A 72,089-nucleotide genomic window follows, 5' to 3' on the forward strand; every position below is an offset into this window, starting at 1 on the left:
ATGTTGGAATTGACCTATTTTTCGGTGGTCTTTCGCAAATACTAGATTTATATAAGAAGGGGGAAACGATGGTGTTTGAGACTCATGGTATGTCATGTCCATGTACTGAACTGTTATTATTTAACTATGCCAAGCTAAACACAGTTTTCCATTCTATGGCACCTTTAAGATCTAAAAGGATCTGACTTAAGAAAAAAGGTAAGAATATTTTCAAGAATATTCAAATCCTCAAAAATGTAACTTTTAAACAGGTTTATATTTGGTTGGGTTCGGATTTGGAAGAATGTTCAAAATTCTCAAAGAATGTTGCAAAAAAAAAAATTTCATAAAATATTAAATATTAAATGTTTTTTCAACCATTTTCTTATTTTCCAACCTAAGTTTTGCAGAGTTGTGGACTCAAGTCCTAAATTTGATGACTTGTGACTTGACTTGACATAATCAAAGAAGCCTTGGACTCGACTTAGACTTTGACAGCAGTGACTCCAGACTTGATTTGGACTTGAACCCTGTGACTCGACAAGTCTTTACTTTAAAAAAAGAACTTCGGAGAGTTCTGATCAATATAGGCTGGTTACTGAAGCGTATGAGCACACTGGTATGATTAGCGCAGCTTTTGGCACTGAGCCAAAGAGGGACTCGCGTTCGTAATGTTTTATCCACATAATGTATAGGATATTTAAAATTTTAGGGGCCGTTCACATGTCGCGCCTTTCTTTCCGAACCGCTCTGTAGTTTGCGCTCCTTTGGCATCTGCCGTTGCTAAGCAACCATGACCTGCACTCTCCATAAAGACACGGAAGTTTCAGCAAAGGATAAATGAATTTCCAGTTGGCTGGGCCGATAAACGATATCATATCGAACCGAGATAAAATTTGTTAAACGATGATGAGCTCTATACATTTTTTGCTCGATATGGAGAAATATGCGACGACAGCCAATCGGCGTGCAGCGTGCGCGTACACGTCAAAGGACAAAGTTCATTTCCTATGTGGAAGCAGCGATGAAAGTGAATCTAACCTCGAGTTATTATACAAAGATGTTGAAATTTTCGACAAAAAGGTAGCACGAATTCCGTTAAATGGAAGTGGTTTGGATATCTGAAAAGTGACGAGGCACAGATTAAAACGATCTGTAAAATATGTCGTCGGTTTGTGAAAACCAAGACTGGCAACACAACTAACCCATTCAATCACCTAAAAAAGCAAAAAAGGATCACCCAAATGGCCTTGTTTCCATTTCTTTACAAAACTTTCACTAGCCTAACTACTGTACAGACTGCTGTGAGCTGATACAGTGACAGCCCAGGGCCGTCGCCAGAACATTTTCATTGGGGTGGCATTTCGTTTTCATAGGGGGGCACACTTCTTATATATAATAATTTATATATAATTATATATAAAACATTAACTTGAAAAAAGTTCTATATTAAAACATATTTTAAAGCATGTTTTTGCAGCGTTGAACAATAGCCGATCACAGACATGTCTGCTAAGATTGTATGCGCAGCTGAGCAAAAGGAGAATTTTTTTTTAAGGAATCGCATAGGCTGTTAACATATGCACTGTCTAATATGTATCCATACATCACTATAATGTTATACGTGACTATATACTTTGCTAAAACAACATTCTTCCATCTATATAGGCCTATAACAATTAATTTTGTAATTTACAACAAATTCATGACAATGTTTTACTTTAAACTACCCGAAAAGTTTGTTGCATGAATTAAAAAAAAGCTGCTATACACATATCAGGCAAAATTGTATTGAGAGAAAAAAAACAAAAAACAGTTGTTGTCGACAAATCCTTTAAATTTGCCTATTCAGACAGACGAACATAAAAATCTGAAAATATTAGCTACAAAATAGCAGCTACAACATTATAGTACAAATTTATAAATAAACATTATTAAGTAAATCACAAATTATAATGGCATTCGTTATAAACACCATACAAAAGTCTAACCATACGGATGTAAAGAGAAACTGAAACGCACCTGTGCATCTTTCGACAAGAATACAAATATTTTCCACAGGCTCCGGCGCTATCGCTTAGATTTATTTCCTTATAGCGGAACCAACCTAAAATATGTCAATTTTGGTCACATTGATAAGAATAAGACATATTCCGAACTGTAAAAGGTTAACTTCTATTTGCACTCACTATAAAAACAGCTTTCGTAAAATAAAGAAAAGGTGTGGGCTTTCAGCCTTCTCTGTTTCCTTGAGCTTGCTGCGCGCTCACTAAATGAACCAAAACTCAGTGTAGACATGTTTTATTTGGTTTGATAATATGTTAATTATTTAAGTGAAACATATTTAATTTAGGACTATTTAGTTTATTCTTTTATACCCTTTTTTGGTTTTCTCCCTACACAGAATCCCATTCGCAGTGCGTGCCGGCCTGCTTGCTACGCCAGTATGTTTCCATCCAAAGTTAATTAAACTTATGCGCAAAATTTGAATATCGCATAAAACATTTGCGAATAAAGCACTGTTACCATCCAGTGAGTTGAAGAGAACAAAATTGTCACTTCTTGATTAACTTACACTAAATATCACAAAGAAAAAATAAATGTTCTGCAGTATAGGAGAAGGCACTGTAGGCTATAGCCTATGATCATACAATAAATTACGAGCTTCAGAGCTCGCAGACGAAATGCAGTCATGTTATCTTATTTTCAGAGCCTGCTGTTTGGGAAAACAGTTCTGGGAGTTTATTATAACAAAGCACTTTGAGACCTTCCTCAAACATTTTAAAATGACGGAACTAGAATTTAAGATGCTGCAATGAGATCGGTCCGTTGGTTGGTCCAATGCTATCACATCGCAAAGTCACATGATACATTTTTGATGCGCATCAAGGAATGTGTTAGGTAAAAGTGTTTTCATCGAGTTTATGCGCATGTTTTCTTACCGGATAAGAATTTTAAGTTAAGAGAGTGACTCCCCAATGCACACAAATTAGGCTACATAACACATCTAGGCTGTTATTAGTATGAAGGCTATAATAGGTTGTGTAGTTGACTATACTGCCCTCCAAAGACAAAGTGCAGTAACTACGCCAACACTGAAACTGAGAAAAATGCCTTTAAAGTTTTTGCAGCTAGTCAAACATGTTGAAACTCTCGTTTCTCTGAAACGGGACACAATTTAACCAGGAGACTTTGCCACAAGACAAAACAGTTGTCACAAAGTACATTTTAAGCCTTAACTCAATTTGACCAAATGTGTAGTTACTGCGCTTTGCTTTTGGAGGGCAGTATACTGCCCTCCAAAGGCTAAGAGCAGTAACTACGCGAACACTGAAACTGAGAAAAATGCCTTTAAAGTTTTTACAACAGCTAGTCAAACATGTTGACACTCTTGTTTCTCTGAACGTTTTTCTGAAACGGGACAAAATTGAACCAGGAGACTTTGCCACAAGACAAAACAGTTGTCACAAAGTCCATTTTAAGCCTTAACTCAATTTTGACCAAATGTGTAGTTACTGCGTTTTGCCTTTGGAGGGCAGTATAGCTCTGTATCATGCTTGAAATATTCGGTCTCTATTTGCACTTTGAATATTTAGAGAGTAGCCTACTTTGATTATGGCTGAATTGTCTGCACTTAATACGACTAAGAAAGCACTTAATACGACTAAGAAAGAACTGTTGTTTATTTTTGTGTTATTTATACTGTAGATTGTTTAAAAATGCAGTGGTTGCATCTAATTTGTCTACCTATAATAGACAAAATAAACATCTTGTTCAAGTACTCATATTTTCATTCATTCTTGTCCCTTGCTTAAGGCGTAAAATAAATCTTTAAAAAAATAAACAGAATCAGCCCATTTGCTTGCAAAACATCAGCAACTGAATCAGCCATAAAAAAATCAAGATGGTGAAATGTTGGACGAGTGCTGGCTGTTCTGCTCAATTGACAGTTGTAATGCTCCTTAATATTCATTGGGTGCTCCTAAATATTTTTGGTGCTCCTAACTTTTTGAAATTAGGAGCACCAGTGCTACCAAGTAAAAAAGTTAATTTTCGAGCCCTGCTACCACAGTCTTATGGTATTTATTTTAGTAAGTTGTTTTAATTTTTAAGGCCAAATCTGCAATCTGTTTCTGTTAATAAACTATACTTTAAAATGTAATTTAATGAACCCTTTATGGCTACAGTCATTGTTAGGATACTATTTTAAAGCTGGCAACATCAACAGCTTATATCGAAATATATATCGTTATCGTTCAATATGGGAAACAATTATCGAGGTTACATTTTTGCCATATCGCCCAGCCCTAATTTCCAGCATAAAAAATCGCTTGCAGTAGCTTTGCTATTAAACTTATTTAAAAATGGTTATTCCTGTACAGCTATGATAAGCTGTTTCTCCAACTTGTCAGTGCTTTCAATGTTATTAAGGGAAAGGATGAACCGGGTTGACATCACAACGACAGGCATCTGAGAACGGCTCGATATGAGAAGGGGCAAATTATTTTACTAAATGAAAAGAAAAACTATTGGGCGGATCTGTGTCATTCTAGGGTGGTTGTGTACACACACGCCTAACACACATTTCAGTTCAAACAGCTTGTAAAAGTGCATGTGGCACCCGATGACCCCTTTAAGTGTCGTTTTTTATTTTATAACTTGAGAAAAAGTTAATGTTATGTGTACAAAAATACTTAATGTTTTTAGGAATCTTAAGACAAAACAATTTAAATTCTCAAAGATGTTCTAAAAAATGTTGTTCTTATTTTCTAACCTAAAAAAAGGTAATATGTTGTATTTACAAAAATGCTTAATGTTATTAAGATTCTTAAGATTGAAAGAATTCAAATTTTTCAATTCAGGGGAAAAAACGTTGGCTAATAAAACATTTGAGCGCTTTGTAGGGATAAGAATCTCAAGGATTTGAATTATTTTGGGGCTGATTGACAACGTTAAGAATTAAATTCTTCTTAACTGCAACTTTCCTTTAATTTTGTTCTCAAGAATCTTAAGACAAAGCTCATCTAGAATTCAAAATTCTTAAAGAGAATGTTCTTAAAAATCATAGTAAATAAAGTTAGCGTAAGCTCCGATTTCTTTTAAATCCCCAAAGGTATGCATTAAACTGCATTAAAGTAAATATTCTTAAGGATGTTTCAAAAATTGCATTTAGCAACATTCTTATGAAAGCCTTAGAAACTATCTTAACATTTAAATTAACTTTAATTTTTCTGTCTCAGTTTTCATAATATGGCTGCTGGTGATTCGTTAAAAAGAATCGGCTTGTGAGAATCACTGGTGAATTGAACTTCACTCCTCATGCTATTATTTTTCTTGGTAATTCGCAGCATTCAGTCCTCCTCTCTCATCACATTCACACAGAACCCAATCGAGAGATCTTAATGAGACTGTCACTGCTAACAAAATCTATTTTACAACCTCGTCTCATCGACTCTGACAGTCTTCCACAATTCGTATTTCTCTCTAGAATCTCTCTGTGTCAATTAAAGTTAGTTGGATGATTGACATTTATATATTAAGATAACCTGAATAATGACAAAGACATGCATGAATATTTACTGAGTAGTCCACTGTTTTGTAGAGGGATGTCAAAATGGCTATTTTCACCTGAGATTCAGAGTCAAGTTACAGGGGGATAAAAATGACTTCAGAAAGATGGCAGCATGATGATATTATTTTTGCACAGAGATTGGTAGCTCTATTAGTAAAATCTGTTGACTTTAGCAATCTTTGTTGCATTATGTGCCAATGGTGACCATTCAAAAATGGGGAAACGGCACTTTTCAAGTTTGTTCTCCAAACTTTGCATGCCTGTAACTCAAGAAGTAGTAAAGATATTTTAATGCCCTTTTAGACATTGGGTCTTAACAAACTTTACTTTTGGCATATTTATTTTAAATGCCCTACGAGATTCGGTTCCAGAGATATTGGAACTTCAATATGGCTCCAGGAGTAAATCGTTAAAATGTACACATTTCAGTGGTCAAAAACCAAATGTGGGTCCGTTTGAAAAAAATACAATACTTTTCTTCTTAAGAGGAATGTTTGAAGAACAAATAATGTTAAAAGTGGTGATGTATCATTTCTTTCTGTCAAGACAACTACCTGTCTGAGTGCCATAAATATTATTTTTCCAAAGTTTGTGTGCCTATAACTCAAGAAGCATTAAAGATATTGCAATATGATTTTTGTTATTAAATGTTTCTTTTGGAATTGTAATTTTCAAGGCCCTACACCATTCTCTCCCAGAGAAATTGGGAACTCAATGAGGCTTAATGTCCAGATTGTTGAATGTTACCCATTTTCAGTGGTCGAAATCCAAATGTTGGTCACTTTGTATGCCTTATTTAAACAATGTCTGAAGAAATGTTGAAATTAGACTTCTACATTATGACCTCCATCTACAAAATACTGTATTACTCAGTAAATATTCATCATGACATTTAATGTTTTGGCTTTCATCACTATACATGTCTAAATATTAGCAAAATCAAAAATTTAAGCCGGGGAAGTTTTTTAAAATTTGGTGGATTTGACACAGAATGACCCAATAAAAAAATATTAATAAATAAGTTTTATTACCTTGCTTCTCAAGCAAATGCATTTTGATTTATGAATGTTTAGTTATTTTTATTTAAAAAAAGACACATTTTGAGCAATAAAAAAATATTATTTGCGTTTATTTTTTTGTCCTACACCTTTAATTTTATTAACCCAAATGCATTTTTATAAAAAATAAAGTATTTTGGAGAGTATTTTTGCCTTATTTTCCAGTAAAAATGTTTATAAATGCATTTATAATGCTTTTACTGCCAAAAAATAAATATCTTGTAGAGTATTTTGCCTTATTTTCCAGTAAAAATGTTTATAGATGCATTTATAATGCTTTTACTGCCAAAATAAGTATCTTGTATAGTATTTTTTGCCTTATTTTCCAGTAAAAATGTTTATAAATACCTTATAATGCATTTACTGCAAAAAATACATATCTTTTATAGTATTTTTGCCTTATTTTCCAGTAAAATGTTTATAAATGCATTTATAATGCTTTTACTGCCAAAAATAAGTATCTTGTATAGTATTTTTGCCTTATTTTCCAGTAAAAATGTTTATAAATACCTTATAATGCATTTACTGCCAAAAAATAAATATCTTGTACAGTATTTTGCCTTATTTTCCAGTAAAAATGTTTATAGATGCATTTATAATGCTTTTACTGCCAAAAAATAAATATCTTGTAGAGTATTTTGCCTTATTTTCCAGTAAAAATGTTTATAGATGCATTTATAATGCTTTTACTGCCAAAAAATAAATATCTTGTAGAGTATTTTTGCATTATTTTCTAGTAAAAATGTTTATAAATGCATTTATAATGAATTTATAACACATATACTGCAAAAAAGTATCTTGCATAGTATTTTTGACTTATTTTTCAGTAAAAATATGCTTATAAATGCATTTACTGCAAAAAAATAAAAATGATTATCTTGTAGAGTATTTTTGCCTAATTTTCCAATACAAAACGTTTATAAATGCATTTATAAAGCTTTTACTGCCAAAAATAAGTGTCTTGTAGAGTATTTTTGCCTTATTTTCCAGTAAAAAACGTTCATAAATGCATTTATAATGCTTTTACTGCCAAAAATAAGTGTCTTGTAGAGTATTTTTGCCTTATTTTCCAGTAAAAAACGTTTATAAATGCATTTATAATGCTTTTACTGCCAAAAATAAGTATCTTGTATAGTATTTTTGCCTTATTTTCCAGTAAAAATGTTTATAAATACCTTATAATGCATTTACTGCCAAAAAATAAATATCTTGTACAGTATTTTGCCTTATTTTTGCCTTATTTTCCAGTAAAAATGTTTATAAATACCTTATAATGCATTTACTGCCAAAAAATAAATATCTTGTAGAGTATTTTGCCTTATTTTCCAGTAAAAATGTTTATAGATGCATTTATAATGCTTTTACTGCCAAAACATAAATATCTTGTAGAGTATTTTTGCCTTATTTTCCAGTAAAAATGTTTATAAATACCTTATAATGCATTTACTGCAAAAAATAAATATCTTGTACAGTATTTTGCCTTATTTTTGCCTTATTTTCCAGTAAAAATGTTTATAAATACCTTATAATGCATTTACTGCCAAAAAATAAATATCTTGTACAGTATTTTGCCTTATTTTTGCCTTATTTTCCAGTAAAAATGTTTATAAATACCTTATAATGCATTTACTGCCAAAAAATAAATATCTTGTAGAGTATTTTGCCTTATTTTCCAGTAAAAATGTTTATAGATGCATTTATAATGCTTTTACTGCCAAAAAATAAATATCTTGTAGAGTATTTTTGCCTTATTTTCCAGTAAAAATGTTTATAAATACCTTATAATGCATTTACTGCAAAAAATACATATCTTTTATAGTATTTTTGCCTTATTTTCCAGTAAAAATGTTTATAAATGCATTTATAATGAATTTATAACACATATACTGCAAAAAAGTATCTTGCATAGTATTTTTGACTTATTTTTCAGTAAAAATATGCTTATAAATGCATTTACTGCAAAAAAATAAAAATGATTATCTTGTAGAGTATTTTTGCCTAATTTTCCAATACAAAACGTTTATAAATGCATTTATAATGCTTTTACTGCCAAAAATAAGTGTCTTGTAGAGTATTTTTGCCTTATTTTCCAGTAAAAAACGTTTATAGATGCATTTATAATGCTTTTACTGCCAAAAATAAGTGTCTTGTATAGTATTTTTGCCTTATGTTCCAGTAAAAATGTTTATAAATACCTTATCCATTTACTGCAAAAAAATACATATCTTTTATAGTTTTTTTTGCCTTATTTTCCAGTAAAAATGTTTATAAATACCTTATAATGCATTTACTGCAAAAAATACATATCTTTTATAGTATTTTTCCCTTATTTTCCAGTAAAAATGTTTATTAATGCATTTATAATACAAAAAATAAATAAATAAATAAATAAATATAGTGTATAGTATTTTTGCCGTTTTCAGTAAAAAAAAAAAAAAAAAAAAAAAGTTAAATATGTTGATTCTTGAATCAAGATACCAAAATGACTTTTAGTCAAGAAATGTAGTCTAGTTTCCTGGAAAGAAATATAAAATAAAAAAAAATAAAAAACTGTAATAAAAATAACCCCTATTGCCAATTTTTTTTCTTGTTTTAAACACAAATGAGCTTATTTGTGGTTCATTTTTCAATAGATAAATATTAAAATCAATATTAATATCTTATCTTTCTTAAGTAAATGCATTTAGATGTATGAATTTGTAATTATTAAAAATTTGAAAATATTTTTTACTACTCAGTATTTGTTTTTGCTCTTTAATTTGATGTGACAACCCTACATAAACCCAAATGCATGTTTAAACATCATAATTTTATGATCCTTTAACCCATTTCAGTGATCAGTAGTGATATTTATTCTTCTGTGGTTTGGAAAGCTTGTAGGAAACCCATCATCGTTTATAGGATCCCGATCTTATATTTCACAGTCATGGGTCGCTGACTTTAATAACATCTATTACACGGCTTGAGGAAAGGAAATATAAAACATGTCGGCAGTCTATTTAATCATTGATTTACTCTTATTGGGTATCGGCATGAAGCCCAACACAAGTCAGAAAGTCAGTTCTGCTGAAATAAGGTGTTTGAAAGAGCGAATGCCTGCAGAACTTCACTGATGCACTGAATTTGACATGGAGCTCGAGCTGCTCTCTGTGTTTGACAGCAGGTGTCAGTTATGATATGCATTCATGACTCTCAGCATCATGGGAAAGTATGAAAGCAGATCTTCAGATAGACTGGAGAATGGCTCAGAGGTTTATTCAACACGGCTTGAATGCTGTCCTCCATACAAGACACAAATACCAGCTTATGAGTTGTTTGACATTTGCAATGAACATCTTACCGAGTCGGAGGTTGAGGTTTAACACTCTTATCATTCTCTCACAGTATACAGACAGAGCTTGTATGTTTTTCACATGATCCTGCCATTTTACATTTGCTTACAGTGCCTTGCAAAAGTATTCACACCCCTTCATTATTTTTTTTTTTCATGTTTTGTGGCAGCATTATGTTAAACTGCTCTACATCTCATACTCCATAATGACAGCACAAAACAGGTTTGTAACAACTTTGCAAATTTATTAGAAATAAAAAACTGAAAAGATCCCGTTGCATAAGTATCCATACCCTTTTCTGGGACATGTATCTCAGGAGCATTCATATTGCTTCTAGATGTTCCTACACTTGGAGTGGAGTTAAACTGTGGCAAATTCATTTGAATGAATCTGATTTAGAAAGGCACACACCTCTCAGAAAAGGTCTAACAGCTGAAAATGCAGATCAGAGCAAAAACCAAGATAACTGCCTGTAGAGCTCAGTGACAGACTTGCGTTAAGGCGATGATCTAGAGAAGAGTTCAGACACAAATCTGCTGCATTGAAGGTTGACAGAAGCATTCTCCATAATGGAAGACGACTGGAACAACTAGGACTCTAGAAAATGTCCAAGCTGACAGAGATGGAGAGGTGAAAAGGTGAGGCAAAGAATGGCAGATAATTGCCAAATGCAGATGTGCAAAGATGCTCACATCAGACCCAGAAACACTTGAGGCTGTAAAGGTGCTTCAACTATGGACTGAGTTAAGGGTATGAATACTTATGTAATCTACTTATTTCAGTGTTTTATTTTTAATACATTTGTAAAATTTGCAAATCTGGTTTGTGCTTTGTCATTATTATGGTGTATGGAGTATAAATTGATGTGGGGAAAAACTAATTTAAAGCAGTTTAACATAATGCTGCAACAAAACAAAATGGGGAAAAAGTATGAATACTTTTGCAAGGCACTGTATATATTCATATAAGCAATATTCTCAAAAGAAAAGCAAAATTGTTCATATTCTCCTTTTGTTATCCACAGAAGATGAAACCTCATACGGCTTTAGAAGGACATGAGGTTGAGTAAACGTTAAAGCTAATAAAGGCGTTGAAAACGGGAATAAAAGAGCGACTTCATACAGCATGTCTAATTTCATCTCTTCTGTCTGTGAATCGTTGCTCTTTTATAAAAATCAATACTTTTTCCCCTGGAAGGAATTAGATTATTTTGGGTTTTGATGCAGTTGTGACATTTGAAAGGAAGTTATCTACATGTGAGACAAAGACTGCTCATATTCATGCTAATGTCCTCATGTTAGTTCTTGTACTTATTTGAATCTCTGACATGCTGATTACATGCAAATGTCCCTATTAAAGCGATTCTAACCTTTATGTGATGAAACAGACCTCAGCTGCTATATCTTCCTTCCTCAAAAGCCATTGTCATGAGAGATTAACCTTTAGCCGACGCCAACTAGAAACCGGAAATGTCTCTTGATTTTCCTCAGAAATGTGTAACATGAAGGCCTGAGTTCTGAGGGTTCCCTGAAGACTCATTAAACGTTTGCCAACGATGAGTTAAAGGTCCCCGGCTCAAATTTTTTATTTTGCTAATTTTTTTCTGAAGGAAGATAGACAGGTATCGATGATGAAAGTTGAAAAAATATTACATTTTGTGGATAAATATTTACTGAGAAATCCACTGTTTTGTAGAGGGAGGTCGAAATGGCAATTTTCACCTGAGATTCAGAGTCAAGTTACAGGGGGGTAAAAAATGATTTTAGAAAGATGGCAGCATCATAATGTTATTTGTACACAGAGATTGGTAGCTCTATTAGTAAAATCTGTTGACTTTAGCAATCTTGGTTGCATTATGTGCCAATGGTGACCATTCAAAAATGGGGAAACAGCACTTTTCAAGTTTATCTCTCCAAAGTTTGCATGCCTGTAACTCAAGAAGTATTAAAGTTAACTAAATGCCCTTTTAGTCATTGGGTCTTAACAAACTTTTCTTTTTGCATCTTTATTTTTAATACCCTGTGAGATTTGCTTCCAGATATATCGGAACTTAAATATGGCTCCAGGAGTAAATCATTAATGTACACATTTTCAGTGGTCAAAATCAAATATGGCTCAGTTTGGAAAAAAAAAAAGATACTACTTTTCTTTTAAAGAGGAATGTCTGAATAACAAATGATCTTGAAATTAGAGATACATCTTCGTTCTTTCTGTCGAGACAACTGCATTGAACATACCTGTCTGAGTGCAATAAATGTTCTTTTTCCAAAGTTTGCATCCCTATAACTCAAGACGTATTAAAGATATTGCAATATGATTTTAGATTCTAGTTGTTAATTCACTTTTCTTTTGGAATTTTAATTTTCAAGGCCCTATATCATTCACTCCCAGAGATATGGGGATCTCAATGAGGCTCTGTGGCCAGATTGTTGAATAGCCATTTTCAGTGGTGGAAAACTTGCTGTTTCCCCATTTTTGAATGGTCACCATTGGCACGTAATGCAACAAAGATTGCTAAAGTCAACAGATTTTATTAATATAGCTACCAATCTCTGTGTAAAAATAAGCTAATGATGCTGACATCTTTCTGAAGTCATTTTTACCCCCCTGTAACTTGACTCTGAATCTCAGGTGAAAATAGCCATTTTGACATCCCTCTACAAAATAGTGGATTACTCAGTAAATATTTATACATGACATCTAATATTTTGGCTTTCATCACTTTTCATGTCTGTCTGTCTTCAGAAAAAATATCAGTAAAATAAAAAATTTGAGCCAGGGAATTTTTTTAATTTGGTTGATTCTGACACGGAATGGCCCTTTTATAATAAAAGGCAACTTAAGTGACTTAAGGAGACACTTCCATGAAAGTTTAACATGTGTCACTTTATTATATGAATAATATGCAATCGAAAGTTTTATTTTTAAGTTTTTATTTTATTTTGATATGTTGACTAACATATTAAGGCACTTGTGAAGTACTTTATTAGAATCATACCCTAGTGTGTTAATATTACATTTAAATTAATACTTTTTTAATATTCTAAATTTGCAACTTAATTGCGAATACGTAAACATGACAAGTTTTAATAGAAAGGACGTTAAAGTATAATTTATTTGACCATAAATGCTTACATTCAGCAGTGCATTTTAACCATATTTCAAAGACAGTAGAAGTAATTATGAAATTGCCTTTTTCTAATTAATATTGAACTTAAAGTTCAAATTATTGCAGATAATATAAATTTAACATTTTAATTTAATTGCAACTAACATGTGCCTAAAAACATTGAGTTGACACTTAATTTGATTTTTAAAGTGTTTTTTTTTATCTAAATAGGTCAAACAATTGAAAAAATTTCAACTATAATATATCTTAATTACATTTAAAATGTCTGAAAAAAATACATTAATTTTACACTGAAATGTATTCTTTTAAAGTGAATTTTTTCCATAATAAATGCTCTTTTAAATGTATGTAGGGTTATTATTAAACAATGAAACATGCTCATCCTCATTTGTTCTTATTATATATAAATATATTTAAAAATATAAATAACATTTTTCTTAAATATATCCTTGCCTGTGTGTGTGTCTATAAATATACACAGTACACGCACATTGTATAAACAAACTTTATTTTGGATGCGATTAATCACAATTAATCCTTTGCACAGCATTAATAGAAATGTTAACTGAAATAAAATATAAAAAACTGAAATTTAATTAATTAAAGGCAAACAGCAAAATTATTGAAATTTTCACTAAAACTAAAGTGAAAACAGAAAATATAATTATAACTCAAAATATGTAGTAAAAGTAAGCACTAAAGTTGTAAATAAGAAGAATTGTTTATTAGCAGAAATATTTGTGTCTGACAGTGCATGTAGCTGATGAAGATTCACATCAAATATTTCCTGAACACGGACGTCTGACCTTTTCACCCCGTTCAGATCGGACGCTTTGAGAGACGGTGCAGTTAAATGTCTTCTCTGGCCTTTTCCCTGATGCTGCTGAGAGAACGCCTCACGTTTGTGAAATAATTCTTCTCCTGCTTCTCGGATTTTTTCCCACGTTTCTCAGTAACTCCTGCAAATTCCCTTCTGATCCTAAGTGTTTTCTGAAAGGCCTGTAAAAACCAATTGCACAGGTCAGTGTTCAAGGTGACGATCAGCGTCAGACTCTTCATGATGCACACACTGAGAGAATGACAATCCTACGCTACTCTCTAGCATAGTTTAAAAAGACTCTTTTGTTTTTGCATGCAAATAACTAGCTATATGCATATTAATAATAAAATTAATAATATGCATTGCTAAGAACTTCATTTGAACAATTTTAAAGGTGGTTTTATAATTAGTTTTTTTTTTTTTTTTTTGGCACCCTCAGGTTCTAGATTTTTAAAGGCCAAATATTGTCCTATCCTAACAAACAATACATAAAGGCAAATCTTATTAATTCAGGTTCCAGTTGCAAAAATGTACCCTTATGACTGGTTTTGTGGCCCAGGGTGGTCAAATACTTTTGAACATATCAATAATATTGCTTCAGAAATTAATTGCAATGTTACAATTGCACTTTCCACATGCAGATTCATGTTGCTGAGTGTTTTGATGTTTGTGTACTCTGTAGCATAGTTTAAAAAGAGGACTTCTTGCAGAAAATGTTTTTGGACACTATTGCATATATGTGGCAATTAAATAAAAATACTTGATTTAATTTATATTGTTTTCAGACATTTTGTTGCATGCAAGTAAATAGCTATATACATATAAACAGGCTTTTTAATTTCTGATTAATAATCTGCATTGCTAAGAACTTCATTTGAACAACTTTAAGGGTGGTTTTATAATTTAGTTTTTTGGCAACCTCAGGTTTTAGATTTTTAAATACCAAATATTGTCCTATCCTAACAAACAATACATAAATGCAAATCTTATTAATTCAGGTTCCAGTTGCTAAAATGTACCCTTATGACTGGTTTTGTGGCCCAGGGTGGTCCAATACTTTTGAACATGTCAGTAATATTGCTTCAGAAATTAAATGCAATGTTAATATTGCTTAAAATTATTGTAGTTTTATATACTTTTCACATGCAGATTCATGTTGCTGAGTGTTTGACGTTTGTGCACACTTGCATGTAAGAGGCAATTAAATAAAAATACTTGATTTAATTTATATTGTTTTCAGACATTTTGTTGCATGCAAATAACTCGCTATATTTATATAAACAGGGCCTAAAATTAACACTTATCAAGTGCCAAATGCGAGTGAAAATCTGAGTTTGGCGAGTTTATGTAAAAGTGTCAGTCACCAGTTAAAACTTTTCCGAAATATAACAATGCAATGTAGTGAGCAAGGTGATTTTCTTTTCTTTTTTTCTAGAACCCTCAGGTTCTAGATTTTTAAATAGTTGCATCTTGACCAAATATTGTCCTATCCTAATAAGCCATACATCAATGCAAATCTTATTTATTCAAGTTCCAGCTGAAAAAAGATTACTCTTATGACTGGTTTTGTGGCCCAGTGTGGTCCAATACTTTTGAACATATCAATAATAATGCTTCAGAAATTCATTGCAATGTTAAACCTGCTTAATTATAGTAGTTTTATACACTTTTGACATGCAAATTCATGTTGCTGAGTGTTTTGATGTTTGTGTACTCTGTAGCATAGTTTAAAAAGAGGACTTCTTGCAGAAAATGTTTTTGGACACTATTGCATATATGTGGCAATTAAATAAAAATACTTGATTTAATTTATATTGTTTTCAGACATTTTGTTGCATGCAAATAACTAGCTATATGCATATAAACAGGGCCTAAAATTAACACTTGCCAAGTACGAAATGCAAGTAAAAATCTCAGTTGGTGAGTTTGTCAAAGTGTCAGCATTGTTATATTTTGGAAAAGTTTTAACTGGTGACTATGTAGTGAGCACAACAGACAGTTTTTCATTTCTGATTAGTAATATGCATTGCTAAGATCTTCATTTGAACCACTTTAATGGTGTTTTTTTTTTCTTTTTCTTTTTTTTTTGGCACCTTCAGGTTCTAGATTTTATTAAACCATACATCAGTGCAAATCTTATTTATTCAAGTTCCAGTTGAAAAAAATGTACCCTTATTGACTGGTTTTGTGGTCCAGTGTCACATATAGAAGTATAATATATTTTGGCCACAAACTATGAACAATATCTGAACCTCAAACAATATCTGAAAATATTTTTGATTTAGAAAATAATTGCAATGTTAAAAAAAATGCTTTAAATTATAGTAGTTTTTTACACACTTTACACATGCAAAATGCATTAAAACGAGGACTTTTTGCAGAGAATGTTTTTGGTCACTATTGCATGTAAGTTGCAATGAAATAAAAATACTTGATTTAATTTATATTGTTTTCAGACATTTTATTGCACACAAATAACTAGCTATATGCATATAAAAATATGGATTGTGAAAAGCACTATACAAATACTTTTGAACTAAATTAAACTTTTTCCCCCCTTTTAGGCTTCCAACCTGGAATCAGACAATGTTTAACATTCACATGAAGGGACTAAAAGTGATGCACAAGGCTTGTCCATCTCATTTTGGCTTGAAATCCAAACATAGTTTTGCGTTGAGGGTGAATTCTAGAATGATTGTCCACTAAGTTGAAGGGGTGTGTAATATAAACTTGATAGCTACGTCTTTCTCATTTGTCCTCTGTACATAACTTACACTAAACTTTTAAAGGTTGGACACTAAACGCCTGCGAACGAGCCGCAGGTCCGTCACAGGTAATAAATCTTCATCTTTGACGGCTGTCGGATCAAAGCGTCCCGCAGCAGAGTATGTGAGCGGAGTGGAGCGGCAACAATTTCCCCTCCGCGCTCAGTGCATTTAATAATCGCTCCTCTCCAGCTCCACTCCGGGTTCACAATTTTCCGCTCCCGCTCCACTCCTCGCTCACTGATATCAGAAACACCGCTCCGCCTTCGCTCCGCGTCAAAACATTCAGAAATAGCCTTATGTTTTAAATATAACGGTCCTGTTCATAACACATATTAAAACAACAGGAGAGTTTGGAATAGTGTGCAAACTTTGTACCTACCACATACCAAGCTAATAACATTGTCAGCATTAAAAGAGTATAACTACTGCTTTATGCAGTGCAAGGTTTGTAATGAAAATAACTACATTTTCGTCAGTTATTTTACATATGGATCGCTGCATTTCTTACAGATTTCTGATAATTCGAAATCGGGTACCATTACATTTGTTTTAAGGCATTATTGTCACAGCGATTGCGTGTGAATAAGTGCTGCACATGTTTAAATGAGGCTTTCACCTGAATATATTCAGTATCTAGAAGGAACAAACTAAATCCTTGTGAACTATAATTTACCGCTCATGTCCATTCACATTATTTCTGATTTGAGTGATCCATCTCTATCAAGCTAAATGTTTAACATGTGAATGCATGCTTATTATGCAGTTATATTACGGACCGTTGGCATGAATTGTACTTATGATGGAGCGATGGTGGAGCGCACTTGGAGCGAGTGAAAACCACGACGCTCCGACTTTTCAAAAATCCGCTCCTCCCTCCATTCAAAATCACACCGCTCCACTCCGCGCTCCGCTCGCACTCCGCTCCGCTCACATACCCTGTCCCGCAGCCGCTCCTCAAGCAGAACCAGGGTCATCTTCTGCGGCTCCGAGTCCTTCATGCGTCCTCCGCTTCTGCGCTCCAAACGACTTATTAGTCAAATTATGAAGCCTGTCTGCTTGAATTAACAGAGGACAAGCTTTTGATGCTGATCTTGGATCAGTGTTTCAGCTTTATTGTACTTTATGATGAGGATTTTGGAAAAGAGGAGATTCTCAATCAGTGTCTAAAAGTTTTGCCACAGTTTTGCGACGAGTTTTTTTTTTTTTTTTTTTTGACTATATAGTGTTTATTAAATAGGTCGTGAACTAAGAAACCAAAATTGCCTTGATCTTTTGACCTAAAAGAGCTTATTATATTATAAAAAACGATTAGTTTCAGAACACAGAACTTTGTTGTTAGTCTAAAAATTGAGTGTTTACTACAAAACTACATTCTTTGACGAAGTGCTGTTTCATTTGTGAACGAATGCTTTTGAACAAACAGGTTTAATTAATTATTCAGTCACAAAGACTTTGACTTACTGCCACCTACTGGCAGTTTCAATTTAAGTATAAATTGAATAATCTTAATTTTTTATATTTCTATATACAAAACTTAATTCATAACATTAATTACATTGTTATTATGAAATGCATTAATTCCACCTCTGAGTCATGTCAGAAAATTATTAAATTGTTGATATTGATTTTATTTGACTATTTAGCCTGATTGTGTCTTATTTTAATTGGATTTATTGTTTAATTAAATTCTTTGTTAAAAATTTTTAGCACAAAGATGACATTTAATAAAGTTAGAAAAATGGCATTACCAAAAAAACTAAGGACTCAAATATCACCTTTTAACGGGAAGGTTTATTTCTGTCACTGTTCCAATTTATTTATTTATTTTTTATATAATTTAAAAAAATGTAAGTGTTGAGTCCTTAAGAATGTAACGATACCTTTTAGTGCAAACATTTTTGCGACGTGTAAACTATTAAATATAATCACACAAATCATGCAACACTGTGCCAGTAAATAAAAAGTGTTTGGAGGGCTTAGTTAAACTGGCCAATTAGAGAGATTTTGAGAGATCTTTTGTATAATTATTAAACACAGCGGGTCATTAATGATGCTCACATGCAAATTCACACACAACTTCTAACCTATAGTGTCCGCCCTGTGAAATTTGGCCATTTCCACCACTGCCGACAGATATATGTACACTCTTAAAAAAATAAAGTTTCTAAAAGGGTGTTTTCACAGTGATGCCATAGAGCCATTTTTGGTTCACCATAGAACCTTTCAGTGAACATTTCTTCCTGCATTTGAAAGGTTCCATGGATGTTGAAGGTTCTTAATGGAACCATCCTTTATTTTTAAGAGTGTATTTACAAAAAAATAATAGAAAAAAAACACATTTTTGTATTCAGATCTGCTTTAAAAGCCCATAAGGGCAGGCTCACATTGTGACATCTTGCCACAATGTTCAGTGTTTCTTTCTTTCTTTCTTTTTTTTTTTTTTTGGACCTTCTGTCTATAGAGAATTTGTCTCCCTGAGAAATGGAAGTAGGGGACAGTGGGGACAGTTGCAACACTTTTTGCATTTCCTAAGTTTCTCAGAGACTGTTTGTATTAGAAAGCTGACATTTTAATACAATAAAGCCTCATCTGTCAGCTACTCACTCATAGCTGCAACATGTGTACATATGACAATATGCATACAATTTACACTTAAATAGACAAAGTGAAATGTTGCAACTGTCCCCACAATAGGGACAGTTGCAACATTCAATAAAATGTAATTAAATCATTCTTAAATATCATTTTGCAGTTTCTTAATTTTATTTGTGCCCAGTCAGGGTCTTTAACTGAAAATTGATTGTTTACAATAATGCATTACTTACACACTATTGTGCTTTTTTAAATACTGTGAAGTTGCTTTGACACAATCTGTATTGTTAAAAGCGCTATATAAATAAAGGTGACTTGACTTGACTTTAAAAATGTAAATTGGCTGTATAAAAACTAAGAATAGTAAATGAAGAACATTAAGTAACATACCTAACTATTAAAGGGGCTTATTGCTATTATCATTATAAAATTACAATTACGTAATGTTATGGCAAGCTTTTAAATCAATGTTGTGGTACGGGACAGCATGTTGGGATGGTTGCAACAGTGTGTCTACAGTGATAGTCATGATAAAATTGGTATATTAGCTAGACACAATATCATTGACAAACACTAGAAGCTCAGAATGCACTGATTAGAATGTTATGTTTTTACAATGCGTCACACAAACAACCTATGACCAAAAATCTCATCTTTACAAAAAATATTTTTTTTTACCATGAAATTGATTGATTTTTTTTTTTGTAGAAGGAATGCTCACATGTGGCTGATTTCTTCCAGGAAGAATGAGGGGCCAATGAAGCATGTGCAGTATGAATATCATCTCTCTATCTTATTCCTGCTTGAAGAAATAAGCCATGTTGCAACCGTCCCCTATTCAATGCAGTCTTCCGTGCAACAGCCAGCGTTACAGTAGATCTGACTTTTCGAGTCCATTTCTGTTTAAAACTTATTTTGCATGTTTGCGTAATTAAACCGTAGAATCCATTATTTTAACGAAGTCTCATCATAATGCGTAACTCTTGTCGTGAGATTGCGACCAGGGTTTCTGTGCAGTGGGATGATGCACTGTATTGACCCGCACTAATGCAGCGCGCTCGCGTCCAGCGGACCAGCTGGAGTGTGTGATGAATCAGAGCGGCTCTCCTGGGTCTCCGACATCGATCCTCTCCACACACTCCACTCATTCCGCAGAGAAGGACTGAGAAAGACAATCGACAGGTTAGCAGTGCCATTTCTAATGCAAAGTCGCCGTTTGCGCGCTCAATGAGGGGAGTTTGCGGCAATGCGCGCGTCGACCTTTCACCAGAATTACGCACGAGACGCTTGCGCGTAAAGCCGAATGGATGAAGTTATGAATATATCTTCTAAACGCAAGCTTGGAGCGAGTGATTCCTTCAGGCTGAGGCGCACTGACTGGACTTCTCCCCATAAGTGATGATGATGATGATGATGATGATGATGATGAAGGCGCAGTTACGTGGTTGACCCTGAGCTGTGATGATACCCTATATAAACCCCATCCAGCAAGAGAAAGTCAGCACTTTTAGATTGTGGAGCACGAAACACGCTCAAAAACTCCGCTAGACGTGGATTATGATGTTAATGTAGAGACACAGGACGCAGAAAGAATCCCTAAACACTCTGGATTAAGATGCACGCGGACTTTCTCCAGATTTAGCAGGACTTCGCTGCTCGATTTGACTCGTTTGAAGCGATGGAGTCGTTTGAAGTGGCGGTGAATGGCGTCTCGTTCACCGAGGATCCGTTCTCGGGACCGCTCACGTCCGTCGCGCCCTGGAACTATAAAGTCCTGGCGGCGCTGATGTTCGTGGTGACCGCGGTGTCTCTGGGCGAGAACTTCACCGTGATGCTGGTCACCTTCAGGTTCAAGCAGCTCAGACAGCCGCTTAATTATATCATCGTCAATCTGTCTCTGGCGGACTTTCTGGTGTCGCTGACTGGAGGGATGATAAGTTTTGCGACTAACTACCACGGCTATTTCTTCTTGGGGAGATGGGCTTGTGTTTTGGAGGGATTTGCAGTCACCTTTTTTGGTGAGTCAAAAGTTTGCATTAGAACTTTGATCATGTTCATGTGATTTTTCTTAATCACACTTTCAGCTTGATCGCTTGCGTAAATGACATCTTTCTGTGTTTTAAAAATCCTAGGAAACAAAAATAAAAAGTGCTGTGGGGGCCACTTATGACCTTACTTACCCAGTTGATTGATTAAATCGATAACTGCAAACATTTTTTGCATTGCAAGTTTTCTAAAATGTGGTTTAAATATGCAAATGAGCATTATTTAATGAAATATGCGCTAATTTGCATACACTTTTCTAGTACAAAAATCTAAACACTGGATGAAGTCAGTTTTAAAACTCTGGTTGGGATCTCATTTTGTCATGACAGAATTCAGAAAAGATTTAGAACAGACAGGAAACACTATATTTTTTAAAAAAAATTTTAAAGAAAAAAAATGTTGTATAAAATCAAGCAAATTCTATCTGAACTAATCCCACTGTAAAACCCTTCAGGATATAGACAGGAATACAAATGTGAAGTTTGATGTGTGTAAGTGCTACTGAAGTGGAGATTTATGGCTCAGTGTAGGAGAAAAAACTCTTGGCCTTTAAAAATATGGATTGTAATTGAAATCTATTGACACAAATAAATAAAGTGCTATAAAAGAAAGACTTAACAGTGTCTTTTGGGTGTTTTCTTTCCACTATAGTCTGAAAAAACACTTTATGAAAAACCAAAAAGCCCCAAATCTCAAACTTGACAGGCGTATGAAAAAACAGCATTTTTGCCTGCAGTGTCTGCCCTTAAAACGATTAATCGCATTTGAAATAACAGTTTTTGTTTATATATTATATGTGACCCTCACTCTTAAAAATAAAGGTGCTTCACGATGCCATAGTAGTACTTTTTTGTCTAAATGGTTCCATAAAGAACCTTGTTTCACAAAAGGTTCCTTGTGGCGAAAGAAGGTTCTTCAGATTATAAAAAAGTAAGAAAGAGATGGTTCTTTAAAGAACCTTTGACTGAATGGTTCTTTGTGGAACCAAAAATGGTTCTTCTATGGCATCGCTTGAAGAACCTTTTAAAGCACCTTTATTTTTAAGAGTCCTGGACCACAAAACCAGTCATAAGGTTTTTTGAGAAAGTGAGATTTATATATCTGAAAACTGATGTGTAGTATGTTAGGATAGGACAATATTTGGCTGAGATGCAACTGTTTAAAAATTCTGCAATCTGAGGGTGCAAAAAAATCTAAATATTGAGAGAATCGCCTTTAAAGTTGTCCAAATGAAGTTCTTAGAAATGCATATTACTAATCAAAAATTAAGTTTTGATATATTTACAGTAGGAAATTAAAAAAATATTAATGGAACTAATAATGAAACTTAATATCTTAATGATTTTTTTGCATACAAGAAACTTAAAAAATAATTTTGACCCATATAAAGTATTTTTGGCTGTTGCTACAAATATATATGTGTTTACTTTTTATTTATTTATTTATTTATTTTTATTAGTCCTCATGTCTACTGTGTACATTTATATGAATACACTCATATCATATATATTTTGAAAATATTTACATGTATAACTTTATATTAATTCAATTGATATTATATCAAAATATTTTTTTAATTTATATTAATTTATAAAAAATGTCTACTTAGTGATTCAACATAGATTTATAACTTCAGTGTCTGTCTAATGGGATTTAATTAGATCAGAGGAACTTTATTAAATCAGGGAAATTTTGAGGAATTAGGTCAATTTAAATTTTTAAACCATAATATTATTATTTTTTTAATTATTATTTTATAATTAAAGTTTTAGAAGTTATATTAACAAACACAAATGCAAAAAACAGTATAAACTTATTATTATTATTATTATTATTATTAACAATAACATTTCTTTCTTCCTTTCTGGTCTCTGGGACCTCAGTCAAACTCAAAATAAAATGTAATCTAATAAAACGAACACAGTATATAAGTTTGCATGCAAAGTCATTAGCTGTAGTTGATGTGCGTGTGAAGACTGTTTGCTACTGTAAACAATAACCCAGATGAACATCTGCTCTCACATCTGTTAAACACCTGCAGGTGTCAGTATTTGCCATTCATCTGATGCAGAGCCACATTTAAACTAAATTTGGCTAAGCAGCTGTGATTGATTCTCTTTAAGGTTAATTGCTATTTATTCTCTATGCCTGCATGTTCTGTTTTAATGCAGCTGGTTGTGTAAATGTTTTAGCAAGACACGAAAGTCAAAAAGTCCCACAGGTTTTCTCTGTTAAGTTGCTTCTAGGATGTTGTTTGGAAATAAAAAGTAACGCATCGCTTTTGAATTGACAAGAAAATATCTGAGTTACTTTTCCCCCTCATTTATTGATTAAAAGCTCTCCTGTCCCCATGCTGAGAAATTGTAAGATGTTACTTTAGTTCTAGAATAAATGTGAACATGCATTAATTCATCTCACTCACTAAAAAAGACGATACAGTGTTCTTCAAAATGAATAAAAACGGTCAAATTCAAGCAAACCTGCAATAATTAAATATGTTAAATAATATAAATATCCTTAATCTATTTAATCCCATTTTATTAACCGATGTCTTTGCTGCCGACCTTCGATGGTCCAATTCATCCATACTAATAAGCAAAAATTACTCACAATAATCTAACATTTGTTTTCCTTTTTCTTATTGCTGAAGAGTTGACATTTTTTCTTCTGCGGTCTACTGTACAGACCTCAATTTACTGTCTCTAAGCCTGAGGCTTTTGGTGAAAAAGGCTTTCACATTTGCCAAAAATAGAACTTTTTATATTAAAAACAAACAAGCAAGCCCTGCCCAGATTTAAAAAGTAACCAAAAGTAACGTAACACATTGCTTTCCATAAAAAGTAACTAAGTAACATTGTTAGTTAATTTTTTAGAGAGTAACTCAATATTGTAATGCATTTGAAAAGTAACTTTCATCAAGTCATCAACATTATCACTGAAAAAAAAAAAAAGCATGTACATTGATTTCACAGTTATGGTCAGTTATGTAACATCTGGTCATATTTAGTGCAGTTGTTGAAGTTTATGATAGAAACATCACTTTTTAAATGCATAAAATGCACCAAGTTATTGATCTATTAAGACTAACGTATCACAAACAACTTTCGATATTTTATTTTCTCTCAGATCTTGATTTAACTAGTTCATGGTAATTAAGTGTAGACTTAAACTATTAATATAAAATCAACTAAAATAAATGACCCAACCAAAATGATTATAAATAAAAGAAATGGAAGTTTTCTGGCACCAGAATCTAAACGAGACAAGGTGAATGTAGTTTAATTTTTAATGTAGTTGTTCAGTTTGTTTTAATTTCTGAGAAATGAACTGCAATGCATTAAGTCACATTAATTTTTTTATAGCTCTTTTTATACCATACAGATTTATCTAAAGCAGTTTCACAGTAATAAATGTGACCCTGAAGCACAAAACCTTTTAAGTAGTCTTAAGTATCACAGGTGTGTTTGTAGCAATAGCCAAAAATACATTGTAGGGTCAAAATTATACATTTTCTTTTATGCTAAAAATCATTAGGATATTAAGATCATGTTCCATTAGATATTTTTGTAAATGTCCTACCGTAAATATATCAAAACTTAATTTTTGATTAGTAATATGCATCGCTAAGTATGTCATTTGGACAATTTTAAAAGCAAATTTTCTCAATATTTAAATTTTTATTTTTGCACCCTCAGTTTTTAGATTTTTAAATGGTTGTATCTTAAATAGTATTTTAAATAGTTGTATACATTAAAAAAAAAAAACGCAAATAGAACAACAATTGCAAAAAGTTGCAAGATAATCAGTTATGAAATGAATTTGATTTAACTAAAAAGACAATAGTGTCATTATTAGCTCAATTTTGTTAAATGTTAACTCAGTTCAGTTCAATAATAGTGTTGATGGTGGAAAGTTAATCAATTATGAAATGAATTCACTTCAGCTACAGTTTAAAGCAGCTTTACAGAAGACAATAGTCATATAATACATTACATGAATTCAGGTCTATGTGAATGCATTTCAGTTAAATAATAACGGTCTATGTTGCAAAATTAAATTGTGAAAAGTTTGATTCATCTAAAAAGCAACTCTACAGAAAACAATATCATTTTTGAGAACAGTGTTGATGTTGCAAATTTCATAGATGATACAGAAACTGTTAATTGGACATTGGACTTATTTTATAAAAAAAAATGAAATAAGGAACGAAAAGGAAAAAGTGTTTAAGTATAAAAACAGTAAGTGTAATGCTTTAAGTGTTTTTTTTTCTTTTTCTTTTTTTCAAAAAAATATAAAAGATTTCTGTTTAATTTAATTGCATTTTGTATGTTGTTTTTCTGAGCAAAACATAAATATCATAAATTTTTCCCATTTACAGAAGACACCCACTAAAATGTCATTCAGTGTCAATCTTGTCAGGCATATTTACAACAAAAATAAATTTGACATATTAAAATATGAATTACTTTCACCCCAAATACTAATTAGTTCTAATTCTACATTTCTAAAAACTTGCCACTATCCTAGCTTTTGCTCATTTGTCAGTATTTCTTTACTCATTTAACACAATAAAACTGAATATGCTCCCTTATTCTTTTGTTTTAACATGCACGTCTGAAAAAGCATGTCGTTTGAGTTTTTACATAAATATTGAGTTGTATAACTCTGAGTAACAATGTAACATTACTTCAGACGAATTTTGACATTTTTTTTTCCAAAAACTTATTTGAAACTTTAAAAGTAGACACTTTAACATTTAATGCTTTCTATAAACATATCGCTTTTGTAAATTTGTTTTGACGTGGGCATTTTAATGTCTTTTGACCCATAAACAAACAATAAAGTGTTGCAATACTATTATATTTTAAAATACAAAGGAAGTACTAAATAAGAATACAGTAACTTGATTGTAAACTTAAATAAAATTATATTGACTTTTTATTATGATTTTTGCTAAATTTTCATAAACTTAAAATTAGCATGATTTTATTTTGTTGGGTTGCCGGCAAGTAGAGACCTGCACTCCAGCGGGACCTGATGCAACAGAGTGTGGCGCGGGACAAAACTCGATGAGCCAGTGCGGGTGAAAATGAAAATGATTTGCAGGACTCCAACAAAATCAAAATATTGAAAAATAATCTATTGCACAAAAGCAGAAAGAACAATTAGTATAACATAAATATGAATATTAAGTGCAAGAATATGCAGTTTCCATTTAAAACCTGTTTGCAGCAGAAGCAATGTAGCCGTCTGTTGATTTCTGGAGTGCATTGGCAAGTGCACACTCTGAACTTACGTACAGCAGGGAAAATAAGTATTTGACACATCAGCATTTTTCTCAGTAAGGGTATTTCTAAGTGGGCTATTGACACAACATTTCCACCAGATGTATCCATCAAGCCAAATATTGAATTCGTACAAAGAAATCAGAACATTTAAGTATACAAGTTGAGTCATAATAAATAAAGTGAAATGACACAGGGAATGAGTATTGAACACATGAAGATAACAAGGTGCAAAATGACATAGAAAGCCAGTATTGAGAGAGAAACCCTGTCCCCTATCAGTACTAATTGATATCAGCTGCTTTAGTCCTAATTGATGGCCTATAAAGGCTTCTCATTACCCAGAAGGCACACAGGAAAGACTTCATGTTGGGTAAAAGAAAAGAAATCTCTCAAGATCTTCGTAATCTTATCGTTGACAAGCATTTCAATGGGAATGGTTATAGGTGCATTTCCAGAATGCTGAATGTTCCTGTGAGCTCTGTGGGGGCCATTATCCGGAAATGGAGCATCAGTTCACCATAAACCGGCCACGATCAGGTGCTCCACGTAAGAGCCCTGTCCGAGGAGTCCAAAGAATAATCAGGAGAGTTCTCCAAGAGCCAAGAACCACTCAGGCAGAACTTCAGGAAGACCTTGCATCAGCGGGTACTGTTGTTTCAAAGAAAACTATAAGCAATGCACTGAACCGCCATGGCATCCATGCACGCTCACCACGCAAGACTCCATTGCTGAACAAAAAGCATGTTGAGGCTCGGTTAAAGTTTGTGGATTATTGGGAGACTATAGTATGGTCAGATGAAAGCAACATTGAACTTTTTGGCAGTCATTCTACACCATGTTTGGAGAAGAAATGGCACTGCACACCGCCCCAAGAACACCATACCAACAGTTAAGTTTGGGGGTGGAAGCATCATGGTTTGGGGCTGCTTTTCAGCAAGGGAGGGCAGACTTCGTATTATTGAAAGCAGGATGACTGGAGAAATGTACATCTGCCATCTACCAGAAAGCTGAAAATGAAAAGAGGATGGACATTTCAGCAAGACGATGATCCCAAACACAAGGCCAAGGAAACAATGAAGTGGTTTCCAAGAAAGAAAATCAAGTTGCTTGAATGGCCCAGTCAATCACCTGACCTAAATCCCATAGAAAATCTACGGAGAGAACTGAAGATCAAAGTTCATAAAAGAGGCCCAAGGAACCTTCAAGATTTAAAGAGCGTTTGTGTGGAAGAATGGGCCAGAATCACTCCTGAGCGATGCAGACGACTGGTCTCTCCATACAAGAGGCGTCTAGAAGCTGGAATCACCAACAAAGGCTTTTCTACAAATATTAAATAAAGTGTGTTCAATACTTATTCCCTGTGTCATTTCACTTGATTTATTATGACTCAACTTGTATACTTAAATGTTCTGATTTCTTTGTATGAATTCAATATTTGGCTTGATGGATACATCTGGTGGAAATTTTGTGTCAATAGCCCACTTAGAAATACCCTTACTGATAAAAATGCTGTGTCAAATACTTATTTTCCCCCGCTGTATTTACACAGTGAATTTCTTATTTTTGGTCGCAGACCACTTATGTGCAGCTAGAACCTGTCTGAAAATTCACCACCTGGTTTTCAGTACACAATGTTAGTTAAAACACACCTAAAATGACCCATAACTCATGCAATGAGTGCTTCTGAATAATGCAGCTCAGTCTTCTGTGTTCTGCTGTTAACGGTTCTGTCTGAATCTGCAGGAATCGTGGCTCTGTGGTCTCTGGCCGTCCTGGCGTTCGAGCGTTTCTTCGTCATCTGTCGTCCGCTGGGGAACATCCGTCTGCGGGGCAAACACGCCGCTCTGGGTCTGCTGTTTGTGTGGACCTTCTCCTTCATCTGGACCATTCCTCCTGTCCTGGGCTGGAGCAGCTACACCGTCAGCAAGATCGGCACCACCTGCGAACCCAACTGGTGAGGAGCTCCAACACTCATTTATCACTCTGGGGGAGCTTTTCAAAATTAAATTAAGATGTAAAGACCGATTACAGCTTCTAAAATGCTTCCCATACATGCTTGCATACTTTGTGTAAAAAAAAAAAATGTATGCACGTATGTATATTTATGCATTTATTTGATCAAAAATACAGAAATAATTGTAATATTGCAAAATGTTATTACAATATAACATAACTGTTTAATTTTAAAATATAATTTATCTCTGTGATGCAAAGCTGAATTTTTTATCAGCTGTTACTTCAGTCTTAAAAAAAACACTGTAATATTGCAAAATGTTATTAGAATATAAAATAATGGATTTATTTTATTATACTTGAACATATAATTTATTCCCGTGATGCAAAGCTGAATTTTTATCAGCTGCTACTTCAGTCTTAAATACAGAAAAAACTGTAATATTGCAAAATGTTATTCCAATTTAAAATAATGTTTTTTATTTTAATATACTTGAAAATATAATTTATTCCTGTGATGCAAAGCTGGATTTTTATCAGCTGTTACTTCAGTCTTAAATACAGAAAAATCAGTAATATTGCACAATGTTATTAGAATATAAAATAATGATTTTTATTTTAATATACTTGAAAATATAGTTTATTGTGATGCAAAGCTGAATTTTTATCAGCTGTTACTTCAGTCTTAAATACAGAAAAATCAGTAATATTGCAAAATGTTATTAGAATATAAAATAATGTTTTTTATTTTAATATACTTGATAATATATTTTATTTCTTTGATGCAAATCAGATTTTTTTCAGCTGTTACTCCAGTCCTAAATACAGAAAAAAATGTACATTTGCAAAATGTTATTACAATTTAAAATAATGTTTTTTTAATATACTTGAAAATATAATTTATTCCTGTGATGCAAAGCTGATTTTTTTTTATCAGCTATTACTCCAGTATTAAATTCAGAAAAAACGTAATATTGCAAAATGTTATTAGAATATAAAATAATGGTTTTTATTTTAATATACTTGAAAATATATTTTATTTCTGTGATGCAAAGCTGATTTTTTTCATCAGCTGTTACCCCAGTCTTAAGCTGTTACATGATCCTTCAGAAATCATTCTAATATGCTGATTTATTATTAGAATTGTCAACGTTTTTTCAGGATTCTTTGATAATTAAACAAGTTAAAAAGAGCAGCATTTACTCCCAATATAAATCTTTTCTAACAAAATAAAAAATAAACATATTAATGTTTTTGAAAAAAATCTACAGACCCCAAACTTTTGAACAGTAGTGCATATTGTTAGAAAACCTTTCTATTTTAAATAAATGCTGTTTTTTACCTTTCATTGATCAAAAAATCCTAAAAAAGTATCAGAGGTTCTAAAAAAAATTATATTTTAATATTAAAATATTAAATTTCTAAGGATTTTTTAAACTAAGGACTGGAGTAATGATTCTGAAAATTCAACTTTAATTACAGATATAAACGTTAATTTTACATCATAATAATATTTCACAATATAACCTTCATTTAGTAATTTTGATCAAATGAACACAGCCTTGAAGAGCAAAAGAAACTTCTTTTAAAAACATTAAAAATCTTACTGATCCCAAACTTTTGAGTGTTACTTTTTTGTAATTATTTGTGAAATTTCCATGCCATTTCTGAGGTGTCCATAATTGTTTTGTTTACTTTGAACTGAATAGAATTGCAAAGTCAAACCATTTTCTCTCCACTTAACACACTGCATTTACATGCAGATCATTTATATACCTTCAGACGGTCAGGTTCACTTTAACATTTGCGTCAATCACAAAACAGAAGCATTCAATAATTCTGACCAGACTATCAACAGGACCTGAAAGCTCTGGGGTTAAATCTAGGTTAAATGCTATCTAACATCACCTGTAAATGGCACACTGGACATGTAGATCTCTAGAGGACAATTCAGCTCAATAACTCCATTCAGCTAATAATGAAGCAGTTTATCCTTCACTTCAAATCTGAGGATCAATATGAGCTGAATGTGTGTAAGCTTGAGTGTATGTTGGTTTGATAAAGGCTTGTTCATCAGGTGTTTCCACACAGACAGTGATAAGGTCAGTTGCTGTGCTTTAGGTAGTTTTACTAGGTGTTTCTTCTCAACAGCAGTTTAATGCTCTGCTCTCATTTATAATCACTGCATTGCACTGCTGCTCATTTCCATAAAAGTAAACTCAATTTTGATGCATCAGAAAGAGTCACTGTCATTCACGTCTTCTCAGACCACTGTCTGACAAATGCCCTTTAAAGAAGATCAGCATGAATTCAAAGTACTGTTTGCTTTGCAAACCCACTTAACAAGGAACATTCTCAGGTCATTTTGGTTATGAAAAGTGTTCTTCCAGTAATGTTAATAGAGCATTTGTTCAGATCCGGACTTTGATAATATTCTGCTTATACATTGTTCATTGGACATTCATCTTTGAAATCGTTTTTAAATCTTACTACTTGTTTTGGAATGTTCAGAGATGTAATGTTATATTATACAATTATAAAATGGAATGCTTCTATAAAAAAAAAAAAAAAAAAAAAATATATATATATATATATATATATATATATTTATTTATTTATTTTTAATTGTGAAAAAACATTTGGAACATTATAAAATGGAATGTCCCTTAATATGTGCATTAGAAAAACACTTAAAAAATAATTTATTAGTATTTCATATATTATTTGAATGTTCAAGAATATAATTTCATAGGATTTAATTTAAGAGAACATTCAAGACTAAAATGTCATGACTTAATGTTAAGGTTAGCAAAATGTTAGAAAAATTCCTTTAATATTTGCATAATTATTATTATTTTATTTTTTTACCTTTCATCCAATTTTTTTTTACCTTTAAAAAATGTGATGTTTTTCATGTACAATCAGAAATAATGTTCTCACAACATCTTTGGAATGTTGAGAACATTTTTGGAGTATTGTGTATATTTCTTCCTTCAAAAAAAAAAAAGCAAAAAAAAAGCACACTGGATGTTTTTCATGTACAACGAGAAGTCATTTTGGAGTATTGTGAGATGCTTTAAAATGTTTAAAACTTTTTTGGAGTATTATGTAGCAAAGCATGCATTTTAAGATTAAACTTTAAATTGTGATGTTGAATCCACTATTGTATTGTATATAAATGTTCTACAGTCTATACACGGTATTAAGTTCAATTACAAAAGAACTACTTAAAATGACTGAAAAAATTAGAGTAATCTATTAAAGGGAAAAGTCATTAAATTACACCCAACACTGGCAAAATGTTCTTAAAAACATATTTTTGTAAGCATGTTCCTGATTCATCTGCATGCCATTTATAGAAAGTGTTTATCTTAACACAACAAACAGTGCAGAAGTGTTCTACAGGATGTTTAGACACCGATGCTGAAGCAGCTGTAGCTCTGCATGGCAATGTGATTTGATCAGTGTCTATTGTGTAAATGGCCATTTCTAGGGTCATTATTGTCATTTTGTGAGGCAGAATTTCATCTTGGAAAATCTTTCAGGCTTGTATCAGAGAGGACGCTGTAAATGAAGGCTCTTTGTATAATTGTCTTAAATCTTTTCATTTTCAAGTAAGGGACATCACAATATTGGATGAGTAGGTTTAATAGATGGAGCTTGTGTAACTCTTTTCCTAAACCAGCAGCTAATTAACCAGCACAGATTTATTGTCTCTTCTCTGCTAATTAGTCCCTTTATCCATAAATGCCAGCCTAGTTCTGGCAAGCTAATTTATGTAAATTCATTTTGACAAAATGAAATACTCACTGCCAGGATTTCTTACTTGTTCTAACTCTTTTACCTTTGACATCTCTATCTTCAAACATTGTGTGCTTTTAGTTTGAAACTTCATTTCCAACAGTTAAAAAAGTAATTGTGGCTGTTTTTCCATCTCACAATTCCAACTTTACATCCACAATTCCGAGTTTACATCTCACAATTCCGAGTTTACATCTCACAATTCCGAGTTTATACAGTATCTCACAATTCCGAGTTTACATCTCACAATTCCGAGTTTATATCTCACAATTCCGAGTTTATACAGTATCTCACAATTCCAAGTTTACATCTCACAATTCCGAGTTTATACAGTATCTCACAATTCCGAGTTTACATCTCACAATTCCGAGTTTACATCTCACAATTCCGAGTTTACATCTCACAATTCCGAGTTTATACAGTATATCACAATTCCGAGTTTACATCTCACAATTCCGAGTTTACATCTCACAATTCCGAGTTTACATCTCACAATTCCGAGTTTACATCTCACAATTCTGAGTTTATTCAGTATCTCACCATTCCGAGTTTACATCTCACCATTCCGAGTTTATACAGTATCTCACAATTCCGAGTTTACATCTCACCATTCCGAGTTTATACAGTATCTCACAATTCCGAGTTTATACAGTATCTCACAATTCCGAGTTTATACAGTATCTCACAATTCCGAGTTTACATCTCACAATTCCGAGTTTACATCTCACAATTCCGAGTTTACATCTCACAATTCCGAGTTTATATCTCACAATTCCGAGTTTATTCAGTATCTCACCATTCCGAGTTTACATCTCACCATTCCGAGTTTACATCTCACAATTCCGAGTTTATACAGTATCTCACAATTCCGAGTTTACATCTCACAATTCCGAGTTTACATCTCACAATTCCGAGTTTATACAGTATCTCACAATTCCGAGTTTACATCTCACAATTCCGAGTTTACATCTCACAATTCCGAGTTTATACAGTATCTCACAATTCCGAGTTTACATCTCACAATTCCGAGTTTATACAGTATCTCACAATTCCGAGTTTACATCTCACCATTCCGAGTTTACATCTCACAATTCCGAGTTTATACAGTATCTCACAATTCCGAGTTTACATCTCACAATTCCGAGTTTACATCTCACAATTCCGAGTTTATACAGTATCTCACAATTCCGAGTTTACATCTCACAATTCCGAGTTTACATCTCACAATTCCGAGTTTATACAGTATCTCACAATTCCGAGTTTACATCTCACAATTCCGAGTTTATACAGTATCTCACAATTCCGAGTTTATACAGTATCTCACAATTCCGAGTTTACATCTCACAATTCCGAGTTTACATCTCACAATTCCGAGTTTATTCAGTATCTCACCATTCCGAGTTTACATCTCACCATTCTGAGTTTACATCTCACAATTCCGAATTTATACAGTATCTCACAATTCCGAGTTTATATCTCACAATTCCGAGTTTATACAGTATCTCACAATTCCGAGTTTACATCTCACAATTCCGAGTTTACATCTCACAATTCCGAGTTTACATCTCACAATTCCGAGTTTACATCTCACAATTCCGAGTTTACATCTCACAATTCCGAGTTTATATCTCACAATTCCGAGTTTATACAGTATCTCACAATTCCGAGTTTACATCTCACAATTCCGAGTTTACATCTCACAATTCCGAGTTTACATCTCACAATTCCGAGTTTATACAGTATCTCACAATTCCGAGTTTACATCTCACAATTCCGAGTTTACATCTCACAATTCCGAGTTTACATCTCACAATTCCGAGTTTACATCTCACAATTCCGAGTTTACATCTCACAATTCCGAGTTTACATCTCACAATTCCGAGTTTATATCTCACAATTCCGAGTTTATTCAGTATCTCACCATTCCGAGTTTACATCTCACAATTCCGAGTTTACATCTCACCATTCCGAGTTTACATCTCACAATTCCTAGTTTATACAGTATCTCACAATTCCGAGTTTATATCTCACAATTCCGAGTTTATGCAGTATCTCACAATTCCGAGTTTACATCTCACAATTCCGAGTTTATACAGTATCTCACAATTCCGAGTTTACATCTCACAATTCCGAGTTTATATCTCACAATTCCGAGTTTATACAGTATCTCACAATTCCGAGTTTACATCTCACAATTCCGAGTTTACATCTCACAATTCCGAGTTTACATCTCACAATTCCGAGTTTACATCTCACAATTCCGAGTTTATTCAGAATCTCACAATTCCGAGTTTACATCTCACAATTCCGAGTTTATACAGTATCTCACAATTCCGAGTTTACATCTCACCATTCCGAGTTTACATCTCACCATTCCGAGTTTATACAGTATCTCACAATTCCGAGTTTACATCTCACAATTCCGAGTTTACATCTCACAATTCCGAGTTTACATCTCACAATTCCGAGTTTATATCTCACAATTCCGAGTTTACATCTCACAATTCCGAGTTTATACAGTATCTCACAATTCCGAGTTTATACAGTATCTCACAATTCCGAGTTTACATCTCACAATTCCGAGTTTACATCTCACAATTCCGAGTTTATATCTCACAATTCCGAGTTTATACAGTATCTCACAATTCCGAGTTTACATCTCACAATTCCGAGTTTATATCTCACAATTCCGAGTTTATACAGTATCTCACAATTCCGAGTTAGTATCTCACAATTCCGAGTTTACATCTCACAATTCCGAGTTTATATCTCACAATTCCGAGTTTATACAGTATCTCACAATTCCGAGTTTACATCTCACAATTCCGAGTTTACATCTCACAATTCCGAGTTTATACAGTATCTCACAATTCCGAGTTTATACAGTATCTCACAATTCCGAGTTTACATCTCACAATTCCGAGTTTACATCTCACAATTCCGAGTTTACATCTCACAATTCCGAGTTTATACAGTATCTCACAATTCCGAGTTTACATCTCACAATTCCGAGTTTATACAGTATCTCACAATTCCGAGTTTACATCTCACAATTCCGAGTTTATACAGTATCTCACAATTCTGAGTTTACATCTCACAATTCTTAGTTTATATCCCCTAATTCTTAGTTTATATCTCCTATTTCTGTTTTAGTCTGGCAGGCTAGTGACTGAAAAAGAGTAGGTTGGTCAAAAATACACATCACATTACACATTAGACTGCATGTGATACATGAAATGAGAGTAAACATATTATGTTATATAATAAAGAATTGCACAATCATCAGAAAACTAAAATATCTTACTAACTGGCACATCAGGTCATCATTTGAGTGTTATTGATGTAAACACCTGACGAAACTGACTTGACTTTAAACACGTTTCCTTTTAGAGTCATTGTAAATGGTAAGCGGTGCTGGTGTTTGTGTAAGCAATGGGTAAATAACCTCCAGCTGTAATATTTAGTTTGTCCCGCTTCTGTCACTGGCTTATGCTGTCATTCTTCATTCTTCATTCTTCATTATGACCTCCTTTCTTCTGCTTTTTACTTTGCATAAGACTTTCACTCTCTCATCTCATATTCACCATGAGCTGTATTATAAAACTCTGTCAAACACTCTTACTATGGTGATTTAAACAGACTTTTTACTTATACAAACACCACTTACAAAATAATGACTTAATGCATTAAATTAAACTAACTATATTTAACTATATAACAATATTTAATTAACAATAAATGCAGTCAATATATAAATTGTGTACTATAAATATATAAGTTGCTTTCGATAAAAGTGTCTGCTAAATTAACAAATGTAAATGTAACATTTAGTAACCATTTTAATAATAACCAATTTATTGTTAATTGTGTGGAAATTATTTATCAGTGCTTTCAATAAGCATGTATGGAATTTTTAAAAGATTGAACTGAATTTGAAAGATAGAGTTATTGAAGAGTTATTGCAACTATACACCTTCCGCTCAAGTTTTTTTTTTTTTTTTTTTTTTAAAGGAGACTTTTCTGTTCATCAAGGCTACATTTAATTGATTTAAAAAACTAATATTGTGAAATGTTAATGCAATTCAAAATAGTGGTTTTATATTTTAATATACTTTAAAATATAATTTATTTTCGTGATGCAATGCTGAATTTTTAGCATCAATACTCCAGTCTTTAGCATTACATGATCCTTTAGAAATAATTATAACTTTCTGATTTATCATCAGTGTTGAAAACAGTTGTGCTGCTTAATATTTTTGTGACTCTTTGATAAAACTTTAAAAAGAAATTAATACTTTTTATTCAGCAAGGATGTGTTAAATTGATAAAAAGTGATCGTAAAGGATTACATTGTTAGAAAAGTTTGAATAAATGCTGTTCTTTTTAACTTTTTATTCATCAAAGAATCCTACAGGTTCCAAAAAAATATTAAGTAGCACTGTTTTCAACATTTATAATAGGAGTAATAAATCGGCATATTTGAATGATTTCTGAAGGATCATGTGACACTGAAGACCAGAGTAATGGCTGATGAAAATTCAGCTTTGCATCACAGAAATAAATTATATTTTAAAGTATATTAAAATAAAAAAACATTATTTTATATTGTAAGAACATTTTGCAATATAACAGTATTTTTTTCTGTATTTTTGAGCAAATAAATGCAGCCTTTATAAGCAAAAGAGACTACTTTAAAAACATTACAAGTTTTACTGATCCCAAACTTTTGAGTGGCAGTGTGTCTGTGTACTTTTTTTTTTCTAAATACGCAAGAATGCTTTCTCTTCATCAGATCTTTGTGCTCATTAATTTTGTTCCTCCACAGGTATTCGGGAAACTTCCACGATCACACCTTCATCATCACATTCTTCACCACCTGCTTCATCTTTCCGTTGGGTGTGATCATCGTCTGCTACTGCAAACTGCTCCGGAAGCTCAGAAAGGTCAGTCTCTCCACAGCATCTGAACTGGGGCTCATTAGACGAGTGAATCATACTAATCCTAATGATCTCAATGTGCTTTCTGATCTCATTACAACTGCAAACTGACCTCTGATCACTGAGAAAAACCATAAAAATCATCTAAAGTTGCCATGTGTGAAAACGTGATTTCACAGTAGACATTATTTAATTTTTAGAGACCTAGAACATTTTTGGGCACCTGAGGCATCTGTACATTTCTTGTTTTTTTTCCCAGACCTATTCTAGCAGTCAGCATCAATTGTCATAAATAATTCTAAACATAAGAACTTATACTTTGTCTAACTAATTTTAGAGGTTTAAAATTACAACTTTTCTTTTGTTTTCTCTAAAAATTAGTGAATTTCCAGAATTTTTGGAAAAACGCTAGCAACAATTGGGTGGTTTTTACTGTGTACTCAAACAAAAACTCCTGAAGGTTTTTTTTTTTTCTATTTAGATGTTTTACACTTACAAATACAATTTTGTCTATTTTGTCTATATAAAACATTCCCCAAGCAGGTTATAGCCATTTATAACCGTATTATTATAGGCACTTTTCAGTTAAAAACCAGCCTGTTTAGTTGATTGACAATATAGACCTGTCTAAAAAGGTTTCAGGAGTAAACTCATAGCAGAAACAGTGTTATATATTACTGCCCTCCAAAGGCAAAGCACAGTAACTACACATTTGGTAAAAATTGAGTTAAGGCTTAAATTGGACTTTGTGACAACTGTTTTGTCTTGTGGCAAAGTCTCCTGGTTCAATTTTATCCCATTTTAGAGAAACGAGAGCGTCAGCATGTTTGACTAGCCAGCATAAAAACTTTAAAGGCATTTTTCTCAGTTTCAGTGTTGGCGTAGTTACTGCACTTTGCCTTTGGAGGGCAGATTAGCAAAATACAGTAAAAAAACATTCTTTTTCAGATAAATATATTCTTAATCTGAGTATGAACAATAAACATGAACAGTGTAGGAAGTAGTGAAATCAACTGCACAAATTGTTTTGTGCAACAGAAATACAAACAGTCCAAATTATTCACAAACTACACACCATGAGAGAGAAATATACAGAGTGCAACAGAAAAAAAAAAACACTACAAAATATCTGTACAAACTTTATAAGAATTAGTTAGATCTGCTGGCTGTAGTCTGCGTCCGAATCTATTTTACTGGGACGCAAAAACCTAAACTCCAGTGCTTTATCCGATATGTACTGCTGTTTCATCCTTGTTTTTGGTTTGTGTTTTGTCAAAGGGCTCTGTCCTGAGTATTTCTGTGCTTTTTTCAAAGAATGCTGTCATGCAAATGTCTTATTTTGCCTTTGTTTTCATGCACGCAAGACCTTAACTTTCACTTTGCGTTTGTTCAGATTTCCAAAGAAACATGCTAATCGGTGGTTCAAAAGACCAAAACCTTTTTATTGGTTGAATAGATGACAGTTTGAACCAATCTGGACACAGGGGTGGGACTAAGCATCAACAATCGTTCCTGTTTGGCTCAGACGACCGAATGCATTGGTTTCATCTGATGAATCAGTGCTGAGGAAATGTGATGACGTAATCATGCTCACTCCGGAGCCTCTGAATATGAATGAGACGCATGCGATAACATGAAAAGAGTAGACTTTGTGCATTAACGAGACTTTTTAGACCATTCAAATTGGATATGTGGTTCGAAAGTTAAACATTTTAAATGATGAGTTCACTTTCATAACAACAATGCACAGATAATGTACTCACTCCCTTGTCATCCAAGATGTTCATGTCTTTCTTTCCTCAGTTGTAAAGAAATAGTTTTTTCGAGGAAAACATTTGAGGATTTCTCTCTTTATAATGGATATGGATGGCGCCCCGAAGTTTGAACTTCGGAAATGCAGTTTAAATGCAGCTTCAAAACGATCCCAGTCGAGGAGGAAGGGTCTTATCTAGCGAAACAATCGGTTATTTTCTAAACAAATTGACAATTTATATACTTTTTAGCCTCAAATGCTTGTCTTGTCTCATCTCTGCGCAGTTAATGTGTAGTCAGTATAATCTGGTTCAATGCAGTTAGGGGATGTCTAAAAACTCCCATCTCGTTTATGTCTTCAATGTCAAAATCGTCCTATAATGCTGTTTTTACCTTGTTTTGTAAAGGGCGTTTGAGTTTCTTTGTATGTTCACTTTGTAAACACTATGTCGGTACTTTTGCAGCGATCTAAGTTGATTTTGAAGTTAGGGAAGAAAACGAGATGTGAGTTTTTAGACGTACCCTAACTGTATTTACCAGAATCACACAGACTTCACATGCGCTGCACAGAGACGAGATAAGACCAGCATTTGAGGTTAAAAAGTAGATAAATTGTCAATTTGTTTAGAAGATAACCGATCGTTTCGCTAGATAAGACCGTTCCTCCTCGACTGGGATCGTTTTGAAGCTGCATTTAAACTGCATTTGGGAAGTTCAAACTTCGGGGCGCCATCCATATCCATTATAAAGACAGAAATCCTCAAATGTTTTCCTCAAAAACACAATTTCTTTACGACTGAGGAAAGAAAGACATGAACATCTTGGATGACAAGGGGGTGAGTACATTATCGGTGCATTGTTGTTATGAAAGTGAACTCATCCTTTAAGAACAATAGTTTTTTTTTTTTTCAAATCAACTGGTATCATGGTTAGATTTGATGATGCCAGTAATGTTATATCACACGTATGTTTGCAGGTGTCCAACACGCACGGCAGGCTGGGTAATGCCAGGAAGCCGGAGCGTCAGGTGACTCGTATGGTGGTTGTGATGATCGTGGCGTTCATGGTGGCTTGGTCTCCATACGCCGCGTTCTCCATCGTGGTCACAGTCTGTCCCAGCATTCACCTGGACCCGCGGCTGGCAGCCGTTCCAGCCTTCTTCTCTAAAACCGCGGCGGTTTACAACCCCATCATCTACGTGTTCATGAACAAACAGGTGACGTATACATTCATGGGGTTGACAGACGGCTTCAGCGAAAGTGACTTACAATGCATTCAGTGTAAACATGTTTGTATCAAATATAATGCATCATGGGTTTGAAACTGATAACATTTCTAAGGTTCTAAAAGATCAAACGTCATTAAACTATGAAACTATTCACTATTACTTCAGTTTTGGATTTTAATGGCAAAGTGACTAGATTTCTTTTCTTTCTTTTAGGTTTATTTAGAAATAAGTTTGGAATGTTTTATGTTTGCTAGATTCAAGCTTTTTTTTTTTTTTAAGTAACGACCAAGTGGCCAGCGGCAATGAGTTGAGCATGTTTGAACAATTTAGCCTTCTCAAATCAACACCACTTGCCTAAAATAAAATCTATAGACACAAAACACTTGATGCATTTCACAATATTGATATAAACATTTAACCTAGATAAATGTGTGCTTTTAGATGCATATCTAATTATTTGTGCGGAGAGTGAAAGCTAAAGCACACAGTGTGATCACTTTATTCCTTTATAACAGTTAAAACCTAAAATACGCCATCATTTATGCTAATAAAGGCAAGAGTAATACATTATTGGAACTGCAAAAGGTCTACTTTTATTTGTGTGCACTCACAATATCAACAAAACGTTGTGCTTTTGTAAAATAGCTAAAGAAAACAAACATGCGCTTTCTGCCGTCTCTGTCCGAAACTCATATTATTATTATATTTGCCTCACAGATATGGTAAATATATAATTTATAGAATGCTTTAAAGTACTACATTAAAACGAAAGAATTCATGTAATAAATCATGCTATATTGAGTAAAGTTGATTGAAAATTCCGCCTACTTTGCCCCAAAAAAACAGGCAGTCTTCACATTTAACAAGAAAAACGGCAATAAAAATGTAGACTTCAACTCAGTTTTATTTTTATCATAATTCAGCCAATGTTGGCAAAGTTATTTGCTTGTTGGCTTTTCTGAGGTTTGGTTTTTTTTTTTATATCTGATTGATTGATTTTTATTAGACATCGTGTTTATTTATTTTTATTTTTTTTTTTACATGCATTGAAATTTTTTTACTAATACTAAAATTATTAAAACAATATTTACCAGAATATTAAGAGAATTGTAAATACACAAGACAGTATTTCTGAAAAATTAATCTTTATAAATCAATTAGACATGCTTTTGAGTATTCAAATTTAATTAAATGATTGAAATGCAATGCAGTTGCAATGCAATTAATAGAAAACCAATTCACAGAATTTGATCAAAACAAAACTGATTTTGAGAAAAAAAATAGTAAAACATTTTATAGGGCCTTAAAATGTCATTTTGCTACATTTTTAAGAAATTTCTGTTAAATCAAATACATTTCATTTCAATTAATTAGACATGCTTTTTTATTTTTTATTTTATTTAAATGTTAGAAAAATTATAAACGGGAAAAACAGAATCCAGCAAATGAGAAATATAAAGGCACAATTCTGAGAGAAAGTCAGAACTGAAAATAATGAGGGGAAAATAGTACAAATTGCAAGATACAAATTTCATAATTGATATATAAACTGAAAATTGAGAGCTTTATTATTTTTATTTTATTGCATAAAAACTAAACTCAATATAAACTCAGAGGTATGAACTAATGAAAAAGGGAACAAAACAATAATAATTACACATACTAGTTAATAAAACTATTAAAATACAATGCAGTTGGAATGAAATTAATAGAAAACTGAATTTGAGAAAAATAAAACATTTTATAGGGCCTTAATGTAATTTTTGTAAAAGTTTCGAGAAATTGCTGTTTGTAAATTGTATACATTTCATGATTTAAATGAGACTTTCTTTTTGATTATTTTTTTGTACAAATTACAAATTATTTTGGAAAAAATAAAATGGAATTTGGGAATAAAACAAATATAATATTATATTTGATTACATTTTATTACATTTCTGACAGAGTTGTAAGAAAAACGTTGGAATTCTAGTTTTGTATTTTGTAATTCTGATTTTTTTCTCAGAATTTCTCAAAATTAAGTTTATATCTCATAGAATTGCAAGATGTAAATTTTAATCAAAAGTCAGAAAAAAAAAATAAAAAGCAGAATATAAAATGAAAAATATAAAGGCGCAATTCTGAGATAAAAGTCAGAACTCAGAATCATGAGGGAAATTATTAAAATGGAATGCATTTGATCAAAATGAAGCTGAATTTGAGAATTTTTTTTAACTTGCTATTAAATCCTGTACATTTCATGATTTAAATTAATTAGGCATGCATCTATGCATCTATGTTCTTATTAATAACAGATAAAATCACAAATAATTACTATATAATGATATAGTTATGAAATAAAATGAGGATATCCTTTTAGCTCTTATCAAAGTTGCAAAGATCTCTATACATAGACTCAGTAGTAGCCTCACCTTTTCCATTGGTTTGTTTACTAGCAGAAGTCAGATGAAGATGATCCATCTTCATCATCGTGTGTTATTAGAACATCAGAGCAACAGCATTACATAAACTCACACTTTGATTGGTGTTGTTAGTCACCGGCTTCATCTTAAATACATGGATCATCAATAAATGAGTAAAATGCAGCCTGAAGCAAGCACAAGATGGTTTTAAGCTGAATTGACTTGCTTTGGTAACCTGCATCTCTCTCTTACGGTTTTTATTATTAAATGATCTTTTAATAGAGGCGTCATTTAATAGAGCAGTTTAAATGATCAAAAGATTGAGTTTAATTTTAACATGTAAGCTTATGAACAGAAGCCCAATAGAAATACAACTCTACTGCCTTTAAAATACAGACAGTAGGTAAAGCTGCATAAAACATCTTCATTTCAATGACTTCAATGTTGATTACAGTGATATTACATCAACATTAGACAAAGCTTTTAATGCATTTTTATATTAGATTTATTATTATATTATATATTGTGCATTTTTTAATGACTTCTTTTTACATTTCATGATTTCAATTATTAGACATGCTTTTTGAATAATACTTTAACTTAATTAAAATAGAGGCAAGAAAAATTCAAAACAGGAAAAACTGAATAGCTCGATTAGATGAAGCTTTTATTGGATTGGAGTCTCATTGTAGCTTGTGTCCACAATTTGATAAAGGTAATTGCAACTTTTTATATTACATTTCTGACTTTTTAAAAGTCAGAATTCTCATTTCTTAGTTTTAATATTTTGTATTTCTGATTTTTTTTTTGCAGAATTTGTCAGAATTGCAAGATATAAATTCAGAATTTTGAGATTTAAACTGAAAATTGAAAGTCATATTTTTTTTTTAAATTGGTGGGGAAAAAGCAACTGTTAAAATCAAAAAAAAAAAAATTGAAATGTGAGTTAAAAATTCTTAAGTTTTGAGCTAAAAAAAAAAATAAGTCACCATTTCCTTTTGTTTTTAAATAAAAAAATGTCAGAAATGTGGGAAACAAAGTCTAAGCTTAAAGTTATTTATTTATTATATATATATTTTTATGTAATAGTGGAATTGGACTTCCATCATTTCTACCTGTAACTTATAACTTCAGAATTGTGATATACACAGTGGGTACAGAAAGTATTCAGACCCCCTTAAATGTTTCACTCTTTGTTATATTGCTGCCATATGCTGAAATCATTTAAGTTCTTTTTTTTTTTCCTTATTTTAGACACACCATATTGACAGAAAAACACAGAATTGTTGACATTTTTGCAGATTTATTAAAGAAAAACTGAAATATCACATGGTCCTAAGTATTCAGACCCTTTGCTCAGTATTTAGTAGAAGCACCCTTTTTGATCTAAAACAGCCATGAGTCTTTTTGGGAAAGATGCAACAAGTTTTTCACACCTGGATTTGGGGATCCTCTGCCATTCCTCCTTGCAGATCCTCTCCAGTTCTGTCAGGTTGGATGGTAATCGTTGTGGACAGCCATGTTTAGGTCTCTCCAGAGATGCTCCATTGGGTTTAAGTCAGGGCTCTGGCTGGGCCATTCAAGAACAGTTTGGCTCAGTTTGGCTGGATGGCCAGCTCTAGGAAGGGTTCTGGTCGTCCCAAACTTCTTCCATTAAAGGATTATGGAGGCCACTGTGCTCTTAGGAACCTTAAGTGCAGTAGAAAATTTTTTGTAACCTTGGCCAGATCTGTGCCTTGCCATAATTCTGTCTCTGAGCTCTTCAGGCAGTTCCTTTGACCTCATGATGCTCATTTGCACTGTGAGCTGTAAGGTCTTATATAGACAGGAGTGTGGCTTTCCTAATCAAGTCCAATCAGTATAATCAAACACAGCTGGACTCAAATGAAGGTGTAGAACCATCTCAAGGATGATCAGGAGAAATGGACAGCACCTGAGTTAAATATGAGTGTCACAGCAAAGGGTCTGAATACTTAGGACCATGTGATATTTCAGTTTTTCTTTTTTAATAAATCTGCAAAAGTGTCAACAATTCTGTGTTTTTCTGTCAATATGGGGTGCTGTAATATAACAAAGAGTGAAACATTTAAGGGGGTCTGAATACTTTCCGGTCCGTGTAACGCTTCACAATTCAATTTTAAATTTTCAATTAAAAAATGGAAAAACAGAAAAATGAAACCAAACGCCCATTTTTCAATTTTTGCAGTTACATGAAGGATCGATTATTCAAATTTTCTCTTCTTTTTTTCAACTTTACTTTTGCTAAACTGTGACTTTTTAAATGATAAATGAATAAATGAATTCCAAGCGATTTATATACTTTCTTCTTTTTCTTGCGCTTTGCGCTGTGGGCTGTACCATTATTGCCGGGTGAGGGGGGGACTTAAGCCGACTACAGTACAATTTATCCCTTTTAATGTTATAAAGGATGAAATGCCACAGTGTAACATATTTTGTTTTTGTGTGAAACTGTATCTGAATTTGAAATCATGCCATTTTATGGCTTAATATTCTACTTTACATTGTCCAATCCCATTACTGTTTATTTTACTTTTGCAGATCTTAAAAAGGGTTATGAACTGCTTTAAATTAATATTTAAAAATTTTGCAGATACACTAAATGAAATTAATATAATGAAATAAAATTACTTCCTTGATATTTGTTTATTTGTGTATTAAAAACATTTTTGATTAGACTCCTATCTGATTTTCTATATTTAAAAAAAAGGTCTTTTTTTATTTGGGCTAGTTAAATTAATTTTCGGGCTACCAAAATCTACCAGAAATTTTGCGAGCCCTATATATATATATATATATATATATATATATATATATATATATAAACACCTTACTTCAGCCTATGTTTTCAAGGAGAGGTGTGTGGAAGCTTTCCAAACAGTTTGAAATTCAGGGTTTTCACTTCATATCAATCAGATCAGAAGTAACTAGTAACTAGCTACTTGAGTACTTTTTCCATTGGATACTTTTTTACTCTTACTCAAGTAACTATTAAGATTGTTACTTTTACTCTTACTTGAGTAAATATTTCCATAAGTACTTGTACTTTTACTTGAGTACAGATTTTGGGTACTCTACCCACCTCTGAGCACCACCTATAGCCCCACACAACTTTATTCAATCTTATTCTTTCCTTGCTTTTTCTCAACTATGTCATAGTATAGCCTATAATAATCAGTTAAAACGTTATTATACCATCTGATGCTGCTTACAGCCATATGATTGCGCTGCCGTGCAGTGCGGGCGCCCATATTGATGGAAACCATTTCAGTAGCCAACGTTAACAAGATGGATTAATGTGTAGCTAAATGATTATTAATAGCTCGGCAAAAGGGGATTTGAACCCGTGTCGCGAGTTTGGTGTTTCACTTTCTATTGCTTAATGATGTTACATACAAATGAATAAACATATAGGTGCTGTACTTCCTACTTGTACTTTTCAGAGGCATCCCCTGAAAATTCGCTTTATGGTTGCCATGACAACTTTAGGCGCCTGTTGCTCATAAAAGAGCTTCAACTATAGCTAAACGGACATGCACGCACACGCTCTGGGCGCTTTTGCGGCTGCGGTGTTGGTCACACACACACACACACACACACGCACGCACGCACGCACGCACGCACGCACGCACATGTGTATGTGCATAAGAAGGTTTTTCTCAAGCAGATCCCGACTGTTTATTACTTGCACCGTTATATGCACAATATGCTATATTGAGGTTTATGGAGGTTTGGGTGTCTATCTATCTATCTATCTATCTATCTGTCTGTCTGTCTGTCTGTCTGTCTGTCTGTCTGTCTGTCTGTCTATCTAACAGCGATTTTATTTTTGCTTAGAGAAAGTGTTGAAAACCGCCAGTTAAAACACTAAACTGGCTAATTTGACAAAGCACATCACCCACCAATGCATTCTTTCTAAATATGTCATTAATAGATACAGAAATTAATATATATATATATATATATACACATACATATATATATATATATATATATATATATATATATATATATAAATGAATGACAAAAAAAGTGTTATTTCTACTTAGTGTAAAGACTTTTTTTCTCCTCCTGTCCCAAATGGATATGATAATAAGCCTGAAGTGTGATGATGTTTCGTATACACATAAAGGTCCTGTATTCCCTGGTTCTATCTTTCAGAGCTCTCTAATTCATCTCGAACCTGAAGATAAGAGCCGCGGCTTCGACTGACAGGATTCTGAGCGATTCTGAGGCGATGACCTACATTACCCACTTCCGCCCCGCCCCGCCCCGCCCCCTCCCTATATAAACGATAATGGACTCGTCCATCTACCTTGCGAAAATCTGAAAAATGGACTATGACTAGGAGAAAAATCGCACATTTAAATGTACAATTTAGAAAATTTAAAAAAGCTAAATTCAAATCGAATTCTTCACTGATTAAGTAACGGAAAAAATGGAAATATAAGCGTTAGGTTTCATTTTTCTGTTTTTCCATTTTCATCATAAGGTCTGAAAATTGAATTGTGAAGCGTTACACGGACCCTTTCCGTACCCACTGTCTATAAAAAGAAAATTGAGAACTTTATTTTTTTATTTTATTGCAGAAAAAAACAAAAAACTGAATATAAACTCATAATTAACACAAAGTAGCGAAAACAAGCACAAATTCTAAGATTAAATCGAAAGTCATATTTTTCTATTTTACACTGGTGGGAAAAAAAGACAACTTTTAAAATCAAAATTAAAAAAGTCTGAAATTTGAGTTAATAATTCTTAAAAGTTTTGAGAGAAAAAAAAGCACCATTTAAAAAAAAATATTAAAAATGTCAAAAAAGTATTGGATAAAGTATTTTTTTTATTTATTTTATATATATATATATAATTAAAAAACTTTTTTATCCAAGACTTTTGACTTTTTTTTTAAATTATGCTTTTTTTCTCTCAAAACTTTTAAGAATTATTAACTCAAATTTCAGACTTTTTAATTTTGATTTTAAGAGTTTTTATATATATATATATATATACACTTTTTTATGAACCTAGTGGAGTCTTCCATCATTTCTACTAGCATTCTTCTAGCATTTCTTATTAATATCCAATATAACTAACTAATTATAAGATTAGGAAGTTGCTTTGCTCAATGATTTATGGCAACACTTGTACTTAAATTTTTATCTTAAGCGTAATATTGCATGAAGATCTCAAGGCGCGGCGAGAAAGTTTCCTGTCCCACTTAAAATCCCCTGCTGATAAATAGGTTACTGTGGCTGAAAGAGCTTGAAGGTTTCATCTGACAGAAATAAGTCCTTATGCAAGCCATTTAGGATTGAGGTTGCTTCCCCATACTGTGTTGGAGAGGCGAGCAGGACACAGTTTATGGATTTAGAAAAACCCTAAAGCTGTCATGGAGGGATGATATGGCTTCACTAGAGCTGACATATCTGACATATATTACTAAAATAAATAATAAATAAATACCTGCAGTTTGGATCAAACCCGGCGTGCTCCAAAGGAGAAGATGCTGAATTATTGAGTAGCTGTGGAGGTTATTGGACGTAAACAGTGTTTGGCAGCGCCGCGTCTCTTCGTCGTCCCGCTGAGCGGTAGCTGTCAGTTTAGCTGCTGGTTTCCTCCATTCAAACGCTGACATCTGGATGCTGTCCTCACTTGTCAGGAAGAGCTCTCCTGTTCAGAAACCTGCAAAAATATGTGAACGGCAACAGGACATGCTTGTTTGCTTGTGATTTTTGTCACAATGTTGGTCGTCTCAGTCTAAATAATGTTGTCAGTGGTCTGATATATTTGCTGGAGGCTGCTGCGCTGTCAGTTTGATGCACTTAAAATGGTTTGAAAAAAAGTGAAAAAATAAAAACAGATATTCTTGAAAATGCAGTATTACACTAAAAATGTTTCTTTGCAAACTTTTAAATAAAGAAACAATGTGAGTTTTACAAGTATAATAAAGAGCATAAAATAGCATAAAAGCAGTAAGGCAAGGCAAGGCAAGTTTATTTATATAGCACAATGGTAATTCAAAGTGCTGTACATAAAAAGGAAATTAAAATCACAATAGCATAAAAATCATACAAATTTAAAATAATAATCACAACAATAAAAACAAAATTAAGAACATTTAAGATGATTTTAAAAAAGAAAATGTTTTCAAATTAATTAATACAGTAAAATGATTATACATAAAATGTAATACTGCTTTAAATTGTTTTTCTAATTAAAAAATTTTTTTTTTTTTTTTAAGGGAATTCTGTTTAATTTAATTGCATTTGTTTTTCTGAGCAAAAAAATAAATAAATGTCATACATTTTTCCTTAATTTACAGAAGACACTCACTAAAATGTCATTCAGTGTCAATCTTGTCGGGCATATTTACAACAAAAATCAATTTATGACATATTAAAAGGCAAATTACTTTTACCCCAAATACTATTTAGTTGTAATTCTACATTTTTAAAATGTGCCACTATCCTAGGTTTTGCCCATTTGTCAGTAAGAATTTTTTACTAATTTAAAACACAATAAAATGTAATATGCTCCCTTATACTTTTATATATTTTTAATATGGACAAGTCAGGATAAGCATGTTGTTTGAAGTTTTACATAAATATTGCGTTACACTGAATAACAATGTAACCTTATTTCAACCAAAATTTGACACCTTAAAAGTAGACACTTTACTTACATTTAATGTGCTTTCTATGGACACAAAATCACTTTTGTAAATTTCTTTTGACGTGGACATCTTAACGTCTTTGATCCATATGTATAAAATTGAAATGATGCAAAATATTAATAAACTATAATTTCTATCTCAACTATAATCCTATCTCAATAATACTTAAATTAGTTTATTTCAGTGTTTCTTGCTGTGTCTTTGTACTTGTGAACTTTACAGTAATTTTTTGAGTAAAACTGGTTTTATTAAGTGCACAGTGAAAACAAAAAACGGTTTAGGATTTACTTTGAACTTATTTTCAATCTGAAAATGCAAGTAAATTTCACAAATAATCATAAAGAAATGGCTGAATTGTACGAAATATTTAAAAAGTAGCAAAACTGTTACTATAATAACTATTTACAGTGTAATTTTAGTGAATTGCATGTTAAAAGTGATTATAAACCTACAGCCAAGATATGCTTTTTCTGCTCAAAAGATTGGGATCAGTAAGAATTGTAATGTTTTTTTCTCTTATGCTCATCAAGGCTGCATTTATTTGATCAAAAATACAGAAAACAGTAATATTGCAAAATGTTATTACTATATAAAATGTTTTTTATGTTACTATACTTTTAAAATATAATTTATTACTGTGATGCAAAGCTGAATTTTTATTAGTTGTCACTCCAGTGTTAAGTGTCACATGATTCTTCAGAAATCATTCTAATATGCTGATTTATTATTAGAATTGTCAATATTGGAAACATTTTTTTGGAACCTGTGATTTATTTATTTTCTGGGTATATGTATATATGTAAATATATCACTTTTATTAATTTAACATATCCTTGGTGAATACAGGTATTAATTTCTTCAAAAAAAAAAAAAAAAAAAGAAAGAATAAAAATTTTCTGACCCCAAACTTTGGAACAGTAGTGTATATTGTTAGAAAACCTTTCTATTTTAAATAAATGCTGCTCTTTTTTATCCTTTTATTGATCAAAGAATCCTGAAAATGTCACAGGTTCCACCAAAAAAAATTAAGCAACTTTAGTTACAGATATAAATTAAGGTTAATGTGTATTAATATAGAAAAACATTGATCAAAAAAGTAATATTGTGAAATATTATTACAATGTAAAACAGCCTTGATGAGCATAAGAATCTTCCTTAAAAAACATTAAAAATCTTACTGATCCTAAACTTGAGTGGTAGTGTACATGATCTATTCTAGACAAACACATACTGCGCAGCTTCATCCTCAGAACTGCAGAGACACAGACAGGTTTTTAAAGTGACTTCAGGGCAGAAAGTAATTAGTGTCTATTGGACTCTGTAGTTAAACGACAGGGACTAATGAAGATTGAGAAGGACGATGTGAACCGCAGGCTAATGTGGAAACAAATAATGATTACTGTGCAATTATGACCTCATCATGATTGACTAATTGTACCCTTGTGTTACACACAGCCGTCAGCTGCAAAACACTGCATCAACTGACGACTCGACTTCACTGCTAGTTTAGTAACCTGAGTGCATTAGTAAAAGTGTTTGGATGTAATCATCAGTATTCAGTCATTTATTTAGGGTGAAACTACAGGCAAAACCATTGATGTTCCATGCACTGGTTGCAAAGAAAACATCTTGCCTATATCTAAATATATATATATTTTTAAGTTAATTGCATCTGTGAATTTTAATTCCAATGTATATTTTTAAAGCCATGAGTTTTTTTTTTGTTTTAAAAACAAAATGTAAATTTTTATTCCAATCTATATTCTGTAGGTTTTTCTAGAGGGGATTTTTCATAACGTTTTCCTGATTTATGTAACATTCCTAAAATTTGCAACTGCAAATTTCTAATACAATACAAATATTTCTAAAGTTTTTTTTTTCCTATTTCAGCAACACTTACATACACCAAACTTAGCAGTTTTATTCCTACTTGTATTCTGTAGAGTTTTACTGAAGGGTTTGTTCATATATTGCTCAAATTATTTACTATTGCACCTTATGTATTCGCGTGGCTGTTTTATGTAACATTCTTAAATCTATTTGCAACTGCAGATTTCAAATACAATAAAAATTCTTCTAAAGTCTGAGATTTTTCTCCACTTTAGTAACACTTATAAACACCAAAATTTACAGTTTTATTCCTAACTATATTCTGAAGGTTTTTATAGAGGGGTTTGTTCATAACATTTTCCTAATTTATGTAACATTCCTAAAAAAATGATCTATTTGCAACTGCAGATTTCAAATACAATAAAAATCCTTCTAAAGTCTGTGAGATTTTTCTCCACTTTAGTAACACTTATAAACACCAAAATTTACAGTTTTGTTCCTATCTATATTCTGAAGGTTTTTATCGAAGGGTTTGTCTGTAACATTTTCCTAATTTATGTAACTTTCCTAAAAATCTATATATTTGCAACTGCAGATTTTGACTACAATAAAAATTCTTCTAAAGTCTGAGAGATTTTGCTCCACTTTAGTAACTGTTATAAACACCAAAATTTACTGTTTTATTCCTATCTATATGCTGAAGGTTTTTATAGATGGGTTTGTCTGTAACATTTTCCTAATTTATGTAACATTCCTAAAAATCTATCTATTTGCAACTGCAGATTTCAAATACAACAAAAATTCTTCTAAAGTCTGAGATTTTTCTCCACTTTAGTAACACTTATAAACAACAAAATTTACAGTTTTAATCCTATCTATATTCTGAAGTTTTTTATCGAAGGGTTTGTCTGTAACATTTTCCTAATTTATGTAACATTCCGAAAAATTTATCTATTTGCAACTGCAGATTTCAAATACAATAAAAATTCTTCTAAAGTCTGTTAGATTTTTTTTTGCACTTTAGTAACACTTATAAACACCAAAAGTTACAGTTTTATTCCTATCTATATTCTGAAGGTTTTTACAGAGGGGTTTGTCTGTAACATTTTCCTAATTTATGTAACTTTCCTAAAAATCTATCTATTTGCAACTGCAGATTTCAAATACAATAAAAATTCTTCTAAAGTCTGTTAGATTTTTCTCCACTTTCATAACACTTATAAACACCAAAATTTACAGTTTTATTCCTATCTATATTCTGAAGGTTTTTACAGAGGGGTTTGTCTGTAACATTTTCCTAATTTATGTAACATTCCGAAAAATCTATCTATTTGCCACTTCAGATTTCAAATACAATAAAAATTCTTCTAAAGTCTGTGAGATTTTTTTTTTTGCACTTTAGTAACAATTATAAACACCAAAATTTACTGTTTTATTCCTATCTATATTCTGAAGGTTTTTACAGAGGGGTTTGTCTGTAACATTTTCCTAATTTATGTAACATTCCTAAAAATCTATATATTTGCAACTGCAGATTTCAAATACAATAAAAATTCTTCTAAAGTCTGAGATTTTTCTCCACTTTAGTAACACTTATAAACACCATAATTTACAGTTTTATTCCTATCTATATTCTGAAGGTTTTTATAGAGGGGTTTGTTCATAACATTTTCCTAATTTATGTAACATTCCGAAAAATCTATATATTTGCAACTGCAGATTTCAAATACAATAAAAATTCTTCTAAAGTCTGTTAGATTTTTCTCCACTTTAACACTTATAAACACTAAAATTTACAGTTTTATTCCTATCTATATTCTGAAGGTTTTTATCGAAGGGTTTGTCTGTAACATTTTCCTAATTTATGTAACATTCCGAAAAATCTATCTATTTGCAACTGCAGATTTCAAATACAATAAAAAAATTTCTAAAGTCTGTTAGATTTTTTTTTGCACTTTAGTAACAATTATAAACACCAAAATTTACAGTTTTATTCCTATCTATATTCTGAAGGTTTTTACAGAGGGGTTTGTCTGTAACATTTTCCTAATTTATGTAACTTTCCTAAAAATCTATATATTTGCAACTGCAGATTTCAAATACAATAAAAATTCTTCTAAAGTCTGTTAGATTTTTCTCCACTTTAGTAACACTTATAAACACTAAAATTTACTGTTTTATTCCTATCTATATTCTGAAGGTTTTTATAGACGGGTTTGTCTGTAACATTTTCCTAATTTATGTAACATTCCGAAAAATTTATCTATTTGCAACTGCAGATTTCAAATACAATAAAAATTCTTCTAAAGTCTGTTAGATTTTTTTTTGCACTTTAGTAACACTTATAAACACCAAAAGTTACAGTTTTATTCCTATCTATATTCTGAAGGTTTTTACAGAGGGGTTTGTCTGTAACATTTTCCTAATTTATGTAACTTTCCTAAAAATCTATATATTTGCAACTGCAGATTTTGACTACAATAAAAATTCTTCTAAAGTCTGAGAGACTTTTCTCCACTTTAGTAACTGTTATAAACACCAAAATGTACAGTTTTATTCCTATCTATATTCTGAAGGTTTTTACAGAGGGGTTTGTTCATAACATTTTCCTAATTTATGTAACATTCCTAAAAATTCTTCTAAAGTCTGAGAGATTTTTCTCCACTTTAGTAACTGTTATAAACACCAAAATTTACAGTTTTATTCCTATCTGATGGTTTTTATAGAGGGATTTGTTCATAGATTTTTAAGAATGTTACATAAATTAGGAAAATGTGATGAACAAACTCCTCTGTAAAAACCTTCAGAATATAGATAGGAATAAACCTGTAAATTTTAGTGTTTATAAGTGTTACTAAAGTGGAGAAAAATCTCATAGACTTTAGAAGAATTTTTATTGTAATTGAAATTTTGCAGTTGCAAATAGATTACATTTTCCTAAAGTCTATGAGATTTTATTCCACTTTAGTAACACTTATAAACACTAAAATGTACAGTTTTATTCCTATCTATATTCTGAAAGTTTTTATAGAGGGGTTTGTTCCTAATGTTTTCCTAATTTATGTAACATTCCTAAAAATCTATCCATTTGCAACTGCAGATTTAATGTAAATTTTGGTGTTTATAAGTGTTACTAAAGTGGAGAAAAATCTTACAGACTTTAGAAGAATTTTTAGTTTTATTTCTATCTATATTCTGAAGGTTTTTATCGAAGGGTTTGTCTGTAACATTTTCCTAATTTATGTAACATTCCGAAAAATCTATCTGTTTGCAACTGCAGATTTCAAATACAATAAAAATTCTTCTAAAGTCTGTTAGATTTTTTTTTGCACTTTAGTAACACTTATAAACACCAAAATTTACAGTTTTATTCCTATCTATATTCTGAAGGTTTTTACAGAGGGGTTTGTCTGTAACATTTTCCTAATTTATGTAACTTTCCTAAAAATCTATATATTTGCAACTGCAGATTTTGACTACAATAAAAATTCTTCTAAAGTCTGAGAGACTTTTCTCCACTTTAGTAACTGTTTTAAACACCAAAATGTACAGTTTTATTCCTATCTATATTCTGAAGGTTTTTACAGAGGGGTTTGTTCATAACATTTTCCTAATTTATGTAACATTCCTAAAAATTCTTCTAAAGTCTGAGAGATTTTTCTCCACTTTAATAACTGTTATAAACACCAAAATTTACAGTTTTATTCCTGTCTATATTCTGATGGTTTTTATAGAGGGATTTGTTCATAGATTAAGAATGTTACATAAATTAGGAAAATGTGATGAACAAACCCCTCTTCAAAAACCTTCAGAATATAGATAGGAATAAACCTGCAAATTTTACTGTTTATAAGTGTTACTAAAGTGGAGAAAAATCTCATAGACTTTAGAAGAATTTTTATTGTATTTGAAATTTTGCAGTTGCAAATAGATTACATTTTCCTAAAGTCTATGAGATTTTATTCCACTTTAGTAACACTTATAAACACTAAAATGTACAGTTTTATTCCTATCTATATTCTGAAAGTTTTTATAGAGGGGTTTGTTCCTAATGTTTTCCTAATTTATGTAACATTCCTAAAAATCTATCCATTTGCAACTGCAGATTTAATGTAAATTTTGGTGTTTATAAGTGTTACTAAAGTGGAGAAAAATCTTACAGACTTTAGAAGAATTTTTAGTTTTATTTCTATCTGTATTCTGAAGGTTTTTATAGAGGGGTTTGTTCATAACATTTTACTAATTTATGTAACATTCTTAAAAATCTGTAACTGCAAAATTTCAAATACAATAAAAATTCTTTTTTTCAGTTTTATTCCTATCTATATGCTGAAGGTTTTTACTGAGAGATTTAATTCACACTGATTTATATAACATTGCATTCCTAAAAACATGGTTACTTTTTTTCATGGCTAATTTATGAAGTGATAAAAGGAGAAATCCAAAATCCCCTCTGTAAAAAACATTAACTGTAATAGTTCAAATTGGTTTGATTTTGTTGTCAAGTTTTTTTTAATGTACTAATTTAAATCAGTGGTGAACGAAGGTGAAGGTATCTATTAGTTAAAAGGTTAACCATCTTCATCTGTGATGCCTTCCAATCTGTTGTAACACACTTTGGGACAACAAAAAACTGATTTACTCTACTCGCTGCTTTAGCCATGCTGAACCCAAATCTTGAGTTTATGATTTTTTTTTTTTTTTTTTTTTTTCATTGCAGGTCAAATAAATTTCCAGTATGTTTTTCTAGCTCAGGGCAAAGTTTAAGTGCTCAACAAAGATCGCTAGAGAATAATCTATTTCATTTCTCTTACCTGTGATCTCCTCAGTTCAGGAAGTGTGTGGTTCAGCTCTTGAGCTGCAGTGACGTCACCATCGTCGAGGGGAATATCAACCAGACCACAGAGCGTGCAGGCATGACCAATGAGAGCAACACAGGAGAGATGTCCACCATTGCTGCACGCATCCCTGCCACTGGAACCGTCCCACCTAAAACAGAAGAGCATCCCAATGAACGCAGCTCGTTTGCCCAAATTCCCATTCCTGAGAACAAAGTATGTCCGATGTGAACACAGCTGTTTGTCACTCGTGTTCTCTGGCTGAATGCATTTATTCTTTTGAATGCTGGCATCCAAACTTTAGATTAAATGACGTTCATCCAGCATTACATTTTGTAGCTTGTGCATGACACAGACACTGTTAAAGTTACAGAAAAACATTGAAACATGCAGTGTTGGGGACGAAACTATAACATTTCTAACTAGTTTCTGTAAAAGTAGTTTCTTAAAAAAAAAAAAAAAATTTTATATATATATATATATATATATATATATATATATATAAAATATATTATTATTATTTTTTTTTTTCAAAGCTTTATTTAACAAGTTTCACAAATATGGATGCAAAAAGTAAAAAAAAAAATCATTAAAATTATTTAATACATAGTAGCACTTTAGGCCTTTATGCATTACATAGGTATTCATAAATAAATGTGACCAAAGTTAAAATGCATTATATTTGCAGATTTGCATGTTACATCTGAAATTGGTTGTTATCTGTTTAATGCATTATACTTTCTAAAGGTGTAACAATGAATAGATAAGTATTATGAAATATAACTGTGGTTGCAATTATTACTAAAATATAAAAAAAGATAATTGTGAGTTTTTATCTTACAATTTGGACTTTACATTTTGCATTTTCCCCCCACCATTGTAGAAAAATCATGCATTATATAGAAAAATCATGTATTATATAAAGGCTTCAAATAATGTCAATAGTGTCTCATACCATCCTAAAACTAACCTTACTCTAAAGGTATGTCCATATATGTCATAATATATCACAATATTTACGTTGAACCCCAAAGTAATGCAGATAATTGATTGGAAGAGCAGTATTACCACAATAAATCTAAAATATTGCATTTTTGAACAGCTGAACTACTGAAAAAGCATTAAGGTTGCTTTTTCGTGAGTTACTCCCCAGCACTGCATAAAAGATGGATTTTTAGAGGCTTTTTCACTGCAACATTTGCACAGATATCCAAGAAACCAGACAGAAAAGCAATCTGAATGCACATTAATCATGCACTTAAAATGATGGAAAAGTCTACATGCAAACAAGCAAAAAGTACAAGTGCCAAGATCAAATCACCTTCCGCTGGCGGCCTGCATGTTATCTTTTTCCTGAGAGTCACTGGCATATTTGACTGTACTGATGAATTATATGTTTACTGTATGCTCTGAACTCCTGACCAGCCACAGAAAAACACACACAGAAGCTCTGAGGATGCAGCTTTCTCCACAGCAGGATGTGTTTTTATTTTATTCCTTTATGAAAGACTTACGACACACTCTTCTTATTCAGATTTTTGAGTTCAGGCAGATCTGATTAACAATGTGCATTTCCAGATTTTATAAACGTCGATTAAAAAGTACTGCGAAATGACGGGGTTTACATTAACTGATGTTATGCGACTAACACATAATATTTTTCCTCTCGCAAAAAGTCATGGCAATGGATTTTTGTGGGTTTTTGGCTACATTTAATCGAATGTGACCTGTAAATGTGAAAAAAAAAAATGCTTCCATTGCAGTTTTGTGAAAATATTGCTTTTTCGAATTTCCTGAAACCTCATGCAAGCGCAAAACTTTGCGATATATAGAAGTTTTTGACGCGTTTCAATTAGTATTTTCAATCATAAATTGCGCAATTTAAAGGGTAATGGAAACGCAGCTTCTGATTCAGTTCACCTCTGTTTGCACCTTTGTTTAAAAAACAAGTTGTTTTATTCATCAAGGACGCATTAAACTGGTGAAAAGTGAGAGTAAAGACATTTATAATGTTGTAAAGATTTCTATTTCAAACCAATGCTGTTCTTTTGAACTTTCTATTCATCTGTGAATTCTAAAAAAATAAAATGATGGTTTAAACAAAAATATATTGTGCAGCACAACTGTTTTTAACATTGATAACAATCAGAAATGTTTCTTGAGCAGCAAATCAGTATATTAGAAAAATTTCTGCAGGATCATGTGACACTGAAGACTGGAGTAATGATGCTGAAAATTCAATTATGCATCACAGAAATCAACTACATTGGCTTCCATAGTTAATATACTATAAAATGTAGTTGATTTCCGTGATGCATAATTGAATTTTCAGCATTTGCGCCACTGAATAAAGGTAAAAAAGTTTTCATCCCGCAATTCAGACTTTTTTCTCTCAGAATTGCGAGTTTATATCACAATTGTGAGTTTATATTTCAATTCTGAGTCTACATCTCACAATTTTGAGGGGGAAAAAGTCAGAATAGTGAAGTCACAATAACCTTTTATTCAGTAGCATAAATGTAGCCCGTGTCTGCCACTGAATAAAAAATGTAAATGGAATTTCGACTTATCCCAGAATTCTGAAAATTTGAATTTTTTCCCTTGCATTTTGAAGTTATAAAATCTTGCTCATTTTTTCGTCACCACAGAATAAAAAATGTTTAGCTCACAATTCTGACTTTTTCTTCTCATTGCAATTGGAATTCTGATTGTACATTTTGCAACTTTTTAATCAATTCATTAGTCAATTTTGACTTCACAATTCTAAAAAAATCATTTTTTATCAGTTTTGTTTTGCTTCAGTTTTTTTTTCAATTTTGACATTTTAACTAACAATCCTGACTTTTTCTTCCAATTGCAAGTTGAATGTTTTCTTAAAATTCAAGGTAAGTGTGAGGTTTTATCTAGCATTTTTTTTACTTTTCCCTCAGAATTTATTGCATTTGTTAAAAACAGTTAATTGCATTTTGAAGTTATTATATCTTTCAATTTTGATTATTCTTTTTATAATCATAGTTGTGAGGTGGGAAAAAAGTCAGAATTGTGATAAGACAATAACCCTGAACAAAAGCCACCGGAAAAAAAATTAAAAGGTAATTACGATTTTGTATCTCTCAGAATTAAGAGATAAAAACTTGCAATTGCAAGTTATAAAGTCCAGTTCTGAGAAGAAAAAGACTGATATGTTTGCAGAATTGCGAGTTTAAATCTCACAATTCTGACTTTTTGTCAGAATTGTGTGAAGTCACAATAACGTCAAATGTATTTTTCACTTCAGTAAATAACTGAGGTAACACTGAACTGAACTGCAGTGTAAACAAGGGCAGCATTTCTAGACATTTTCTGCTAAATATTGATCATTTGTTTAATTACAGCAGCATCGACTCACCCACTGACTGACGAAAGCACTGAACCCATTCAGAAAAACAGGACACCGTCGCACAGATAGTTCTGATAGCATCAATCAAACATCTGAATCTGTCTAGATCACACATTGGTTGTCTAAGGTTAGCGTGAGTTTGCAGTGTCAGCCAGTCATCAAACTTCTGACTTAGAATTTACATTGAGACTGCAGGTTTTTTTTTTTTTTTGTTGTTTTTTTTGCACCATGGAATAAAAAAGGTAATTTTTATCTAACATTCTGGACTTTTTCTCTCAGAATTTATTGCAAGAGTAAATTGCAAATCTCACAATTTGGATTTTTTTTCTTGCATTTTGAAGTTGTAAACATTTTGCAGTTATGAATTCATATCTTGCAATTTTTTTTTATTCTAAGACATTTTGCAGTTGTTGTTTTTTTGTTTCCACCACAGAGTAAAAAATGTAATTGTGGCATTTTAGCTCACAATTCTGACTTTTTCTTCCAATTGCAAGTTGACCGTTTTCTTAAAATTAGTTTTTTGATTTTATATTTTGCAGGTTTCTTTTTTTGCAACTTTATCTTAACATTTTTGACTTTTGCCTTTTTGCATTTGTTAAAATAATAATAATTGCAACAGTTAATTGCAACTTTTTAATCTCACAATTAACATTTTTTTCTTGTTTCCAAACTATTGAAAGTTTAACATTTTGCAGTTATGGATTTATATCGGAGATTTTTTTTTTTTTTTTGCAAGATCATAATTGTAAAATGATTAACTAAAAAAACGCAAGAAAAAATCTAAATTGTGAGATTAAAAAGTTGCAAAAAAAGAGAAACCTGCAAAATAAATCATATATATATATTGCAGGTTTCTCTTTTTTTTTTGCAACTTTTTAATCTCACAATTTTGATTTTTCCCTCAGAATTGATTGCATTTGTTAAAAAAATGATAATTGCAACAGTTAATTGCAACTTTTTAATCTGCAATTTTTTTTTATTCTTGTTATTCTAAAACATTTAGCAGTTTTGCAAGTTTTTGTTTTTGCACCATAATTTTTTTTTTTTTTTTACAAACTCACTTCTGACTCTGAATTTACATTTATACAACTGCTTACATTAAGACTGTCTGCCAAACCAATATTAATACCTGCATACATTAGAAAGAGCAATAGCATTACACATAGCGATCAGTCTGGTCTTAACATTAATTCATATAATCACTGAAAGAAATAAAAATGGCACTAAAATGAATTGCAAAAATAATGAGGTTTCCAAACATATGGAAGCCCACTGAAATCTGGCATTATTATGATACTTCTGCCTCATTTTCTTGAGGTCATCTGGACACGAGTGTCATCTTAAGAAGCCGGAACAATAATAATGTGAGTTTGTGTGTCATTTTTTAATTTGGTTTGGAGTCATGGATCAGATATAAGAGGGTCACTGAGGTTTATTGAGACTCTTATTGTTCTCGGACGAACTGACTGTATTTTGTGTTTTATTTCTTACAAATTTTGATTTGATTCACTCTAGAATGATCTGAGTCTCAGTCAGCGATATGGTTCTGTTTTTAGTCACGTTGAACTCAATTAGTGTCATTTTCTGCGTGCATGTTGTAAATCAAAGAATGTATTTCAGTAAACATTTGTCAAAAACACAGTCATCCATGTAAAATCCTTCTGTTGCATCAACATGAAATTAAAATATCTTTACTTTCTTAAATGTTTGTGGTCATGTGATTCAGGTTAAATGCAATGATTGCATTTAATGACTTTAAAAACATGCAAAGTTCATGAAATATTCACTGACTTTCCAGCATGCATTAAATATTTTTTTTCTGAATGTGACACTGCAGGGTGTGTTTTACACATTTGGAAGCTTATTTCCACCACAGAATAAAAATTTGAAGAATGTAATGGTGACTTTTTATCTACAATACAGCCTCAGAATTCTGAGTTTACATCTTAAGAGTCACACTTTTCTTGCAATTAGAGATTATATTTTGCAGTACTTTTTTTCTGACATGGAATAAAAAAGATAATTGAGTTTTTAATCAAAATTTTTTTACCTTTTCCCTCAGAATTTATTGCAATTGTATAAAAAAAAAAGTCAATTGCAACTTTTTAATTGCAATTATGATTTTAAATCTTGCAATTTCTTTATTCTTGCAATTCTAAGAATTTTTTTTTCTTGTTTTCACAATTCTTCAAAGTTCACTGTTTTCTTGGAATTCAGATTTTATATTTTGCAGGTTTTTTGTGCCATGGAATAAAAAGCTAATTCCTTTTTACCTCAGAATTCTGTAAAATAAACAAATAAATAAAATAAAGTTAAAACTTTTTTAATCTCACAGTTTGGACCATTTATTTGAATTCTAAGTTAACATTTCACAATTCTGCATATAATAACAACAACAACAATAACAATAATAATAAGTACAGTTACAACTTTTTAATTTCACAATTTTGACTTCATAATTCTGTCTTTTAAAAAAAATCTAATAAAGGTAATTGTGAGTTTTATCTAACATTTTTGACATATTCCCCTAGAATTCATTGCAACATTTAATTGCAACCTTTTTTTATCTTTTTGAAATTCTTTGTTCTTGGAATTGTGATTTAATAAAGGTAATTGGTTTTTATCTCAAAATTTTGAATTTTTTTCTCAGAATTCTAAGTTTACATCTTACAATTCTGTAAAATAAATAAATAAAAATAAAGTTAATTGAAACTTTTTAATCTACAATTCTGTAAATGATGATAATAAAGTAGGTAATTTCAACTTTTTTTTATCTAACATTTTTTACTTTTCCCTTAGAATTTATTGTGCAACTGCAACTTAATTTCACAGTTTAGATTGCAAGTTTAACATTTTGCCATTTTATGATTTTATATCTCGCAATTTTGATGTTTTTTTTTTTTAATTCTTAATGTTTTTTGTCTTGTTTCCACCACAGAATAAAACATTTTTAAAAAAAAATTAATTTTGACATTTTAGCTCCCAATTCTGACTTTTTCTTCCAATTGCAAGTTGACTGTTTTCTTGAAATTATTGTTTCTTGGAATTCTGATATTCTATTATATTTTGCTGAGATTTTTGTGCCATGGAATAAAAAAGGCAATTGCTTTTTATCTTATAATTTCGACTTTTTCCCTGCAGAAATCTAAATTGCAACAGTTAATTGCAACTTTTTAATCTCACAATTTAGATTCTGAAGTTATGAACTCTTGCAAGTTGAACATTTTGCAATTATGGTGTTATATATTGTAATTTTGATGTTTTTTTTATTCTTGCAATTCTAAGAAATTTTGCAGACACTTTTTCTTCAAATTGCAAGTTTACTGTTTTCACAAAACATAAATTTTTCTTGGAGTTCTGATTTCATATATTGCAGGGGGAATATATATGTTTGCGGCATGGAATAAAAAAGTTTTTTTTATCTCATAATTTTGACTTTTTCTTTGAGTTCTAAGTTTACATCTTACAATTCTTTAAGTAATAATATCAATTAAGTAAAGCTAATTGCAACTATTTTAACCTCACAATTTTTTTCATAAATGTAATTTTACCTCAAAATTCTGTTAAATAAATAAATAAATAGCTAATTGCAACTTTTTAACTTCACAATTTGGACTTTTATGTCTCAATTTTAAGTTATAACATCATGCAATTGTGACTATTTCTTGCACTTCGAGTTAATATCTCGCAATCTTTCCCTCAGAATGATTTAGAGAGCTGAGAGAGTCAGAACTGTGAGATAAAATTAGCTTTTTAATTTTTTATTCCAGGTTGGAAACAAGTTTCCATATAAATGTGAGGCGAGATAAACTCCTGAGGGCTGATGTGAGTGTGTGTCTGCATCTGATGGTGGAATCAGCGGCTCTGTCCTATTAACCCCATGCTGTGCCTCTTCCTCTAGACCACACTGAATAAAACACACTCACCCGCTGGGACGCTGCGCTCGCACAGGACGATGATAAATGAGACTCCGCCGCCGATTCCAGACACTCCACCGTCTCTGAGAAAGCAGAATAAGGAGAGAATGTGAGTGAGATGAGAGTCTGCAGACGGAGATTAATGCAAACTGTGATTTACATGTTTATATAGAGTGAGGCACTTCCGCAGCTCATTTTGATTCATCAGGATGAGGAAACACAAATGCACACCTTCAGGATGATTAATTGTCCGATGGAGTGCTTACAGTTGTGTCGAGTCAGAAAGAGAGAGACGGTTTAAAACGCTTGCTTCAGTGTTTCTGTTGCTCTCAGGTCTGTTTTAAGGGTTTCTGGGGAGCAGGAAAAGTTTGTTGCATGCAATTAATAAAATGCAAAAATCTGAATAAATATTTATACATTTGGCTGAGACACAACTATTTGAAAATCTGCAATTTGAGGGTGCACAAAAATCGAAATATTGAAAAAAAAACGGCTTTAAAGTTGTTCAAATTAAGTTTTTAGCAATGCATATTGCTAATCAAAAATTATGTTTTGATATATTTACAATAGGAAATTTACAAAATATTTTCATGGAACATGATCTTAATATCCTAATGTTCCCTTCCGGGAACTCGAGCCGCGTCAGGAACGCTATGGGGAACGCCATTGGCGGGCCGCACTCTGAACTGTGTATAACAACCAATGAAATGACGGGGGTGACGTCACAGGCGCGGTGACGTCACCGACCAGGAAGTATAAAGCACGTGCGTTTGAAGCCGGCGGCAGCTTTTGTCATTCAGCGAGAGCGCTCTGTGTCTGTGTCTGTCTTGCCATTTCTGCTGTTTTTGTGTCCAGTTTGACACACTTTTATTTGAGTAGAATGGCATCTTTACAATCTATTAAGAAAAAGAGTTTGATGGTGGTTAAGCGCCCGCATAGACAGTGTGTCCCTCCCTGCCAACGCTTCATTGTTGGTGGGGATACACACAGTCTATGCGTGGTCTGCTTGGGAGCGGAGCATGCACAGTCAGCCCTCGAAAAGGCTGGCTGTGAGCACTGTGAACGCCTGCCGGTGCGTCTGCTTCGCTCCCGGAAAGCCCTCTTCGAGGAGGGGGCTTTCACTAGCGTGCCCCGTGGGTCTGGCCCCGCTTCCGCCGAGGCGGAGCGGCGGCTGCACTCGTGGGGCTCGCAGCTCGATCTGCTGGAGGGTATGGAGACGGGTGATCCCCTATCTCCGCCCTCACTCAGCGGATCGAGCGATCTCCTCCTGGATGTGGAAGCCCGCGCTGCGGTTTCTTCCCCCCGGGAGGAGGTCCCCGAGTTCCTCTTGTCTTCCTCCGAGGAGGTTGACATTGAAAGTGTTACAGAGGAACCACAACCGCCATCACGCTCGCCTCACTATGAGGAGCTCGTAGAGGTGCTGACTAATGCGGTAGCCAAATTACACATCACATGGCCCGCAGAACAACAGCAATCACATGAGCCGCAGCGAAGCCGATTAGATGATCGCTTCCTGCGGACAAAGTCAGCACCTCCAAAACGGAGCCTTCCCTTCTTCCCCGATCTCCACCAAGAGCTAGCGAGATCGTGGGAAAAGCCATACTCCTCCCGTCTTTTCTCCCCCGCTGAAAATTATGGAAATGTGGGGGGGGCAGAGGAGAGTGGCTATAGGACGATGCCACGGGTTGAACAGACGCTTGCGGGCTATCTGTCACCCGGCTCGGCATCATCCTTGAAGGCTCCGTCCTTACCCACCAGGCCCCTTAAAGTCACATCTGGCCTGATGGGTAAGGCATACACGGCAGCAGGTCAAGCAGGGTCTTGCCTTCACACCATGGGCATCCTGCAAGCCTACCAGGCTGACCTGCTGAAGGAGTTCAGCAGCGGCGAGGAAGTTAGCGTCACAGAGATGCAAAAAACTGCAGATCTCGCTCTCCGCGCCACCAAGGAGGCCGCCCGTGCTGTTGGGCGGTCTATGGCAGCCCTGGTGGCCGCGGAGAGGCATCTCTGGCTGACCCTGTCCGACGTAAAAGAGAAGGACAGGGTCACGCTTCTGGACGCCCCCCTGCAACCATCTGGCCTCTTTGGTGCTTCGGTTGATACCGTTGTGGCCAGGCACCAGGAGGCCCGCAAGCAGGCGGCGGCGTTCAGAACTTTCCTTCCTCGCCGCGTGTTCTCCTCTGAGGCTGCTGCACCATCTAAGAAGCAGCCTCAGCCGTGTACGAGCTCCCATAGAGAGGCACAAAAACAGAGCGTTGCCGCCCGTGCTCCCCCGGCCCAGCCTAGGGGACCCGGAAAGCAACGCTCTAAGTCGGGGGCTTCCAAGACGAAGAGGCCTGACCTGAGGGTCGTCCTCCAGTCAAGGAAGTCCTCGGCTAAGCGGCCCTGACGGTTGTGGTTCAGGGCCGTTGAGGGCAGCCCCTCTCGAGGGGGTTTGCACCGTACCTCCAGGTGCGGGTTTCAGACCCCTTCGTGGCCCTCAGGAGATGAGTCAGCTAACCCTGCCAGTGTTACAGGGCGCGGCTATCTCCCGCGAGCATCCTCTAGCTGGTCCGCCCGGAAACGTAGCGGCCCTGGAGAGTTCGCAACCCCCGCGGGGGTTTTCCGAGGAGCTAATTCCGGCGCTTCCTGCCAGTTCGCTGTTTCAGGACTCCGAGTTAGTTCCTCAAGTAAATCCAGACACCAGTCTCGAGAGGCTGGTACCCTTAGTGAACTTTCTGGTTCTTTAGCACAGGAAGTATCTCAGGTTCGCTTTCAGGGGCAAGGCTTACCAAGACAGAGTGCTTCCTTTCGGCCTAGCTCTCTCACCTCGCACTTTCACGAAGTGTGTGGATGCTGCGCTGGCTCCACTGTGACTCCAGGGCATCCGCATACTCAACTAACAGTTAGCGGTTCAGCATCGAGGTGCTGTTCTCGCTCACATGAAAGAGTTAGGGTTGAGACTCAACGCCAAGAAGAGTGTGCTTTCTCCACTACAGAGGACCACTTACTTAGGCGTAGTGTGGGATTCGATCTCCATGCAGGCACGCATGTCTCCTGCACGAGTCGATTCCATACTGACCGCAGTGAATGCAGTAAAGCTAGGCCAGTCACTCACTGTCAAACAGTTTCAAGTACTGTTAGGTCTTATGGCAGCCGCTTCCAACGTGATACCTTTTGGACTGCTGCACATGAGACCACTGCAGTGGTGGCTCAGGACCAGGGGGTTCTCCCCGAGGGGAAACCCACTCCGCAAGATCAAGGTCACGCGGCGTTGCCTACGTGCCTTGGCCATGTGGAGGAAACCCTGGTTCCTCTCTCAGGGACCGGTTCTGGGAGTGCCTGGTCGCCGCATCACGCTAGCGACCGACGCTTCCCTTACCGGTTGGGGGGCGGTCATGCGTGGCCGCTCAGCCCAAGGCCTATGGAGCGCCCACCATCTCTCGTGGCACATAAACCGCTTAGAGATGCTGGCAGTATCCCTGACCCTAAAGAGGTTTCTCACAGACCTAAGAAACAAACACGTGCTGGTCCGTACAGACAGCACTGCGGTGGTTTACTACATAAACCACCAAGGAGGACTCCGCTCACGCCCCTTGTACAAGCTGGCGTACCGGATACTCCTTTGGTCTCAAGAGAAATTCCTCTCCCTGAGAGCAGTCCATATTCCTGGACATCTGAATGTGGGAGCAGACGTCCTGTCAAGGCAGGGGCCGAGGCCCGGGGAATGGATGCTTCACCCAGAGGTGGTGAAGCAGATCTGGAGAGTGTTTGGCCAGGCTCAGGTGGACCTGTTTGCGACTCAGGAGACATCGCACTGTCCCCTCTGGTACTCTCTAGTTCATCCAGCTCCACTGGGGCTGGATGCCATGGCACAGACGTGGCCGAGGCTGCGTCTGTACGCCTTTCCCCCGATCGCTCTGCTCCCGGGAGTTCTGGAACGGGTCCGTCGGTTTCAAGTGCGGCTGCTACTAGTAGCCCCGTACTGGCCGGCACGAGTATGGTTCTCGGACCTGGTATCTCTCCTAGACGGCTCTCCGTGGGAGATTCCCGTCAGGAGGGACCTCCTGTCTCAGGCTGGGGGCGCAATATGCCACCCCCACCCAGAGAGGTGGAGGTTATGGGTGTGGCCCCTGAGGGGGCACAACTCATAGGAGCGGGTCTCTCAACCGAGGTTGTTGAGACCCTTCTCCAATCCAGAGCTCCCTCTACGAGGAAACTGTATGGCCTTAAGTGGAACTTATTCGCGAGATGGTGCCGCGAGCGCCACCTGGACCCAGTCAACTGCCCGGTCGGTACAGTTCTGGAGTTCCTACAGTCTCGCCTATCCGCAGGGCTAGCTCACTCCACTCTAAAGGTATACGTGGCGGCCATAAGTGCCTACCACGCCCCTTTAGGTGGCCTCTCAGTAGGTAGAGAGCCCTTGGTCATACGGTTCCTCCGCGGTGCGCTCAGGCTGAGGCCTCGAGTGACACCCAGGGTCCCCACGTGGGACCTCGCTGTGGTGCTAGAAGCTCTCTGCAAGCCTCCATTCGAGCCCTTAGAGGAGTCTACGGATCGCGCCCTCACAGTTAAGACGGCGCTCCTGTTAGCACTCACCTCCCTCAAGAGAGTAGGCGATCTGCAGGCCCTTTCAGTGGCCCCATCTCATTTAGAGTTTGCCCCAGGGATGGCCAAGGCCTTTCTATATCCCAGGGTCGGGTACGTCCCGAAGGTCCCCTCCCTAGCACCGCAGCCAGTAACGCTGCAGGCGTTCTATCCTCCTCCATACGTGGAGCCAGGTCACAGGAAGTTAAACTGCATGTGCCCAGTCAGAGCTTTAGACGCATACGTCCACAGAGCTGCCACGTGGCGTAAAACAGAGCAACTGTTTGTCTGTTACGGCCCCCCTAAGAGGGGGAGCCCAGCTTCAAAACCCACTATTAGTAGATGGATCATCGATGCCATAACTACTGCTTACGAGTCCTCTGATCTCCCCTCACCGTTGGGACTCAAGGCTCACTCTACTCGGGGCATGAGTGCCTCGAGAGCTCTGACGGCAGGTGTCCCAATACAAGACATCTGCAATGCTGCGGGTTGGTCCACGCCCCTAACATTCGTTAGGTATTACGAGCTCGACCTCAGAGCCGCTCCAGGCTCGGCTGTACTCTCGGCCTAGTGCGCTAGGCCTAGAGGGGCAGCCACCTCCCTAGCCAGGAGGAGACTTCTCAAGGCGCATTCTTTCTGCGGAAAGAAGAGAAGTCGTTTCGCCACTCATAAGAGATCTGCAAAACTTTCCCCCTTTTGTCCGTGAAAGCTAGACAAAAGCCCTTTCAGTCCCTCTTGTCCTGGCAGAACCCCCAGACAAAGGACTAAGACCCCTCGTGAGCCCGAGGGCCGAGGGGTGCCTCTCGCACTGGCTGGCGAACCAGGCAGAGGTCACGGTTCTCGTGTGCCCGAGGGCCGAGAACTGTACAGCCCTCTTGTCCGCGGAATGCTAGACAATGGCTTAATTCTCCTCGTGTTCTGACGCAGGATGCTATCAGACCGAGTGTACTCCGGTCCCTCTGGTTTCTGGCTTTCCCCAGACCAAGGACTAAGACTCCTCGTCTGCCTTCACAGAAGGCCGAGGAGTGCCTCATGCACTGGCTGGCTACCAGGCAGAGGCACCTACTGTCTTCCCCGTGAGCCCGAGGGCCGGGGATTGCAGTGCCCTCTTGTCCGCGTAATGCTAGACAATGGCTTATTCCCTCGCGTCCTGGCGGAGCTCCAGGCCGAGCCTTGGATCCCTCTTGTTCTGGCTGAACCCCCAGACAAAGGATCACCCTCTCCTCGTGTGCCCGAGGGCCGAGGAGCCTTGAGGTCGAGCTCACCGTCCTCGTGGGTCTGCGGACCGAGGACTTCCCACACCATCTGTCCGCCGAGTGCTAGACAGTGGTCATTCGGTCCCTCTTGTTCTGGCTAACTCCCAGACAAAGGACTAAGACTCTGCGTGTGCCTGAGGGCCGTGGAGTACCTCTCGTTCTGGCTGGCGACCAGACAGAGGAAGACTACCATTCCTCGTGTGCCCGAGGGCCGAGGACTACAGGGCCTTCTTGTCCGCGTAATGCTAGACAAGGGCTCTCTCTTTTTCCACCCTGGTTGAGCAGACACTCGCAGGGCTCGGTAATTATGGGGGCGTTGGTAGTCTCGTTCCCCATAGCGTTCCTGACGCGGCTCGAGTTCCCGGAAGGGAACGTCTCGGGTTACGTATGTAACCTTAGTTCCCTGAGGGAACGAGACGCCGCGTCTCGGACCATAATTCCCGCACCCTGCGGCGCTCGCTTCATTCCTAAAGAGCTGCCGCCGGCTTCAAACGCACGTGCTTTATACTTCCTGGTCGGTGACGTCACCGCGCCTGTGACGTCACCCCCGTCATTTCATTGGTTGTTATACACAGTTCAGAGTGCGGCCCGCCAATGGCGTTCCCCATAGCGTTCCTGACGCGGCGTCTCGTTCCCTCAGGGAACTAAGGTTACATACGTAACCCGAGACGATTTTTGGCATAAAAGAAAATTCGACAATTTTGACTCATACAATGTGTTGTTGGCTATTGCTACAAACATGCCTGTGCTCCTCAAGACTGGTTTTGTTGTCAACTTTGTTTTATTCAACTCTGGCATGTAACAAATAGTATTACATGAAAATATTAAAATGCAAAAATGATTTTTTACATGCAAAAGTTGAAAAAGTCTTTATTTTGGAAATATGCATGTTACATGCAAATAATAAAATAGTAAATGTTGTATTCAAGTTTTGCATGTAATAATTTTATAAAATAAAGCAACATGCAAAAAATAATTGTGCATATTTATGATATAGATTTATCCACTTTTGCATGTAACATTCAAACAATAAAAGGCAAAAACATTAATGGATCAAAGATGAAAAAGGGTTTAAGCATAAAAACAATAAGTGTAATATTGCTTTAAATAGTTTTTTCAACAAAAAAAAAACATGAATAAATAATGTTAATTGCAAGTTTATAAACTCACAATTTGGACATTTTATCTGAATTATAAGTTTCATAATTCTCTAAATAATTATAATAATTAGGTCAAATTAATTGCAACTTTTTAATCTCACAATTTTGCCTTTTTCCCCCTCAGAATTTCTCAAAATTCAGTAAAAAAAAAATAAAATAAATTTGACCCATACAATGTATTTTTAGCTATTGCTTCAAATATACCCGTGCTACTTAAGACTAGTTTTGTGCTCCAGGGTCTCATATATGATAGTTCAAGCTTGATTCAACTCATGCATGTAACAAATAGTATAACATGCAAATAATAAAATGCTAAAATTATTTGTTACATGCAAAAGTTGAGAAAGTCTTTATATTGGAAATATGCATGTTACATGCAAATACTAAAACATATATACAGTATACAATAGTAAATGTCGTATTCAAGTTTTGCATGTAATAAATAATTTTATGCAAATAATAATTGTGCATATTTATGATATAGACTTATCCACTTTTGCATGTAACAATAATGTAACATGCAAACAATAAAAGGCAAAAACACTTACGGGTCAAAGAAGAAAAAGGGTTTATGCATAAAAATAATAAGTGTAATACTGCTTTAAATTGTTGTTTTTCCAAAACAATTAATACATAAATAAATAATTTTAATTGCTTAAACTTTTTAATCTCACAATTTTGCCTTTTCCTTCTGAATTTCTCAAAATTCTGAACATAAATAAATAAATAAGTAAATAAATAAAGTTTAAAAATTGATTATTTGACCCATACAATATATTTTAAGCTAGTGCTCCTTAAGACTGGTTTTGTGCTCCAGTGTCACATATATGATAGTAAAAGGTTTATTCAACTCTGGCATGTAACAAATAGTATTACATGCAAATAATAAAATGCAAAAATTATTTGTTACATGCAAAAGTTGAGTAAGTCTTTATATTGGAAATATGTTACATGCAAATAATAGGTAAATGTCGTACTCAAGTTTTGCATGTAATAAATAATTTTATGCAAATAATAATTGTGCATATTTATGATATAGACTTATCCACTTTTGCTTGTAACAATAATGTAACATGCAAACAATAAAAGGCAAAAACACTTACGGGTCAAAGAAGAAAAAGGGTTTATGCATAAAAATAATAAGTGTAATACTGCTTTAAACTGTTGTTTTTCCAAAACAATTAATACATAAATAAATAATTTTAATTGCAACTTTTTAATCTCACAATTTTGCCTTTTCCTTCAGAATTTCTCAAAATTCTGTAGATAAATAAATAAATAAGTAAATAAATAAAGTTTAAAAATTGATTATTTGACCCATACAATATATTTTAAGCTAGTGCTCCTTAAGACTGGTTTTGTGCTCCAGTGTCACATATATGATAGTAAAAGGTTTATTCAACTCTGGCATGTAACAAATAGTATTACATGCAAATAATAAAATGCAAAAATTATTTGTTACATGCAAAAGTTGAGAAAGTCTTTATATTGGAAATATGTTACATGCAAATAATAGGTAAATGTCGTACTCAAGTTTTGCATGTAATAAATAATTTTATGCAAATAATAATTGTGCATATTTATGATATAGACTTATCCACTTTTGCTTGTAACAATAATGTAACATGCAAAAACATTAATGGGTCAAAGACGAAAAAGGGTTTAAGCATTGTAATTATAAGTGTAATACTGCTTTAAATTGTTTTTCCAAAAAAATATTTAAAAGTTTTCTGTTTAACTTAATTGCATTTTTGTTTTTTTTGTTTTTTTGTGTGCAAAAAAATAAATATCATA

At 33.9% G+C, this 72,089-nt stretch overlaps 1 protein-coding gene across 1 annotated transcript; it reads left to right on the forward strand.

Moving 5' to 3' along the window:
* The first annotated feature begins 20,839 nt into the window (after window positions 1-20,839).
* Window positions 20,840-56,412, forward strand: LOC141326090 (opsin-VA). Its single transcript, XM_073834787.1, has 5 exons — window positions 20,840-21,269; window positions 28,329-28,539; window positions 37,165-37,282; window positions 40,005-40,244; window positions 56,009-56,412. The coding sequence occupies exons 1-5, from the start codon at window positions 20,930-20,932 to the stop codon at window positions 56,246-56,248; spliced, it is 1,149 nt and encodes a 382-aa protein (XP_073690888.1). The 5' UTR covers window positions 20,840-20,929; the 3' UTR covers window positions 56,249-56,412.
* The last annotated feature ends 15,677 nt before the right edge of the window (window positions 56,413-72,089 follow it).

The sequence above is a fragment of the Garra rufa genome, chromosome 2 (assembly GCF_049309525.1).
Source record: "Garra rufa chromosome 2, GarRuf1.0, whole genome shotgun sequence".
NCBI classification, from domain to species: Eukaryota; Metazoa; Chordata; class Actinopteri; order Cypriniformes; family Cyprinidae; genus Garra; species Garra rufa.

What these genes read in the sequence shown, in the direction of transcription:
- LOC141326090 (XM_073834787.1), top strand. Translation starts at nt 20,930, where the DNA reads ATGGAGTCGTTTGAAGTGGCGGTGAATGGCGTCTCGTTCACCGAGGAT. An exon ending in ATTTGCAGTCACCTTTTTTG is followed by an intron (nt 21,270 to 28,328) that starts GTGAGTCAAAAG and finishes CTGAATCTGCAG; the next exon opens with GAATCGTGGCTCTGTGGTCT. An exon ending in TGCTCCGGAAGCTCAGAAAG is followed by an intron (nt 37,283 to 40,004) that starts GTCAGTCTCTCC and finishes GTATGTTTGCAG; the next exon opens with GTGTCCAACACGCACGGCAG.